General features: G+C 46.6%; 2 protein-coding genes across 6 annotated transcripts in view; both read left to right on the forward strand.

The window, feature by feature from the left end:
* The first annotated feature begins 1,090 nt into the window (after positions 1-1,090).
* On the forward strand, positions 1,091-37,920 carry Gga2 (golgi associated, gamma adaptin ear containing, ARF binding protein 2). Its single transcript, XM_052763059.1, has 17 exons — positions 1,091-1,288; positions 10,734-10,818; positions 12,217-12,292; positions 14,905-15,003; positions 17,199-17,322; positions 21,160-21,263; positions 24,903-24,983; positions 25,455-25,592; positions 28,682-28,763; positions 29,696-29,821; positions 30,665-30,754; positions 31,015-31,043; positions 31,377-31,510; positions 33,409-33,566; positions 34,783-34,952; positions 36,161-36,271; positions 36,884-37,920. The coding sequence occupies exons 1-17, from the start codon at positions 1,189-1,191 to the stop codon at positions 37,004-37,006; spliced, it is 1,830 nt and encodes a 609-aa protein (XP_052619019.1). The 5' UTR covers positions 1,091-1,188; the 3' UTR covers positions 37,007-37,920.
* A 7,461-nt stretch (positions 37,921-45,381) lies between these two features.
* Cog7 (component of oligomeric golgi complex 7) overlaps positions 45,382-51,909 on the forward strand; it is a 109,931-nt gene continuing 103,403 nt past the window's right edge. For 2 of the 5 annotated variants that reach the window (XM_052761304.1, XM_052761303.1), the window contains exons 1-3: positions 45,387-45,695; positions 49,085-49,233; positions 49,677-49,793. In XM_052761304.1, coding sequence (XP_052617264.1) covers positions 45,524-45,695; positions 49,085-49,233; positions 49,677-49,793 — 438 coding nt within the window. In that variant the 5' untranslated portion in view covers positions 45,387-45,523. Of the gene's footprint in view, positions 45,696-49,084; positions 49,234-49,676; positions 49,794-51,909 lie in introns of all 5 variants that reach the window. The other 3 variants (XM_052761300.1, XM_052761305.1, XM_052761301.1) reach the window with 3 other exon arrangements.

A 51,909-nucleotide genomic window follows, 5' to 3' on the forward strand; every position in this document is an offset into this window, starting at 1 on the left:
CCTGGAGGGTGGGAAATGACAGGTGAGGGATAATAGGGAAGAACTGGTGCTTCAGTGGAACCTTGTGCATTGTCTCCATTGCCTGCCAGGCTGAGGCCTCCCTTACTCTTAACAGTGCTGCCAGTAGTAGATCATTGACAGCAATGCAAAATTACTCTGGCGTCTAGACATGCATATTAATCCTGTCCACTGGGCAGACAGCTTTCTCCACTGGCTGGAGCCAGTTTTGCACCTATTTGCATGTTTGTTTCAATAGTTCTTTATTCTACATCAATTTGCCCTTTGGCTTTTCTTGTGGACATATTAATACAACATCTTGACTCCTTTAATTGAAGAGTTAAATAAAATATTTCACGTGTAAGGCTAGCATGGTAGTTTACACCTGTAGTTCCACCTCTTGGGAGGCTGAGGCAGGAGAATTACTGCAGGGTTTTAGGCTATCTTGGCCCACATAGTTCAAGAACATTTTAGACTACCGAGTGTGAGAGACCCTTCTCAAAACCAAAACCACAACAAAGCTGTAGTGGTAGCATTTGCTTTTATCATGCTTGGAATATAGTGGCAAGAGGATCAAGAGTTCTGGGTCCTTTAGCTGTGTAGTGATCAAAATCTACTGGTTACATGTGACCTTAACCCAAAACAATCAGAAAAAGGTGTGTTTATACATTAACGTGTTCACTTCTTAGAGTACGAGAATCACCACCTGCTTTTGAGAAAAGTATTCTTTCATAAAATAGGTGTTTTATAAATTATGGTGCAATGTGTCATGTAGAAAATTTAAAAAAAGTGTGGAAGCCAGAATGGAAGGTGCTCTGGGAAGACCCTAATGAATAAAAATGTTGAAAGGATGATGCTTTATTGAAATTCAGATTTAGCCAGGAGTCCAGTGTCTTCTTATCTGGGAACCCTACTTCTCAAGGAAGAAGGGACCGTAACTTGCTAGGTTGGTTTTTGATCTTTCAAGTGGTCTTGCACAAAAAGACCTCGTGAGTTGGAGGCGGCGCAGAGGAGCGGTATGGGGAGGTGGGACCAGGGTCAGAAATGGGCGTGTCCAGTAGGGACCGCCCCCATCACGTGCCTCTCTGTCCCTGCCGCGTCGGCAGCTGGAGAGAAGGCTAGGCGGCGGCGGCGGCGGCTGCAGCAGCTTTAGGGCAGGGGTAACTGCGGCCGCAGCACTGGGCTGGGCAGATGGCAGCGACGGCAGTGGCGGCGGGGACTGGAGCCCCAGCGGGGACCGAGTCGGCGTCTGGTGCCCCGGGGTCGGCGGCAGCGTTGGAGCTGTGGCTCAGTGAGTAACATCGCGCCGCACGTGATCCCGCTTCCCGCCGCCCTCGTTGACCTCCTCGGTGGGGAAGGGGTCTCTAGGCTCGCCCAGGGAATTCCGGGGACCGCAGACCACCCCACGGCTCAGTGGCCCAGCGGCCCCACCGAACAGCTGGAGCGCGAATGCCTAGTGATCTCTTGTGCCGAGCACTGTGCAGAAGGCGTTTCAGCCATTGTTAGTCAGACCCTGGGGGGAACCCGCATTTACTAACCCCTGACTGCGCAGCTTCTTTGCATATCGTTGTGTCTAAGAGCTAATGTGGCTGCTACCTTTAAGAGCAAAACCAGCCTTTTTGCCTCGGTACGGGTTTACTCTGGCCAGATTTAATTGTTCCTTGTCCTAGCTTCACGGTGGTCCCTGGAGGTGGGGTCCTTAAGATTCTCGCTTAATCTGAGGAATTGAGGTTCAGAAAGGATAAAGAATCCACCCCTTGTGTGGGCTCCACTGCATTCTGGGTGCACTGCGATGGTAACACGGGACAGTGCTCACAAAGACATTTTCAATGGGTGCTGGCTACCAGAACAGCACCTCGTTAACAGAAGCTGGAGGAAGGGCGCTTATTGAGCATAGTAGGGACTGTTTTGTTTACCTGGGGCTTGTCATAGCTGGTATACAGTGTTTTTGTGGACAATGGAGGAGGCCATATTCCAGACAGGAAACTGCAAAAACTCAGAACGAGAATGTAGAACATTCTGGGAGGGAGTAGGCCTGTTGGCCGGGAGTGCAGAGCTTAAAGAGCAGGGAATACAGAAAAGATACCTCAGGCTAATTTGCTAGTGGAAGTAAGAAGAGCATGGATGGTTTTGTATGCCACAGAAGGAACTGTATTATTTTTTAAATATTTTATATTTTGTGTGTTTGGGGTGGGGCGTGCTGCTCCTGGCTTGTGGAGGTCAGAGGACAACTGGGGAGGAGGGGTGATTTATCTCTTTAGACTCTTCTGTGGACCCTAGGACTGAAACTCAGGTGATAAGACTTGGTTGCAGGCACCTTTATCTTCAGAGTTATTGCTGGCCCCGAATTTTATATTTTAGCAGATGGGGGAGGCTGTTGGAGAGAATCTGATCCACATGTGGTGCTACAGGATGAATTGGTCGAGGGTGAGATTTCAGGTCTTTAGATAGCTGGAGGGGGGTGGTGCAGTAGGTAGGTAGGTGGGGATCAACGTTAGAATGTACTAGCTGAGTCCACCTGAAGGGTTTAATGTAAACACAGTTGCATGTGCATTACTTTGATTAAAAAAAAAAAATCTGGAGCCGCACGGTAGTGGTACTCGAGGTAGAGCCAGTGGATCTCTGTAAGTTCGAGGCCAGCCTGGTCTTCCAGGACAGCTAGAGCTCCATAGTGAGGCCCTGTCTAGGAAAACAAAACAAAACAAACAAACAAAGACCTCCCCCCAAAAAAATCCAGCAAGGATTAGCCAACACCATAGACTGCCTTCCTTCAGGGTGCACACACTGATGGACTCAGGAGATGAAGACTGGGAAGGATCCCTGGTTTCAGGAGTCAAAAGTAATTGTGGATGCCCCACCTGTGAGGAGGAGGGGATTATGTAGTGTGAAGTTTGAAGTTCTTTGCAAGATAGTCAGGAAGAGGCTCTGTTGAGCATTCAGTGGGCTCGGGGAGGGGGGGCGGGGTAAGAGCTAGAGGCGTGGTTTGGGAGCTAAGCTGCTCTGTGTGTGTGTGTGTGTGTGTGTGAAGAGCGGAGCTTTGGAGCTGGAGCAGCCTCCATATTTCCCAAGCAGACGGGACCAGTAGCCTGAAGGTGCAGAAGCAGACCTGGAAAGCTGGGCTGGGGAGAGCCACAGGGAGAGGGGTGTGGGCCATAGTTTGTTGCTTCAAAATGGAGACTGGAGGGAGGAGAACTTGGAATCTGGTAAAAGGTTATTGAGAGGCACTGAGTAAAATGGTGGAAACAGAAGGTTTGTGGAGCGGTGGAGAACAGCAGGTTTAGATTGGAGTTGGAGGAAAACGTGTATGCTGGGTAGGGTGAGAGCCAGCAGCTGCTAGTGGCTGTTTAAGAGCGCCTGTCTGCAACTGGGGCTGTCTGAGGAGTTGGCAGTTACCCCAATGTTCTTAGACCCTCTGCTCTTTCAGAGAGGGCTAGAACCAACCGTTTTATGTAAAATTCCTTGAGTTATTTCAAAGTTGGCAACTGCTTTCAAAGAAATGTGTTGAAGAGCAGTGGGATAATCTGTGGTGGGGGGTGTGTGTGCAAATGGTTTTTTATGGTGCTTGGTGTGAAAGGAAGGAGAGGGGCATCCAGTGGGAATTTGAGAGTAATGGAGAGGACACACGAACTCCTCCTCTTCCTGTGGTGCTCCTTTTGGGAGCTCCCCTCGTCTTCTGGGTCTGTGTTTGGTCACTGCAGAGGGGCTTTAAGATGTTGGAGCCCTTGGGAACCCGAATGGGAAGTATCAGGCCCGGATGTGGCCTGTAGAGGAAGAACAGCTTGTCTCGGTGAGGTGGTGAGTTCGGGGGAAGGAGATAAAGGTGGTTGCACATGCAAACTAGTAGATCCTGTCACTGCAATGGGCTTGAGGAAGGCAGGGAAGGAAGTTCAGGAGTCCTGGAAGAAAACCGAACCATGAAAGTGCACTGTGGGACTGCACAGTGTTGGAGATGGGGTTTCAACCTCTGTAATTGACATCTTGGGCCTGAGTCCCAAGCTGTGCTAGGCTGTTCTGTGCGTTACTGGACATTTAAGTTCATCTTGGTCTCCACTAGATGCCAATTATACCCCTGCCCTTGCCAGTCCTGACACCCCAAGGTATCTCCAGCCATGTCCAATTTCTCAGGATGGGTTGGGTTGGATCAGGAACCCCCTGTTTGCCCACCCCCATTTGTCCTCTCAGTTGGAGTGTCAACTGCTCATCAGAAATGTATACAGCAGGGGCTGGGGACTTGGCTAGTGCTTAACATACAAGTGTCACTACCCAAATTTAGATTCCCAGCAACCACATAAAACCAGGCATGACCACACACATCTACACACCCAGCAGTAGAGAGCAGAGACAGCAGATCTCAGGGGCTTGCTGGCTGGCCAGTCTAGGCAAACCAGAGAGCTCCAGGTTCAAAGAGAGACCTTGTCTCAAAATAAATAAAATAAAATAAAATAAAGAATAAAGGTAGAAAAGCAATTGAGAAGATATGGCAACATTAACCTCTGGCTTCCACAAGTATCTGCACAGGCTAGAGTGCGTGCGTGCGTGTGTGTGTGTGTGTGTGTGTGTGTGTGTGTGTGTGTGTACGTGTGAAGAAGGTGCTGTGTTTTAAAGCAGGAGTGCTGAGGGTGGGTACTGGTGGTAGAATGTAGAGACAAGAGTTGAAGGAGTTTGAGACATGATCAGGACAGGTGTGTAGTTGAGAAGGGTGTGTCTTGACAAGATGGAAAAGAAAGCCATTGGCAGATCTTGCCTTTACTGTCTCCTTAGAGCTTTTGGAGGATCAAAAATGTTAATACATTTTCATTTTCATAAAGGTTTTTTTTTTCTTTTTTTCTTTCTTTCTGAGACAGATTCTCACTGTGTAGCCCTGGCTTTCCTGGAACTGGGTCTATAGCCCAGGCTGGCCTCAAACACAGAGATCTGCCTGCCTCTGCCTCCCGAGTTGGGGATTAAAGACTACTGCCTTGCTGCACATTTTATGAAGTTCTTAAATAGTGCCTTAATATAGTGTATAGTAAGTGTCCAATAAACTGGATTATGGAAAGAAAGGCTTTGAATGAATAGGTGTGATCCCAACCCCAAAGCTCCATGTGGTCATTGAGATTTTGTTTCTTTTCTTGGATTTGCTCAGTTCTCTGCTCTCTGCTATACTCAGGGCAGGAATAATTCATTTCACCATAATTTTTACAAGTTACTGTTCTGTCCGTGGGCCTTTTGGCTTGAATCATGTCTGTCTCGGAATACGGATGACCAAGAGGATAAAACAGGAAAAGGATCAGACCAGTAGGATGGGAGAGAACAGAGGTGAGATCTAGCTCAACTTTGGATTTGAGAAGAGATAGTTCACCAAAGGATGAAGAAGCTGTTTCTGAAACTATGCTTTAAAAACACAAAAAGCAGCCGGGCGGTGGTGGCGCACGCCTTTAATCCCAGCACTTGGGAGGCAGAGCCAGGCGGATCACTGTGAGTTCAAGGCCAGCCTGGGCTACCAAGTGAGTTCCAGGAAAGGCGCAAAGCTACACAGAGAAACCCTGTCTTGAAACCCCCCCCCCCAAAAAAAAATAAATAAAAATAAAAATACAAAAAGCTGGGTGGTGGTGGTGCACGCCTTTAATCGCAGCACTCTGGGAGGCAGAGGCAGGTGGATCTCTGGATTCCGGCCAGCCTTGTCTATAGAGTGAGATCCAGGACAGCCAGGGCTACACAGAGAAACTCTGTCTTGAAAAAAATAAAAATAAACAAAAAGATCTTTTTTATTATATTTATTTATTGTGTATACACACAGGTCCACTTTAGTTTCCTCTCTCTACCATGTAGGTCCTAGAGATGGAACTCAGGTGATCAGGATTGGTGGCAAGGGCCTTTATGCACCGAACCATCTCTCCTGCCCAGGGGTTTTGTTTTTTGTTGTTGTTTGTTTGTTTGTTTTTTGGTTTTTCGAGACAGGGTTTCTCTGTGTAGCTTTGCGTTTTTCCTCGATCTCACTCTGTAGACCAGGCTGGCCTTGAACTCACAAAGATCCGCCTGCTTCTGCCTCCCGAGTGCTGGGGTTAAAGGCGTGCGCCACCACCGCCTGGCTATGTTTATTTGTTTTTAACAGTTTTGCTATGTAGCCTGGGCTGGAACTGGTATTTAACTCAAGGTGGTCTTGAATTTATGGCAGTCCTCCTGTCTCAGCCTCCTGAGAGCTGGAATTGCCAATTAACCAACACCGTGCCAGCCAGTGCATTTATCATTATTCCATGTGAGCGCTCTAGCATTACCCCTAATGAAAAACTCTGAGAGCTACTATGAGTGTAGTGCAAGCTGGCTGGCTGCGGGGGGTGGGGGGGTGGGGGGGGTTGGGGGGTGTCTCAAGTGTTGCCAGTACTGTGTTGTTTTTCAGGGCATGTGGTCACCTTGGTCTCTGACTGTGGATTCTAACTCTGGTCTAGTAAAAATGAAGTGTAATGAAAAGTAAAGTGGATCCCTTGTTCTTGCTTCTGCCTGGACTTGCTCCCCCATCTTCCTTCCCTCTCCACTTTTATTCCACCCCCGGGGCTCTGGATTGCAGTCTACATCTGTTTCAAAATCCAGAGCTGCACAGTTCTGCTAGCCTGGAGTCCAGATCACAGCATTCCTTCTGGTCCTGGCCGGTTTCCCTTTAGGCGGAATTGAGTGATTGATGGGCTGTAGGGTCCCAGGTTGTGGCCCTGGGGAAAAACTCCTTGGGCAGTGAGCACTGCTGGAAGGTTGAGTTGGGCTCCCAGAGGTGACCCAGCTTCTAGCCTCCAGGCTCCCCTTGCAAGCACACTCTGCCTCTAGTGACAGAGTCATGACCCTGGCGATTGGCTGGCAACTGGCTGAGATCATTTGGCTTCTCAAATGGTCACTCCAGGAGCCATTTCACGGGCAACTAGGATCTCTGCTGCTGTCTTAATACCCTTGACCCAGAGCGGAACAGGACCAGGCTTGCCGCAAATCTCAGGAACACTTTTTATTAAGCAAGTATGTGACAACAGTGTTATTTCTTGGACTCTCCTTGTCCCTTCCAGGGACAACCTCAGTAAGGAGCCTGGATGTCCATTCTCAGTGCCCTGAGGACGGTGACAGTCACAAAACAAAGAAGAGAGTCCTCGAAGGGTTTTGCTGGCTGTTCCCTTCCATCCCCCCAGCTCTTCTTTGGTTTAGATTTCTGTCAGACAGATCCCAGCAGCTGTTGTTCCTATCAGGCCCACTTGCTGGGTCCTCTGGGGGTCACTTTCTCTGTAGCTGCCTGAGACCTCTGAAATAGCTTGGACAGTCAGGGATTATGTGTTCAGGGGCATTTCAGAACTGAAATAGCCACTCTCTGGCGTCAGCCATGGCCCAGCCGGCTATCCTAGCCCCATACAGCAGACACATTCCTTCTTTAAGTGATAATCTGTGCCGGCCATGCTCTGGTGCTGGAGCAGGTAAAGGTGAGCAGTCCCCTCCTTCCTGCCTTTGTCAAGGAGCCAAGTCTTCCCACCAGGACTTGGAGCCAGGCTGACCTGGGGCCTAACTTTCGTTTGTGTGGTTTTCTTGTTCTGTGCCTGGAACAGAGTTTCCTCAGCTGCAAAGGGTGAGATGATAACATCAATGTCAGCCCTTCTGAGGACTTTGTCATGGTGTCCTACTTAAAAAAGCACCTAGAGAAAGGAAACATAAAAGTGACCCTTGAGTGAGTCCTCACCCCAAATCTAGCAGATAAAGAGGAAACATCTTATGCCACACGGAGCCTTTAGCTGCTTCCCCCGGTTAAGGGTTTGGGAGCTTTCTAACTTCCTTTACCACAGTGGACCTGCCTGTGCTGGACCCTTCCTCCCCGGGAACCCGCAGAAGGGAATGAAGGAGAAGGCTGCATTCTGCACGCTGGGCTCTCCTGGTCCTTTCTTCTGCCTCCAGCTCTAAGAGGTGTCAACCTTGACCCTGTTGTGTTCTGAAGCTGAAGCTTAAATGGTGAATCACTTCAGGTGATTCAGGCACCAAGTCGGAGAATCACTGTTGAAAAATTTATTTAAATATTTGCAGATGGTCCTTAGACCTAGAATAACTAGGCAACTTGGTTTTTTTTTTTTTTTAAAGATTTATTTTCTTTTTAGTTTTGTGTATGTGTGTTTGTACATATTAGTGTAGATGTTGGAGGAGGCCAAAAGAGAGTGCCAGGACCCCTGCAGCTGGAGTTACAGGCCATTGTGAGTGGCCCAACATGGGTGCTGGGAACTGAGCTCAGGGTCCTCCGAGCTTCCTGCACGTTCTTAACCGCTGAGCCATCACTCCAGCCCCAAGACTTACAATTAAGACAGTTATTACATTTTATTTTGTTTATTTTTAAATGATATCTCTGTGTAGGTTACCCTAGGAAGCCAGAAGATGGCATTGGATTCCATGAAGCTGGAGTTTCAGAGTTGTGAGCCACGCAGCATGGGTGCTGGGAACTGAGCTCAGGTCCTCAGCAAGAGCAGTGCCCACTCCTAAACACTGAGCTATCTCTCCAGCCACATGTTACTTAGGTTGTTATGTTCAAGTGTATGCCGAAATCAGTTATCTCTCTTCACGTGGGCCCCAGGGGTCAAACGGAGGTTGGCAGGCTTGGCAGAAGTTGCTTGACCAGCCGAGCCATCTCACCAACTTACAGATTTTGGAGGGTAAGGTTTATAGGGGTAGTCTTTTTGTGTTGTTTTGTTTTATTTTTTGTTTTTTGAGATAGGGTTTCTCTATATAATGCTGCTTGTCCTGGAACTTACTCTGTAAACCAGGCTGGCCTTGAATTCACAGAGATCCTCCTGCCTCTGCCTCCCGAGTGCTGGGATTAAAGGCGTGCACCACCACTGCCTGGCTTATTGAGGGTAATTTTATGGGAAGTCACTTCATGGTTAGTCAGGGAGCATCTGTATATCATACCTATTTGGAAAGCCTTGTGCTAAGCACTAGAGGAATAATGTGGCATATGGCTTCAAGGGTTTTAATCTCTGTAGGTACAATACAGTATATGCATTTTTTTTTAATAGGAAAAGGCAGAGACTATTGAGAATTAAATAATTATCGATTACTTACTCTGTGCCGGCACTTTGGACACTATCCCTAAATCACATAATAGTTGAAAATACTCTATTCCTAGCCGGGCATATTAGTGCAAGCCTTTAGTCCCAGCACTTGGGAGGCAGAGGCAGGCAGATCTCAAGAGTTCAAGGCCAGCCTGGTCTACAGAGCTAGTTCCAGGACAGCCAAGGCTGCACAGAGAAGCTGTGTCTTGAAAACATTAAAAAAACAAAATAAAACTATGTTTCTTATTTTATAATTGAAACAGTCAGAGAGATCGGGGACATTAATTGATGGTTGTGATTATTTAGGGTAGAGTTAGAGATCACTACCATAAAGTGGTGGTTGGAGAGGAATGCCATTAAAATGCCAGTCTGCGCCTGCTGTTGGGAAGTTGAGAACCAGCCTTGGCAAAACAGTGAGACCCTGTGAAAAAAGGAAAAAATAAAGTATTGAGGAGTCAGACATCATCTATCTATTTTGTGTGTGGTGGGAGATACAGATCAAGGAAATTTTTTTTTCTTTTGTGGTCTGGGATGGAGCCCGAGCTTCCACGTTCTAGGCAAGCGCTGTACACCTGAGCTCCACTCCAGCTCCCAAGGCAGTCTTTAGGAAAGGGTCGTGTTTGAATTGTGATCTGATTGGCAGATAGGGTTCTGCAAGATCGGGCCCTGCGTGTGTGGATGTTGGGGTGGGGGAGCTTTGATTCTCATATGACCTCACGTGATGTGGATGTGACTGTAGGAGGAGGCAGTCAGCTGACTTTAGGTTGAGGATGGAATCCTGGGTAATCAGGAGGGGAGAGACTTGGTACTGGAGCAGTATGGGGCTACTGGCCAACCAGCGTTTTATTAAACCAGTGTACAAAAGCATTATCCCACAGCAGGAGGGCGTTTTTTTTCTAGCAGAAGGAATTCTGAGAAGTCTTTAAAAGTTCTTAAAATTATGTTTTAGTGTGTGTGTGTGTGTGTGTGTGTGTGTGTGTGTGTGCGCGCGCGCGTGCGCGCGCGTGCGCGTGCCGCACTACAGTGCAAAAGTGAAAGTCAGAGGACAACTTTTTGGAGTCAGTTCTTTCCTTCCACCAAGTAGGATCAACTCAAGTCACGGAGCTTGCTGGCAAGTGCCTTTACCCAGGGATCCATCTCATTTCCTGAGGAGTCTTAAAGAGAGGGTAGGCATCTGAGGGGAGGAAAAGACTTCTGGGGTAGTGAAATAATAACATCAGATTTCACCCCTGAAAATAGATCTCGGCCAGGACAAGGGTGGACCACCCAGAGTCAAGGATGTTGTAGAAAAACCTAGAACCAAAACAGGCTCCCTGTGGTGGGATATTGTCTCTCTGTTATGGGGCTAAGAAACTGACAGCTCCCAAATGCTACCCCAGCCAACCACCCACCTTGCAAAGCCAGGATGGGGGCTCCTGACATTGAAGAAGGTACACACAGACCAGTTTGGCCCTAGAAATGGCCGTTTGCTTACTAATCAGTTTTCTCATTCCTGCGTCCAGCATATCTTCAGGAACGGCCTAACATTGCTGGCACATGGCGCTTGGCTGCGGTGAACAACACAGGCGTCGTCCCTGCCCCTCTCAGCCACTGCCCACTGATCTGACCTCTAGAGTGATGATGTCACAGCCTATGCAGAAGGCACACATTTCTTATGTTACGCTTTCTTTAACTTTATTGTTGATTCCTTGACAGACAAAGCCACAGACCCAAGCACGGTGGAGCAGGATTGGTCAGCCATCCAGAATTTCTGTGAGCAGGTGAACACCGACCCCAATGGGTAAGCTCCTTAGAGACACACTTGACTTTGGGGGCATCAGACCCTTGTCTCGGGGGCCTGCAGCTGGGAATGTTTTCATTTCATTCTAGTCCCCTCCCCCCACAATCTAAGCAAATTGGTATTTTAATAAGAAATGGTTTTGCACTGTTGCTTTTTTTGTTTGTTTGTTTGTTTTTTTTTGAGACAGGGTCTCTCTATGAAGTCCTGGCTGCCCTAGAGCTCCATATGTAAACCATGCTGGCCTTGAACTCACAGAGAACCTCCTGCCTCTGCCTCCTGAATGTTGGAATTAAAGGTGCAACTGTACCATGACTGGCTATTTTTTTTAACTAAGACTTTTTTAAATTGTGTTATGTTATAAAACAAATTGAACTAGGTTTCCCAAAGATGGGAAACATACTGATGCATTGGTTATGATTAAAAAATTTAAGAAAGCTGGGTGTGGTGGTGCATCCCTTTAGTCCCAGTACTCAGGAGGCAGAGACAGGCAGGTCTCTGTGAGTTTAAGGCTAGCCTGTTCTACAAAGAGAGTTCCAGGACAGCCAGGATTCTTACATAAAGAAACCCTGTCTCAAACAAATAATTAAGAAAGATTTATTTAAATTTATGTTGTGTTTTGTCTGCATGTATGTAAATGCAGTACATGCCTGCCTGGTATCCACAGAATAGAAGAGGTCAGATTCCCTGACGGGAGTTCTGGGGACAGTTGTAAGCTGCCTTTGGGTGCTGGGAACTGAACCCAGATCCTCTGCATGTGCACCAAGTGCTTTTAACTGCTGAGCCATCTCCTAGCACCCTGTTTATTATTATGATTAAATGTACTCTTTTACGTAGGAGAAAGAATGGCAAGGCTTTACTTTATTATTTCTTTATTTGTGGTAATGAAAATTGGACTCAGAGCCTTAAGTGTGCTGAGCATGCACTCCACCACTGAATCACATCTCCACCCTAGAGCAAGATTGTTTTGGATTTATTTCCAAAGCCCCTGCAAAGGAGCTGAGAAATAGCAATTTATGCAGATGTTGACCTACATGGTGCTCCGTAGTCAGCTGTTTGGAGCGTGCTCAGAGCTTTCACTCTTCCTGATGTCGTGTTCACTGAGTAGTTGTCATAGGATGGATGGCGTCTGCGTTGCTCTGAGCCTGCTGTTCTGGGAGTGGCAAGGGGAGTATGATGTAGCCCCAGGCACATGCTGGCTCCAAGTACTACAGACGGAGGAGCTAGGGGGGGAGGGCATCAGTGTCTCACAGGTGTGTTCCTAAGCTCTGCCGGGTATACCTTTCCTCTGCTTTGGAACCCCTTTCTGAAAGAGGGGCAGCTTGAAATGAGTGTGTGCTGCTAGGTTGCTTAGGTGGTCCGCCCCACCCTGAGTCCAGTCCTGTTTTGATTTTTCTTAAGCCCGACACATGCGCCCTGGCTACTGGCCCACAAGATCCAGTCTCCACAAGAGAAGGAAGCCCTTTACGCCCTGACGGTGAGTTAGTGGGCTGGCCACTCAGCCCACACATTCCTGTCCCAACTCTAGAAAGAGCACTGAGGTCACCATACAAGTTCTCCTTTCCAGGCATTGACAACAGGCTAGGGGGTTTCCCAGATGCGTACTATGATAGTCCTTAGCCCGCTTTGGGAGAAGGAAAGGAGGGGTTCACATCTGTTTGCCTCCCCGACTTGGAACAGGGCTGGCAACCGACAGTGAACACAAATGAAAGATGGAATTGGTGTGTGCTGGGCTGTGCTGGGCTGTGTCTATACAGGGCAGCTGCTGTGCAAGCCTCGATCATGCTTGCCATGCCTAAGTTTGGGCCAGTGTTACTGGAATTTTCATGTTCCCAAAAGTCCAGATTTTAATATCTGAATATGTAGATATTAATGGAAACAAAAAAGGATTTACTTTTATGTGTATGAGTATTTTGCCTACATGTAAGTATGTACACTATATGCATTCCTAGATGCCTATAGAGGTCCAAGAGGACACAGGTTCCCTTGGACCTGAAGTTGTAAACCCTCATGTGGGTGCTGGGAATTGACCCTGGTTCCTCAGGAAGAGAAGCAGATCTTAGCCACTCAGTCCTCTCTCCAGCCTCCCCCTCCCTTTTTTTTTTAAAAAAAAAAGTGAAGTAGTTCCTAGTTCTAGAATTGAAAATAAGGATAATTACTATCTGTAAAAGAAAGTTGGAGGCTGGCTGTGTAATTCCAGCACTTGGGAGATCAAGGCAAGAGGATCCCAGGTAGAGATCAGCCTGGGGGAAAAATGGTGTGGTGGTACAGGCCTATAATTCCAGCATTCTGGAGGCAGAGGCAATGGGATTGCTGTAAGTTTGAGACTAGTCTGGGCTAGATAGGGAGTCCTAGGTCAGTCAGGGCTATGATATGAGGCTCTGTCTCAGAAACAAGCAGATTGATTTGATATGTTTAAAAGTCATTGTGGGTGGGACATGGTGGCTAATGCCTTCTTTTTTTTTTTTTGGCCGGGGGGTGGGGGGGTGTTTGGTTTTTCGAGACAGGGTTTCTCTCTGTAGCTTTGGAGCCTGTCCTGGACTAGCTCTGTAGACCAGGCTGGCCTCGAACTCACAGAGATCCACCTGCCTCTGCCTCCCGAGTGCTGGGATTACAGGCATGCGCCACCACCGCCCGGCGGCTTATGCCTTTAATCCCAGCATTTGGGAGACAGAGGCAAGCTAATCTTTGAGTTTGAGGCCAGCCTGGTCTACATATGAATTTTCAGAACAGTTAGGGATACATAATAGAGAGATCTTGTCTCCAAAAAAGAAAAGAAAGAAAAAGGAAAAACTAGTCTGGGCTCAGGAATGCAGTCCTAGCTTGCCTTTGGAAACCAAGGGTAGTGGAGCAAGCAGTCCTTAGACACTGTGAGCCAGGTTTCTACCACTGGGGATGGACGGGGAGACCTGGAGGCCAGTTTTACTTGCCCAGAGTCATCTAAACATCCCCCTGAACCTCTTCTGGACACTGACATGGCAGTTTTTAACAGAGGACATTGTTGTTTTAAGACAGAGTCTCACTGTGTGCCCCTCCTGGCCTGGAACTGGCTGGGTAGACCAGACGGGCTTTCAACTCAGAGATCCACCTGCTTCTGCTGGGATTAAAGATGTGTGTCACCATATGTGGCCATTGTTTGTTGTTGGCATTTTAAAATATTTATTTTATGTGTATCAGTGTTTTGTCTACCTTGATGTATGTTTGTGCATCACACGTGTCACACATGTGCCTGGTGCCTGGGAAGGCCAGAAGAGGGTGTCAGATCTCCTAGAACTGGAGTTACAGACAGTATACAGCACCATGTGGATGCCGGGAATTGAACTAGGAATGGAACTCAGGTCCTTTGTTAGGGCAGCTAGTCTTCTTCTTCTTCTTCTTTTTTTAAAGATTTATTTATTTTATTGTATGTGTATGGGTATTTTGTCTGCATGCACAGATATGTGCACCACATGCATGCCTGGTGCCATGGATTCCCTGAAACTGGAATTACAGACAGTTGTAAGCTGCTATGTGGGTGCTGGGAATTGAACCTGGGTCCTCTAGAGGAGCAGCCAGTACTCTTAACTGCTGAGACATTTCTCCAGCCCCGTCTTTCTCCCCCCCCCCCCCCCCCCCCCCCCCCCCAATAGAGTTTGTCTGTGTAGCTCTGGCTGTCCTGGAACTTACTCTGTAGACCAGGCTGTTTTGGGTTTTGTTTGTTTGGTACAGGAACTCATGTAGTCCAGACTGGTTTTGAACTCAGCAATGTAGCTAAGGATGAATTTCAAAAACTTATCCTCCTGCCTACTTCCCAAGTGCTGGGATTACAGGTGTGCTCACTCAGTTGTGCTGCTGGGGCTGGAACTGAGAGCTGAAAGCGTGCTAGCAAAGGCTACCAACTGAGCCTCAGCCCAGCAAAGTTTTCTTCATCAGAAGGTGTTTGCTTTCTCCTAAAGGCCGGGGGTCTTAAGAAAGGACTTGAAGGAGAGGTAGCTCTGATTCTACACATCAGCAGCTGAGCTCTGTAAGCCTCGAGGCGAGCCTGCTGTGGTGCTTGAAGGCGAGCGAGCCTGTGATGCTGGCTTTCCCTTATGGGGATCTTGTCTGCAGGTTCTGGAGATGTGCATGAACTACTGCGGGGAGAAGTTCCACAATGAGGTGGCCAAGTTCCGCTTCCTGAACGAGTTGATCAAAGTATTGTCCCCAAAGGTGAGTACGTGGACTTGGCATGCTCACTATGTTGTACCTGTACCCCACTTTCAGACTTTGTCACGCTGCAGATGAAAGGCTGGCCTGGTCTCGGACAGAACCTGCCTGTGTGTCGGGAGCAGAGAGAGTCGTTCGTGCAAAAGCTGTCTCCCTGCCGACGTTTGGAAGGACAGTCAGGTTCAGAGCTAACCCCTGTCCCTCCAGTGCTGGCATTTCTGTTTTTCCTTGAAAACGGCATTGCCTAGCCGGGCAGTAGCGGTGCACGCCTTTAATCCCAGCACTCAGGGAAGACAGGCAGGTGGATCTCTGTGAGTTCCAGGACAGCTTGGTCTACAGAGTGAGTTCCAGGACAGCCAGGGCTACACAGAGAAATCCTATCTTGAAAAACCAAAAAAAAAAAAAACCTTCAAAAAACAAAAACCCCAAAATGGCATCATCTGTTTGTGAGCTGTGTGACCTACAGGAGGTGAGGGACTGTAGAATGAGGCCCAGGTTTCCTGGCAGTGACAACGGAGTGATAAGCAGGTGTGACTATGTCACATCGCCTTTTGCCTTGTCCCTGTACTTTATTCCTAGCACTTGTATTAGGCTATGTCACCCACCTGCCACTGAGTGCATGTGAGTTCTTTCCTGTATAGAACCTGTAGACAGAGTTTTCTTTGGGCCACCAGCTCACAAATAACAGCATGGAGACTTACTATGAATTATGAAAGCTTGGCCTTAGCTTAGGCTTGTTCCTAACTAGTTCTTATAACTTAAATTAACCCATATCTTTTTTTTTTTTTTTTTTTTTTTTTTTTTTTATTTATTTTCTGTGGTTGCTGGGAATTGAACTCAGGACCTCTGGTAGAGCAGCCAGTGCTCCTAACCTCTGAGCCATCTCTCCAGCCCCGAACCCATATCTTTTAATCTACATTCTTTTTTTTTTTTTTTTCATTTCTCATCCGCCCTGCCCCCTTCCCGGTCCTTCCTCCCCCCCCACCTTAATCTACATTCTTTTACATGGCTCAGTTGTTATCTTTACTCTCTACTGCCCATCCTGCTTCTTCCGTGTCTGACTGGTGACTTCCATCTTTTTCCCAGAGATCTCTCTCTGCCCAGAAGTCCCGCCTATCTCTCCTGCCTAGCTATTGGCCATTCAGTTTTTTATTACATCAGTCACAGCAACACATCTTCACAGTGTACAAATATCCCACAACAGGAACCAGCCACGGTTCTCTGGGACCTGTGTGCATCCTACTATTTAGTTGAGTTCTGACCCATCTGGTCTTTTTGGTTTGTTTTGTTTTGAGACAGGGTCTCTCTCTATAGCTCTGGCTGTCCTTGACCAGGCTGGCTTCAAAAATCAGTGCTAGGATTAAAGGTATAAGACCCTACTCCTGGCCTCTGTCTGGTTTTAAACATTCCCCACACCTTTCGTATAAAGGGCTTAGTCCTACCTACACTACCTGTTTCAAGAGCCGATCACTAGCTTTGAATGTCTTCAAGGTACTAAACATTGCACAATGCCAGTCAGGGGTTTTTAGGACTCCCTCCAGGTCCCATAATTCATTAGAACCCCCACAGAAGACAGGAAATCATTGTATAATATAAATGGGAATGACCCATGGGGAGAGCTTGGTGTGGGGAAAAGGCCTGCATACCCTCCTAGCACTTTGGTTCTGGAATTTTTATTGTTGTGGTTTGTTACTAAGTTTATTTCGTTTACTTTTTTTTTTTTTTTTCTCAAGACAGGGTTTCTCTGTGTAGCTCTAACTGTCCTGGAACTCACTCTGTAGCCCAGGTTGGCCTCAAACTCACAGAGATCCACCTGCCTCTGTCTCCTGAGTGCTGGCATTAAAGGCGTGCGCCACCACTGCCTGGCTTATGTTTATTTTTTTAAGACAGGATTTTACCATGTAGCTCAGGCTGCCTTCAAATTTGTGGCAATTCTCCTACCTTGGTCTCCTAGCACTGGGCCTATAAGAATGAACCACAGTGCTCAGGTCCATGATGAGCTTTGGTATTAATAGTGGAGATTGGATTGTCTTGAATCCAGAAGAGGCTTTGGGGTCTGGTGCCAGGGAATTTGTCCTCCGGGTGTGTCTCATTTCCAATCCAGCTCACATCTGGACTTCAGCAGCATCTCTCTGGGGGAAGTGCTGGCCAGCTAGCTGAAGTCCCTCCCAGCTCTCTAATTCTCCTGTTTACTTTAGTACCTAGGGGCCTGGGCCACCGAAAAGGTTAAAGGAAGAGTTATTGAAGTCCTCTTTAGCTGGACGGTCTGGTTTCCAGAAGACATGAAGATCCGAGATGCTTATCAGATGCTGAAGAAGCAAGGTTTGATCTCAGTGTTCACGTCTCCTGTCCTCACTGTGGTGTTTTGTTTCTGGGTACAGGGTCTCCCGTAGCCTAGGCTGGCCTGAAACTCACTGTGTAGCCGAGGGAGACCTCACCCTCCTGCCTTCACCTGACGAGTGCCAACACCGGGCCTGCTTTGCTTTGTTTTGCTTTTGTAATACAGTGCTGGGGATTGAATCCAGGGCTTCATGCCTAGGAGGCCAGCACTGTGCTACCTAAGATTCCCTGTATTACTCAGGCTTGAGCTGGCAAGGTGGTTCAGCAGGTAAAGGTGTTTGCCGTCTCTGGAACACACACGGTCGAGGAGGGAACCAACTCTCCACGGTTGTTTTCTGACTCCCACTGTGCACCGTCCTTCCCATAAAAAAATTAAAAAAGAAATGTAAAACTTGGTGTATACATAGCTCAGGCTGGCCTTCCACTCATGATTCTCCTGCCTCAGCTTCCCAGGGCTGGGATGATGTACAGTAGCTGAGCTGTGTTTACTGGTTTGCCTCCTATGGCTCCTCCTGAGCATTGTCTTCCCTTAGATTTTAGGTTAAGTGGTTGCTGGCTGTTGTTGGTCCATGATCCCAACTTGTGGCTTCAGGAAGAGTTGTTAAATTGCATCTTGCCTAGTGTCTTGGGATTGTTGTTAGTACGGGAGTTATAGACAGCTGTCTTTGTGTGCTCTGTCTGGTTCTTCGTTTCCTTTCATGTCAGGCTCTTTGGAAGCAGGAACTGGGCTCGTCACCCGCTGTTTTCCCCTGCTGCATGCACTCAGCCTCTTGGGAGCTGCATCAGACAGAGGTCTTGCAGTCATCCCTGGGCCTGGGGAGTCGTGGAGCTGCATAGCATAGAGTAACAGCATAGAGTACAGGCCTTAGGACCAGGTGCTGGCCTGATTTTGTGGCAGTTTTTGAATTCCCGAGGTGATATAGCCTGGATCAGACCCTGTATATGTGCTGTTTTGTGGTTGTTTGTTTCTATCTGTAGAAGAGTTTTATTTTAGGTAGCTATTTTTATTTAGTACTTGTATAAGCTAGGCAAGCTTTCTACCAGTAAGCTACGTCAAGGGGTCTGAAGGCTGATGTTTAGTGAAATTGTTACTGGGGAATCAGGGTCCGTTTTACGAGTTCTTAGTCTTGTAGATAAAATAGACACGAAGGGAAACTGAAGACAGTTTTTATCGAGTTTGAGAGAAAAAGACAAAAGGGTCATGGGCAAGCTATGAATCTCAGCATCTGCAGGGAGGAGGTACATGGAAAAAAGGAAGACAGAAAGCCATGTGTTCTGAGTTACAAGTCGAGGAAGCAGCAGGCAGGCCCTGCAGCAGTGGAGAGGGGTGAGGGGCCTTAGGATGACGTCTGAAAGGTGCCTTACTAGGTAACTGTGCTTGTGTACAAGCATGAGGATGTGAGTTTGAATCCTCGGTGCCCAGGTAAAATTCTGGGCTTGGCATGTGCACAGGCCTCCGGAGGGGAGAGATAGGAGGATTGCTAAGGCGTGCTGGCTGCCAGCACAGCTCAACTTTGTACAGACCCGATATTAAGAGAATAAGGTCGGGTTGTGGTGGCACACTCCAGTAGGATTTGCTGGAGGAGGTGGAGGCAGGAGGATCAGAAGTTTAAGGTCAGACTACACTACACATTTCCAAAAGGGCTGGAGAGATGGCTCAGTGGTTAAGAGAACTGGCTGTTCTTCCAGAGGACCCTGGTTCAATTCCCAGCACCCACATGGCAGCTCACAACTGTCTGTAACTCCAGTTCCAGGGGATCCAACACCCTCTCACAGACATGCATGCAGGCAGAACACTAATGTACATAAAGTAAAAATAAGTCTTTAATAAAAAATTTAAAAAATGGGGCTGAAGAGATGACTCAGAGGTTGAGGGCACTGGCTGCTCTTCCAGAGGTTCTGAGTTCAATTCCCAGGCAGATCTCTGTAAGCTTGCAGCCAGCCTGGACTACAGAGTGAGTTCTAGGACTGCCAAGGCTGTTACATGGAGAAACTCTGTCTCGAAAAACGAGAGGATATGGTGGAAAATGATTGATCACAATACCTAATATCTCTCCCTTTGGCTTTTAAGAGTATACTCAAAGGCTTTTAAAGTTAGAACTTAGGCAGGGCAGTGGTGGTACATGTCTTTAATCCTAGCACTCGGGAGGCAGAGGTAGGCAGATCTCTGTGAGTTCAAGGCAAGCCTGATCTACAGAGTGAATTCCAGTATAGCCAGGGTTACACAGAGAAACCTGTTTTGAAAAACCAAAAAAAAAAAAAAAAGTTAGAACTCAGGGCTGTGAAGATAGCTTGTGGATAAAGCACTTGTTGCGCAAGTCTGAGGACCAGAGTTTAAATCCCCAGAACTCACATAGAAGTAGGACAGGCATGGTGACTATCTGTAAATCCAGCACTCAGGACAAAGTGACAGTATTTCCTGGGCGAGCAGTTTAGCTAGACTAGCTGTATTGAGTGAGCTGATATCAGCTTCAAGCATCTACACACATGCACACAAATATGCCCACATACACGTGAACATTCACATACCTGTGAACATTCACATACTTTACACATGCAAAGAATAAAACCAAAAAACCAAACAAGTTATAACTCAGAAAAATAGGCAAGCTTCGCAGTGAAGATAGGCATGTGGAGCGATTCTTTGGGATACATACGTATATAGCTTATTAAGAGAATCGTATTCTTCCCATTGTTTTAGTGTGCCTTCAGGTGTATCGTGTTTCTTGAAGTTACACCTTTTTTGAGAGGCAGTTTCATATCCAGGTGATGACAGTTATCCATTTGAATTAACTTTTAAAGGAGAGAACAATAGAGTATCTTTGTGATCTTACAATCTTTTGGACAGTTTCAAACGTCCTATCTCCACCAGGGCTATTAATGTGACTTAGAGCCTATTTTTTTTTTTTAAATAATTGATTTATTTTTATTTTATGTGCATTGGCATTTTGCCTACACATATGTCTGTGTAAGGGTGTCAGATGTAGACAGTTGTGAGCTGCCATGTGGGTCCTGGGAATTGAACCAGGGTCCTATAGAAGAGCAGTCAGTGTTCTTGACTGCTGAGCCATCTCTCCAGCCCCTAGATCCTATTTTTTTGACCAGAATTTATGTGAGAGTTAAAAGAAGCTGATATAGAAAATGGAGTTGTTTACTGAGAGTAGATGACTTCCCTTCAATGGACATCAGCAAAGCCTGCTACCTCCACCTCCCTTGCTTGCACACGGCATTTCACATTCTAAGGAGGGCAGCAGCGGCAGTTTGGTTTGGTTGTTTTTCCTCAAGATTAAAGTGTTGGGGCTGGTGAGATGGGTCAATGGGTGAGTGCACTTGTCGCCAAGATTGATGGCTTGAGTTCAACTCCTGGAATCCACATGGTAGAAAGAGAGACTGACTCCCACAAGTTGTCCTCTGGTCTCTACATGTGTGCTGTGGATTGTATGTATTCCTCCCATGATAAAGGCTATTTAAAAAACAAAACAAAACTGGGTAGCGGTGGCACATGCCTTTAATGCCAGCACTTGGGAGGCAGAGGCAGGTGGATCTCTGAGTTTGACAGCAGCCTGGTCTACAGAGTGAGTTCCAGGACAGCTAGAGAAAAAACAAAACAAAACAAAAAAGTAACAACAGCAGGGTGTCACCAGGGAAATGGGAGTTACACCCAAAGCTAATTATGAAGGGCAGGGTCCATCCTCAGGGACCTCTAGTTCTGCTAATGCCTGATTCACAGCTTAATAGGATATGGAGTTGTTAGGAATTAGGGACTTGTAGGTTTTATCCTTCAATATCAACGTCTTAATCATGAATTTCACATTTTAGGAATAATAAAGCAAGATCCTAAACTACCGATGGATAAAATCTTACCCCCACCTTCTCCCTGGCCAAAGAGCTCCATCTTTGATGCTGATGAGGAAAAGTCAAAGGTAAAATCCTCTCCCTGTCTTGGGACGTTTGTGGAACCTGACTGTCCTCTGAGAGTATGTGGGGCAGAGTAATGACTTCTGTGCCATGAGATAGCAGGAAGTCTGATTTTCCTGTCAATGGGCCACATAATAAATGCCATGCTATGTGCCATCCTTTATCTGTATAAGGATTCCTGTCGGGGTGGGAGAGTCTGGGGCTGAGGGCTCTGGTTCAGTAACATGTGGAATCGGGAGGGTGGGGGGCAGCAGGTAGGAAAGGGGCTCATGTTGGCATGGATCCTTTTTAGTTCCCACAAGCCTGACCCAACCCATTGCCCTTTCCCTGGAAACTTCCAAGATTTGTAGTCCTCACGCATCAGATGGGAGGCAGGTAGTTAAATGCTGTGATGGTTTGAAAGAAAATGGCCCCCAAAGAGAGTGAGTGGCACTAATAGGAAGTGTGGTCTTGTTGGAGTGGGTATGGTCTTGGAGGAAGTCTGTCACTGTGGAGGAGGGCTTTGAGGTCTCACATATGCTCAAGCCATGCCCAGTAAGACAGACCACTTCCTATTGCCTCCAAAAGATGTAGAACCCTCAGTTAACTCTCCAACACCATGTCTGCCCACATGCCGCCATGTCCCACTGTGATGATAATGGACTAAACCTCTAAACTGTAAGCCAGCCCCAATTAAATATTTTCCCTTTAAGAGTTGCCATGGTCATGGTGTCTCTTCACAACAGTAGAAACCCTATCTAAGACAAATGCTAAACCAAGCACTGGAGAGGCTTGCGGACTCATGGATGGTCCTTTGCATGAGGTTAGCATTTGTCATAGGGTTTCTTTTTAAAAATTTATTATTTTATGTGTATGAATGTTTTGCCTGCATGTATGTCTGTGCAGCACATATATGCTTGGTGCCCATAAAGATCAGAAGAGGACTTCTGTTGCCCTGGGACTAGAATTACAAATGGTTTCTAGCTATTATGTGGGTGCTTAGAATCCAAGCCAGATCCTCTGCAAGATCGGTTAGTTAGTACTATTACCTGCTGAGGCAATTCTCCAGCTCAACACTGCTTTTTGTCAGCCATGCTCTTTGGTTAGCAGGGTCTGGAAGGCTCTGTGCATGTGTGCATTCATGGACACATGCTGTCCACCTGCTCCCTCTCAGCCATAACCTTCGTAGCATTTGGTTTGTTTTTTTGTTTATGTGCTTTTTGTTTGTTTGGTGGGTTTTTTTTTGTTTTGTTTTGTTTTTTTGAGACAGGGTCTCACTCTGTAGCTCTGGTTGTCCTGGAACCCACCTGCCTCTCTGCCTCCCAAATGCTGGGATTAAAGATGTGTGTCACTAAGCCTGGGTAGTGTATTTTTTTAAAAAGATTTATTTTTAATTTAATTTCGTATGTAAATGCTTTTAACCATTCCATTCAGCCATCTCTCCAGCTTCTTCACCTGCTACAGTTTTGGGGGGTGGGTTTGAATTCTCTGTTTGAATTCTCCATCTTCCTGCCTTCACCTCCCAAATGCTGGATTGCAGGTGTGTGCCACTAGTCCCAGCTTGTTTTGTTCCTTTTTTTTTTTTTTTTTTTTTTGAGACAAGGTTTTATATAGCTGAAGCTGACCTTGAACTCTTGATCCTGTGCCTTGTATTCTGAGTTGCTGATTACAAGTGTGCTGTTCTGCCCAGCTTCCTTCCTTTGGCTCCTGAGTGGTGTTCTGGTCAGTGTTGGCAGAGTGGGCAAGGTGGACTGCATTTATCTGTGGCTCCTCCCCTGCTGGAGCCCTGTGTTGCAGAGTGTGGGAGGAGCTAGGGAGAGATGGCAGCATGCCTTCCGAGAAAGATGAAAACCATCTTCCTTAGCCGCATATATTCGTAACGTTTCTCGTTGCTGTGACTGAATACCCAACCAAAGCAACTTGGGAAGAGGGCTTTGTTTTGGCTCACAGTTTGAAGGTGTAGCCCACTCCGGAGGGAAATGCACGGCAGCAGGTGTGCGCTCGGGAAATGGAGAGAGAGAAAGAAATGCAGGTTCCCATCTGGGATTCTCCTCTTCCCCTTTTGTTCAGCCTGGGACTCTAGCCCTTGGCATGGTACTACCTACATTCAGGTGGGTCTCCTCCCCTCCTTAGTTAAACTTCTCTGTTAATGTCCTCAAAGATTCGCTCAAGATGTGTCTCCTAGGTGACTTCCTGTACAGGAAAGCTGGCAGAGATTAGCCATCTGTAGCATAGTTTTATGTCAGCTTTATACAAGCTGAAGTCATCTGGGGTAGGAAACTCAATTAAGAAAATGCCTCCATACGATCGGGCTGTGTGTGAGCTTGTAGTGCATTTTCTTTATTTCTTTTTTTGTTTGTTTGTTTTGTTTTTTCGAGACAGGGTTTCTCCGTGTAGTTTTGGTTCCTGGATCTTGCTCTGTAGACCAGGCTGGCCTTGAACTCACAGAGATCCTCCTGACTTAGCCTCCTGAGTGCTGGGATTAAAGGCATGAGCCACTGCTGCCCAGCATAGGGCATTTTCTTAATTTAGTGATTGACGGGGGAGGGCCAAGCCCTTTGTAGGTGGTGCCATCCCTGGACTGGTGGTCCTGGACCCTATAAAAAAAAGCATTGAGCAAGCCAGTAAACTGCATCCTTCCTGGCCTCTGCATCAGCTCCTGCCTACAGATTCCTGCCCTGTTTGAGTTCCTGTCCTGTCCTGACTTCCTTTGATGATGAATGTGATGTTGAAGCATAAGCTGAGTAAACCCTTTCCTCCCCAAGTTTCTTTGGTCATGGTGTTTGATCACAGCAGTAGTATCCCTAACTAAGATACCATCACGCTGTCCAGCTTACCCCGAGGGACTCTGTTTAGGTTATCTTGCTCAGCGTAGAATTAAGTGGGAAACAAGTCTTTGGTGAAAGTCTATCCCATCTTCGAGCATGTGACCAAGGTCATGCTCAGAACTCCTAACATTTATTTATTTATCTATCTATTTATTTATTTATTCATTCATCCATTCATTTATTTATTTATATTTTTTTCTCACGTTGCTGGGCATGGAACCCAGAACCGTGTGTATGCTAGACAAGTGCTCTGTAACTACGGTGCATGTCTAGCCCCACTCTTAGCCTTTTGAGTTAGATAATTCTCTGCTATGAAGCCTTTTTTTGTGCCCCAAAGGATCCGTCAACATCCCTGGCTTCTAACTGCTATATGCAAGTAATACACTCTCTAGTTGTGGCATTTGAAAATGTCTCCCTTCTCTTCCTTTCATTACCCCCATTCCCACAAGCCAGGGGCTTACTGTTTGCCTTTTATTTTTATAAGTAGAATGACACTGTCTACCCCCTTAGTTTTGTTTAATTTTTGGTTTTAGCATACAAAGTGATGGGTAGTCTGTTGCATGTCATTAACCAATGAGTATTTGGTTGGTTTCAGACCATGATGATTACAAATTATATCCCCAGATGTCCTCTGGGGATATAATCCTCCCATCTTCCCCATGAGAAACCCACTGGTTTTTCTCGTGGTCCCAGTACCCACACTCCAGTGTCACTGTATGCCTTGGAAGGATAATGCATACAGTGTGTGGGCCATAGTCCTGCTAATTCTTCTACTGCTGTGTTCCCCCCCTCGGCTGGGGAGAATTACAGCTTCACCTGCTCTTGTTCGCTCTTCAGCTTTTGACAAGACTTCTCAAGAGCAACCACCCTGAAGATCTTCAGGCTGCAAACCGGCTGATCAAGAATTTGGTCAAGGAGGTAGGCATTTTTGCAGTTGACGCTATAGAAGACCTGACATTTGACAGGATATGATGGATAGTGTATATGGATATGTGCAAGGGTGTGATGAAAAGCTGGCTTGGAGAAGAGATGTCCTCCTCATCCTGAGTGGGACCAGCCAGGATGGTGACTAGCATCATGACTCCTTGTCAAGTCTCCCAGATTCTTTTGTCCATGGCACAAAGCACTTGGGGAACTTCTGCCCTAGTGACAGATGTTGGTGTCGATGGAGTTAGGTTCAGGAGTCTGTTTCTCCAGAAGAATTGAGACTGCATGTACAGTTGAGCAATCACCAGGCTGTGCTTCATCTGCAGGAATTCTGGGCAGGACCTCCACTCACTAGTGTTCATGACTTCCTGAACTCCCAGCATGCAGTGCCTTTCTCTTTCTGGTGTTTAGGAGTTACCCAGGTGACTTCTCTTATTTCTGTCCTCCTTGTTTCCCTCAAAGGAACAAGAAAAATCTGAGAAGATCTCCAAGCGAGTCAGTGCAGTGGAGGAAGTACGGAGCCACGTGAAGGTGCTGCGGGAGATGCTGAGCATGTACCGAAAGGCAGGCCAGGCCCTGCCTGACCAGGAGTCCCTGCAGGTAATCGCTACCTGTGACCTAAGACTGCACCTGTTGTTATAAGCATGATACATTGCACCTGTGCGTTGCTATGACTGCCATCATGGTCAGGAGAGGCAAATCTCCTCTATTCCTTTGTTATCTCTCTCTTCCATCCTTCCCTTCCTCCATTCTCACTAGCCATTGATATATTATTTACCTTTTATTCTGTAAGTAGAATGACACTGTCTACCGCCTTAGTTTTAATCAATTTTTCAGTTTAGTATACAAAGTGATGTCTTTTGCATGGATGCACCACAGTATGTATGCATGCCGTCAGCTGATGAATAATTGGGTGTTTTCAGACCGTAGTGATTACAATTTAGCCTGCTGTGTAAATAGTGTGCAGAATTTTGCGTAAACACACACCTGCGTTTCTCTTGAGATGTCTAGGTGTGGGTAAATGAACAGTTAACTTTTTATGAAGCTACCAGAGTCTTTTCCTAAGTGTTTGCACTATTTCACAGTCCTAACAGCAGCAGATAATTCTGCTTCCTTCTTATTTCCTCTCAGATCAGTGGTTCTTTTTGATAACACCACCCTTGAGATAATTAGCACATTGTAATGGTAATGATCACCACTATCTGATTTTAGAGCACTTTCATCTCCCCTACAGAAAAGCCTGTTTGTAGGAAGCAAGTTTTATTATTTATTTGTTTATTTTTAAAGATTTGTGGTTTGTGCCTGTCGTGTGTGTGTGTGTGTGTGTGTGTGTGTGTGTGTGTGTGTGTGTGTGTGTGTGTGTGTGTGTCTGCCTGTCGTGTGTGGGGTGCCCACGGAGGTCAGGAGAGAGGGTTGGACTCCCTGGAGCTGCTGTTCAGATAGTTTGTGAGCTGCCTGACCTGGGTTTTAAAGTAGCTGTACCGTTTTACAGCCTCCTCAGCACCTTGCAAGGACTCTAGGTCTGCACATCTGCTGACCCCTGTCCTCCTTTGTGGCGGCTGTGCTGGCTGTAGGGTGTACCTCCTTGTGACTTCCGTTCCCCCGGCCCGTGTTTCACATGCATTCCTGTACTTATCCACTTGTGTTGCTCTTGCAGAGAACGTGTGCTCAGATCTCCTGCCCATTCCTTAATTGAGTTGTCTGAAGTTACAAAGATTTGTCTATTTGTTTTTGTTTGTTTGTTTTTGAGACAGGCTGGCTGGCCTGGAACTTAATGTGTCGATCAGGCTGGCCTCTTACTCACCCACCCCTACCTCCTGCGTGCTGGGATTAAAGGTGTGAGTCACCACACCTGGGCTTAGAGCAGGGGTTCTCAACCTTCTAATGCTATGACCCTTTAATACAGTTCCTCATGTTGTGGTGACCCCCAACCATAAAATTGATTTCGGTGCTACTTTATAGCTGTAATTTTGCTACTGCTATTAATTGTAAATATCTGATATGCAGGATGGTTTGTGACCTGTGGAAAGGTCATTCGACTCCCCAAAGGTCATGACCTACAGCTTGAGAAACCCTGCCTTAGAGAGTTCTTTATGTGTTCCAGATTCAAGTTCCTTCCCAGACTATTCCCTTCAATCCTAGGCTATCTTTCCCCTGGCTTCATAACTTCTTTTGAGGCACAACATTTGTGTGCTTGTGTGTGTGTTCTTGTGGGTGCACGTACACATGTATGCATGTTTGTGGGGTCAGAGGTCAAACTTTGTGTCATTCTTCAGTTATCATTTGCCTTGTTTTTTGAGACCGGAATCTTTTATTGGCCTGGAGCTCAACAAGTACTCCGGGTTGGCTAGCCAGTATGCTCTGGAGGTCCTCCTGTCTGTCTCCACCTCCCCTAGACTGAGATACAGACAAGTGCCACCACACCTGGCTTTTTACATGGGTTCTGGGGACTTTATTTTATTGCCTGGACTATCTCCTCAGTTCTGAGGGATGAATGTTTTGTGGGGTTTTGTTGTTGTTGTTGTTGTTTGGTTTGTTTCCTTTTTCTTTTGAGACGGGCTTTCTAATTTCAGTGGAGTCCAGTGTGTCTCCTGCCCTGTACAGGACACCACCAGCTGTCACTTAAGCCCAGCAAAGGTCTCAGACAGAGCCGCAGGTGGCCGCAGGCAGAGAGGAGGCCTTGGCAGGCCGGGCCTGTGGAGGGAGGTAACTGAGGGAGGGGGCATGGGGCTGCTGAGCTGTCCACAGTTCTCTCCCCACCTCTCAGTGTGAAGAAAACGGCTTTGGGGTGCAGGGGTCAGGGGGACCCTGTGGGGAACATTAGGCATGTGTTGTAAAGGGATTGCGCCATCAGAACTGTTGGGACGGGAAATTCTCTGCAGCGTGTTAACCACAAAGCAGGGACAGGGACGTTCGTCCATTGTTATAGTTCTTGCAGCTCAGCCAGGAAGGGGCCCCTGAGAAGGAGCTGCCAGTGTGTGCCTGGGAACATGGGGTCTTTCTTGAGCTAAGATGAGGTTTTGTTTTGTTTTGTTATTTTGATTTTCCTTTATTTGAAAAAAGTTATATACATGGAGCCCCATGTATTTCCTTTTCTTTTTTTTTTCCTTCTTTCTTTTTTACCATTGATTTCTTGGGGGTTGGGGAGTCTCATGCCACAATGCACTAGCGGAGGTCCAAGGACTACTTGATGTGAGTTGGTTCCCTCCTTCCACCAAACAGGTTCCAGGGTTGGAACTCAGACTGTCAAGCTTGGCAATAATCACCTTTCCTCACTGAGCTCCTTCTCCAAGCAGGGAAACAAAGTCACAAGGAGAGACATTTGATATCTAGAGTCGTCTTTTTGTAGCTTGAATTAGCCTTGCCCTCCTCATTCCTCCTCTTCCACCTCCCACATGTTGGCTGATACAGGCATGCACCACCACTCCTGATTAACTCAAATGTGTTCTCTCTCTCTGTCCGCCCCCCCTCTTTGGGGGTGTGTGTGTGTGAGGGGGGTGGAATTGAACCTGGAGCCTCATGCATGAAAACTTCTACAGTTTTCTGACTGTCATGTTACCTCAGAACTGTAGTCACGGATCTGACGCAGCCTAAGGAAGAAGCCTTCAGTCTGAGGCGGCTGAGGGAGACACATGGGGACTTGGGTGGGGCCTGGGTGTGAGGGTGTGAACGAGTCTCTGTTTCCCTAGGTTGTGTATGAAAGATGTGAGAAGCTGCGGCCAACCCTGTTCCGCCTCGCAAGTGACACCACCGACGATGATGACGCACTGGGTAACAGCTGATTTCAGGGTGTAGTAAAATAGATGTGGTCCTCCGGGCCATGCTGCTGTGAGGCTTTGAGTTTGGTGTGGGCTGGTGGCTTAGATCTGACTTCAGAAGACTCTAGGCTTGAATAAGAAATGTGAGGGTCAGAAACCAGGAAAAGAGTAGAAATCTATGAGAGACATTATGTGATCCTTCCCATGGAAGACCAGGAAACAGTGTCCTGCCTTCCTTTCTTCTCCTCCTCCTCTTCCTCCTCCTTCTCCTCCTCTTCCTTTTCCTTCTCTTTCTCCTCCTTTGTTTCTTCCCCCTCTTCCTCTTCTTCTTCTCCTCCTCCTTCTATGAAAAACAGGTTCCTTGACTTGTAAGGTTCTCTGAATATGTTTTGCTGGCTGTATCCTCCTGTGGTGATGTTTTTCTGTTACTTAGATTGCAACTGACAGGTAACTCAGGAGCTTTGTCAAATTCAGGTGTAACTGAGAGACTTAAGAGCATATAATGGCCAGGTGTGGTTATTTGTTATTAAGTATGCTTCAGTTAGGATGTCGAATTTTCCGTGGGAATACCAGATCTTTATTTCCAGACTGGTAAAATGTACAGGCTACAAAGCTGATTCGTGTATCCATTCTCCAGAAATGAAAAACATCTTTCAATAATTGAATCAGGTAGCAAGGAATTTTTTAAATAGTGACATCTATATTAATTTGTCTTTAAAAAAATTCCTCACTAAAAGAACAGCGTTTGGAGTGTTAACTGCTGCTAGTATTTGGATAGTTGGAAGCAGAGCTAAACCTAAGTGATGAACCCGGTATGAACCCGGTCACATGACAAAGGTCAGGGGTCCTGGGTGTGCCGAGCCTGGTAGAGCCACATGGAGTGACTAGGAAAAGATTAGATGGTGGCTGCTACACTGAGGAGTTCTAAATCTGCTCTTTCCTCAGCGGAGATTCTTCAAGCAAACGACCTTCTCACGCAGGGGGTTCTGCTGTACAAACAGGTGGTGGAGGGTCGAGTCAATGCTGGGAACGCAGCGACCGGCGCCGTGGGAGACATTCCTGTCACCAGAGGTGCGTGCCAAGAGTGAGCCTCTTGCCTTAGGGCAGTGTGCAAGTCACAAGAACGAGAGAGCTTGCTTCTGTCCCCTTTTCTGTAGAAATAGGCTGCAGGTCACAGGCCTGCGCCCCAGGAGCCATCACATAGCCTGCCAGGTTAGAGCTGCACTGTGGCTGCACATGCAAGGAGATGGCCGTGTTGTACCAGGTTTTGATCTCTCTCCAGTGCTCCTGGAGCTTGAGACTAAGGAAATGGTTAGTGGTTCAGTAGTAGGGGTTTGCCCAGCATTCACAAAGCCCAAGATTACATCTCAGCACTGCTCAAAAAAAAAAAAATTTTTTTTTTAATTGCATGCTGTTCAGTCTCTGACCTGTACCTCCTAAGTCAGGATTGCTTGGAGCTAGGCCTGAGTATCTCTGAGTACTGTAGATGAATTTGATCAGAAACTGCAAAATGTCTAAACTAAAGAAGGAGCCTAAGCTGCTGCCCTGGGGGATAAGAGGGGCCAAGGGAAAAGGAGGACCTCAATGCCTGGAGGACTGAGTCCTTTGGCTTCCTATCATGCACATGCCTATGGCAAGCTGCTTCCCAGCACCCAGCTGAGGCAGAAGTTGGTTGGTGAGAGGCATGATGTCTTCCAGGAGGACACCAGTAGGATTTAAATGGAGACATTTAAATGGAGTCTTTTTTTTCTTTTGTTTTTTTTTCGAGACAGGGTTGTTGTTTTTTTTTTTTATAGTCCCACTGTCCTCAAACTCACAGAGTTCCTCCCCTCTGCCTCCTGAGTGCTGGGATTAAAGATGTGTGCCACTACCACCTGGCCATGTTTGAGTCTTTTAACCCCATCTGTTTACTAGTCTTTCCAAAGCAAGTAGCCTGCGGGAAGAACTGCCCCCTCATTGACCTGGAGACGCCATCTTTGCTTCATCAGGACCTGGCAGCCTTAGGTAAGAGAGGACGTTACACAGAATGACACTGAGTAGAGGGATGGGTAGGTTTGTTTCCTTCAAGCAGCATGGGCCTGCTGTGGGGAGGTCTCTGGCACACCAGGCAGCGTGGAAACGTCTCTTTGGGTGGGTGGATTGGCTTTGGGCAGGTTCCTTGTCTAGGCTTTCTAGATATCCTGGAAGGGTGGGCACGCTATCCAGCCCCATCGTCTGTGAGGCCGTGTTGTGGTGACGTCTCTCACTCTACTCCTTTCTCACAGGGCTCAATGATATTCCCACCAGCAACAAGGTAGGAAAGTTCTTCCTGGGTGGGGAGTTCCGGGGAGGGCCGCTCACTTCCACCCTGGCCACACACAGTTCTGCCTTCAGGAGAGCGGTCACCACTGTCCCACTCTTTGGGCTCCTCCGATCATCCTGTGGGGTTGGCTCCAGAGCTCTTCATCTCCCCTGTTGGGTTTACTTCCCATCTCCCTGGCAGGCCGTCTTTCCCTCTCCCGCCCTAACCCTTGCATTGTCCTGACTCCTGCTTACTGAAGGTCTGTGCAGGAGGACTCTTCTGTTCTGCCCTTTCTTTCTGCCCCTGCCACAAAAGAGATTGTTTTAGCTGTTCTTGGTTTGGCAGGTTGTCATTCCAAGTTGCTGTAAAGATCAGAAGCAGCCTGCTGCCATCACTCTCCTGGGGGGCGCGGTCCAGAGCCTTTCTGCAGACAGGAACCTGCTGGATTTCTTCTCGCCACAGCCGTCTCCAGGACCACTGTGAGTGTTCCGGGCCAGTGGCTTCTGCCTGTGGCCCCCACAGCCCCCTCCTGCTGAAGGGCATGTATGCTCTTTGTATTGCAAGTGCAGGGTGCGGCGTCCCCTCTGCTGTCTTACCCCATCCTCACTCGGACAGCTCCAGAAAGAAATCGACAATGACAGACATTTTTGTTTATTGTATCTTTTTAATTTGTGCAAGTATGTGCCTGGTGGGTGTGTAGGGACACACATGCCATGGTGAGCACGCAGAGTCAGAGGGTAATTTTGTGAGGTGGTTCTTTCTTGCCTTTATGTGGGTTCCAGAGAGTGAACCTAGCTCTCCAGGTTTTGCAGCAAGTATCTTTATCTGCACTGAGCCATCTCACTGGCCTGTTTTTGTCTTATGAGATAGTCTTATGTCTAGACTGGCTTCAACCCAGTTAGGAGCCAAGGATGACCTTGAACTCCTGAACCTCTGCCTCCCAAGTTCTGGGATTACAGCCATGTCCCATATGCTCTATGGCTGGCTGACTGATAATTTTGATAACTTATTTCTCTTTCCTGACTGCTATGTTTGAAATTAAACAAAACTAGAAAAATAACAATAGGTCCTAAAGACCATTCCCTAAAAAAACAGTAGAAGGTTCTTTTTTCTTCTTTTCAAAGAGGATTTATTTTGGCTCCTGACTCCAGTTCTTTCTTTGCTGGAGCTTCCCCCGCCCAAACACACCCCAGGTAAGTCTCACTATAGTAGACTAGCCTGGGAATCACCCTTCCTCAGTCTGTTGAGTGCTGGGATGACAGGCACATACATCATACATGCCTTTGCTTTTGCTGTACAAGTGATAATGCGGTATTGTAGCTTATTTTTATGAAGCTGTCTTCCAACATGACTTTTCTTTCTCTTTTTTAAGATATTTATTTTTATTTATATGTGTGTTTCTGTGTATATGTATGCCACATGCATTCGAGTTCCCTTGGAGGTGTTGGGCCGCCTGAAGCTAGAGTTACAAGTGGTTGGGTTCTGCCTGATGTGGGTACTGGGAATCAAATATAGGCCCTTGATTGAAATATGTGTTCTTGATTACGATTCATCTCTCTAGCACACCCCTCCCCACCCCCTGGGTCTCACTGTGTAGCCCTGGTTGTCTTTGAGTTTACTGACATCTCCCTACCTCTGCTTCCTGGGTGCTGTGATTAAAGTTGTGTACTACTATGCCCAGTCCCACTTTTTTCTTTAAAAAAGAAAAGAGAAAAGTGTCTGTGTTTGTATTCTGGTTCCAAAAGAGGGCATCAAATCCCCTGCTGGAATTACAGGTAGCTGTGAGCTGCTGGGAAACTCACATCCTCTGCAAGAGCAGCACTTTGGACCACTGAGCCATCTTTCCAGCTCCTTAAAATGGTTTTAATTACATTGATTTAGTGTTTTGGGCAATACAGCATACATGTGGAGGTTAAAGGACACCTTGGAGTCAGTTTTGTGCATAGTGTGGGGCCAGCTGCAGGTTGTCACCCTTGGCCGCAACTACCTCGTCCTCTGAGCCTTCTCACAATCCTCACAGATCTTTTTTTCATGTCATGTTACATCTCTGAGACATTTTAAAAAATGTATTTATTTTTATTGTATGTGCATTGGTGTTTTGCCTGCATAGATGTCTGTGTCAGGATGCCCGATCCCCTGGAACTGACAGTTGTGAGCTGCCATGTGGGTGCATGTATAAATGTGCCTCATTCTCTTTAACGGTTACATTATGGTTTGCACGGCTGTATTTAGTCATTTTCCTCTCATGGGGATGGGCACATTTGCATGCATACCTGTTTTCTTGTTATTCAGAAAACAAACAAAAACAAACAACAATGACAGATTCCCGAAGTTTTCTAGTTTTTGTTAGTCAATGATCATTTTTATTTCTTTGTAGGAATTATGTTCCACAAAAAAGCATCCCCAAGGAAGTGCCACCAGGTACCAAGGACTCTCCAGGTTGGTCCTGGGAGGCTGGACCTTTGGCCTCTTCCCCAGCCTCACAGAACACACCTCTGGCCCAAGTGTTTGTCCCTTTGGAGTCTGTGAAACCCAGTAAGTAGTTCGTTCCCATTCTTTGTTGGATCCCAAACAACAGCAAACCGCTCCACACTCTTAGGCACGGTCCTTAAACTGGGGTAGCTGGGTATGAGGCTGGGGAGAGCTGAAGAGAGCTTTTCAGCCTTTTGAGCTGATGTTTTTCTTAGTCTTCTCTGTCTTAGGATGTCAACTGTGAAGGTTATTGGCAGGTAGAGTTTAATAAGGAGGTTGAAATCTATTAGGGACATGATGTTTGTTCATCTGGAATTCAAGGAGGGAAGGTTTAATGTGACTGGAAGTGACTGAAAAAAAAAAGGTGGAAATTGAAGGAAAGGAAGATGATGCTTCTCTGTGGATCCTCAAGTCTGAAAAGTGGGTCTTGCCTCAGATACAGGAGAAAGGAAACCAGAGACTCTGCCAGCTAAGGCTGCACAGTGTGGTCTGCATGGTGGTGTGTGCAGCAGAAAACAGTCCTGAGCATTGGGGACTCTGCTCTTCAACAGCCCAGAGTCCTGCAGGGGGACAAGGTGTGGGGAAGCTGGCGTGCAGGGCACTGGCAGCCAGGCAGAGTTGTTTACATGTACTTGCTGATAACAGGCACTCTTTGCACATTTGTGTTGTTAAGTTTTGATTGGAACAGCATTGCATGTCCAGTGTTAATTTCTTGGTTGTGATAATTATCCCACAATTATGTAAGGTATTAACATTTGAGGAAGGTGGGTAATGTTTATGAGAATCATTTGGTTTGCTTTTGTAACTTCATAAATATAAAATAATTACAATACAAAGTTTAAAAGGGGGGGGCGGTAAAAAAAAATAACATACTCAGTATATAGAAGTATAGAAAAATCAAACAGAAAGATAACATTCAGCAGTATCAGCTGGCCAGAGGCAGGTGTGGGGTTAAAAGGTGTGGTCCACCGCAACTGGCTTTATTCTATTTGCTGAGTTTTTTGGTTTGTTTTGAATTTCATTCTTTATGATTTCGTGCCTTCTATAGTGTTCCTACATAACTTTAGTTGTGATCGAGTTCAATGAAAAAAAAAAAAAGGTTTCCTTTTTAAGCCGAGTATCTTGATGAGAACGGGTGGGTGGTGGTAAGAGACCATTTGGATTGGAGGAGTCCGGTGAGGGTTTGGGGTACGTGGTACAGATGGTGAAGTGAAGAGATGGGAGGCAGCAGGGATGGTATCAAGTGTGAGTGCTGACCCTTGGGGTCCCTGTCTACCAGGCAGCCTGCCTCCCATCATCGTGTATGACCGGAATGGCTTCAGAATTCTGCTGCACTTCTCCCAGACTGGGGTCCCTGGCCACCCAGACGTACAGGTGTTGCTGTTGACCATGATGAGCACTGCCACCCAGCCTGTCTGGGACATCATGTTTCAGGTGGCTGTCCCAAAGGTGAGTCATCTGCTGCTGGCCAGCTTTGACCTTTTCACTAGTGACTCGTTTCTGAACACTTGCTGAGACATTATTAGTTAGATAGAGGGACAGACTCTTCTCTCAGACTGGCTAAACATAAAAATGGGGATTTTTAATGGCTTACTTTGCTGAGTAGTCCTATATATTTGACTTCAAATAAGGATCTATCCAGACAAGTTTTTTAGTTAATTCCTTAAGAATACTGCCAGGTGGTGGTGTACACCTTTAATCCTAGCACTTGGTTGGGGGGCAGAGGCAGGTGGATCTCTGTGAGTTCAAGGCCAGCCTGGTCTGTAGAGCAAGTTCCAAGACAGCCAAGACTACACATAGAAACCCTGTCTCAAAAAACAAAACAAAACAAAATCTTTTTGGGGGGTTTTGTTTTGTTATGTTTTGTTTTGTTTTTGAGACAGAGTCTCACTGTGTAGCTCAGGCTGGCCTAGAACTCATTATGTAGACCAGTCTGGCCCCAAGTCAAAAGATCTGCCTGCCTCTGTCTCCCAGGTGCTGGGATTAAAGGTGTGTACCACCGTGCCCTGATGTGTTTCGTTTTTTTCCATACAGGGTCGCACTGTGCAGGTCAAGCTGGCCTAGAACTTGCTTTTAGCCAAGTGTGGCCTTAAACTCAACTTCTTCCTGCCTCTACCTCCTGAGTGCTGGGTGTATAGGCATGTGCCACCACACCTCACCTAGATGAAGAGAGTTGGCTCTACTTTCTTCTTGGGTTCTTCTGGACCTTATAAAGCATGAACCTGGCCACTAGCATCCAGGGTTGCATGGCCCTCTTTTTATGACTTAGGCTATAAAGCAAGCAAGAAAAGATGGAAATGGATATGTATGTGCTCTCATCGATGTGGTAGCCTGTCGCTGCTTTACACGCTGTGACGGCAAGGTTCAGAACTAAGTGTTGTACCCAAGAACACAGAGCGTGTAAGAGGCAGATTGAGAACTCAGCCCAAGATTTTCTCTAGTGTTTATGCTTCATCTGAGATGCCAACTGCTGACCACACGCCTTCAAATACATTCCTGTGGGCAGAGGAAAGACTTTTTCAGATCCTATATCCCCTTATAAGAAATGTCTGTGTGGAACCCTGAGGGTCTTGAGAGAGAGGAAGTTACTGTTGGCCTGAGTGTTCTCGCTGATGCTGTGGCTTTCTGGATTAACGTGTTGTATCTTCCACCCATAGTCAATGCGAGTGAAGCTGCAGCCGGCATCCAGTTCCAAGCTCCCAGCATTCAGTCCTTTGATGCCTCCAGCCGTGATATCGCAGATGCTGCTGCTTGACAACCCACACAAAGTATGTTTCTGGGCCTTTGGTAGCAGGGAAATAGGGCCCTGAATAGTACACTGAGGTTTGTTGTCAAGTCTCAGTGGTTGAGTTTGGGGGTGGAACAGCCCTTATTGGGGCCTGCTTTGCTTTGGGGCTTGTTAGAAGATCTGTAAGGGCTGTCACAGCTGGGAAGCAAGGGACAGACATGTGAACTCATGCCTAGACTCCTCAGGAGGAAGCATCCTGTCTTCCTGTGGGTCTCTGAATTTTCCTTTGGGACTGCAGAAGTGGGTGGGACTTCCAGGATTCATGCCTGACTCCCTTTGTGTTTGTAGCTTCAAAGAGACTAAGCCAGGGTAGCCAGGCCATCCCGTTACTTGAAGACTTCATTTGAGGGAATTATATAAATAAACTGAGTGTGTGGTGGTATACATCTGTAGTCCCAGCACTCTAGAGGCAGAGGCAGGCCTGATCTATACAGTGAGTTCCAGGCCAGCCAAGGCTACATTTGAGACATACAGTCTGTCTCAAAAAATAAAATAGAAGAGCTGTAAGCTGTTCCTTGGAGACTCCTAGGTTGGGTGGAGGCTTTTACCATGGGCTTGAATCTCTAACATCTTAGTGTCTCTTCTGTCCCAGGAACCCATCCGGTTGCGGTATAAGCTGACTTTCAACCAGGGTGGGCAGCCATTCAGCGAAGTAGGAGAAGTGAAAGACTTTCCAGACCTGGCTGTCTTGAGCACCGCTGAACTTCTCAACTGAGACTCTTCAGTCAAGCTTAGGCCAGCGTTCCTTTCACAGTCTGGTCGGGACTCATTGTGATGTAGTGCAGAGTGCCAAGAGTTCTCTCCTGATGTCAGGCCTTGATTGCCAACCTCTGTCTGTAGATCATGTGTGTGCGTGTGCGTGCTATGGGAGTGCTGGGGGAGGAGGGAGAGCTGGGCTTGGGATTTGGGCAGTGTGGGGGATGCTGACAACTTCTGAGATCATCTCTGCTGCACTCATATCTGCTTCTGCATGTTGGTTGACACTTGCCCCTGCCTCGGGTTGGAGTTTTATAAGCCAAAGTTTTTTCCATGTATTGTTATCTTTTCATCCATCCACTCTGTGCCTTGTCAGCCTTTGAAAGTCTTAGTTGCTCCCAGGCTGCTATTCTCAGGGACCTTAGAAAGGGACCTGGTTGGTCTTGTGACAGAGAGTGTCTTCTGGGGCACACTTTTCCAAGAATGGCCTTGTCGTCTTCATTTTCATTAGGGAATGCTGCTTGCAGAGGTTCAGTAAAACCTAAATGGAATGCTTATTGCACTGGTTCCAGGCAAGCGCCTGCCAAGAGACCAGGAGACCACACTTGGTGGGCCAATCATGTCCTTCACTACAGTGCCTTAGATTCTCCCTTAGATGGACCCTCTGAGGCCTTGCTCAGGCCTCGGGTTCTGTGGGTTGGGCAGCCTGTCTGGGCCCTTACTCAGGACCCACAATGTCGTCATCCTCATTCTTTCTGTTCATAAACATCTCAAAGCTCTTTCATTGTGACCCTGTGTTCCTTGTTGTATATCACAGCTAGCTGGCCAGTCCCGTGACCCTCACAATCCACGGTGGAGAACTGTGATGCAGGTAGAGAGCCATGTGATTACTAAGTACAGAACATCATTGAATAAATACTGTGTACAAATTTGCCTGGTGTGGAGTCCATAGGGGATGCATTTAGAGGTGACGGGCTGGAAGGGAACCGTTTTCTGTCGACAAATGAGGACATGGTGAAGAGCAGCGTTCTGACAAGCTGAAGGAGCTGGAGAAGAGGGTTTGGTATTTGCTTCAAGTGTAACCAGGAAGGGAAACTCAAGCTAATAGTCCACCAGTACTTTGAGAGCACCTACTGTGTGCTGGCTTCTTTGGCATGCATGCCTCAACACGTTCTGCTTGGCTGGATCTGTAGGAGGAGGAACTCTGAGCTTTACTGAAATGGCTGGTGAGGGCTGTAAAGTCCAGACAGTTTTAAAAAGATTCTGCCTCAGAAACTGGAAGACTCTCTCAATCATGACTACTAAAATGTGTTCATCTAGTTGGAAATCCACCAACAATAATTTTCTTTGGGTGAATATTAATAGCACAAAACATTGGATCATACAGTAGATTTTAGGATGGCTTCTGGCTGCTGTTTTTGTTGTTGTTTTTAAGATTTATTTATTTATTATGTATACAGTGTTCTGTCTGCATGTATGCATGCAGGCCAGAAGAGGGCACCAGATCTCATTACAGATGGTTGTGAGCCACCATGTGGTTGCTGGGAATTGAACTCAGGACCTCTGTTCTTAAGTGTTCTTAATCGTTGAGCCATCTCTCCAGCCCCTGTTACTTTGTTTTTGAGACAGAGTCTCACTGTGTATCCTGGGCTGGCCTGGAATTCACCAAGTAGACCAGGCTGGCCTCACACTCACGGTGATCCACCTGCATCTGTCTCCTGTGTGCTGGGATTAAAGGCGTGTGCCATAACTGACTTTCTTAAAAATGGGTCTCTTCTAGCCCAAGCCAGACTCAAACTTGCTGTGTAAGCTGAGAGTGACCTTGAACTTCTGATCCTTCTGCTTTCAGTTCCTGGGTGCTCAGATTATAGGTGTGCACCACTGTATCCAGTTTTAAGTCCTGACAAGATGAAACTTAGGGCCTTGTGCATGCTAGGCAAGCACTCTGCCAACTCAGTTAGATCCTCAGCCTTGGATTTTCTTTTGTTATGTTTTGAGTCTCATGCTGTAGTCCAGCCTGACCTGGAACTCAGATACATGTTCAAGGAAACATGATAGCCAAAACATACAGAGTCTACACATGTGTGGGGAAGCAGCCTGGAAACAGGCCAGCACAAGAGGCATCCCACGGTTTTCGTTCCCTTTAAGTCCTCTAGGGGCATGCTCCACATGACCCTGTTCCCAGATCTGCTTCAGTGTCTCAGTTGCCTCTGCATTGTCAGTCACAGGAAGAAAGGGGAAGTGCCAGGATTCTAAGGCTTCCTGGAAATTTCACATGACGTCTGCCTTCACATCTTGTCCCATTTAGGTATTTGGCCACACCTAGTTGCAAAGCACACTGGAAAAATATTGATTTTTGTATGCAGTGGAGCACAACATAAAATTGGGGTCTAGTTACCAAGGAAGGAGAGATTGGGTAGTGTGGTAGAAAGTTAGCAAGCAGTCTTGCCTCTTGTGGGAGAACACTGCTTTCAAACTGTTGCTAAATGAAAAATGCAGGGCCAGGCAGTGCTAACGCATGCCTTTAAGCCCAGCACTTAGGAGGTAGAGGCAGGCAAATCTCTGAGTTTGAGACAGCCAAGGCTACACAGAGAAACCTTGTCTACAAAAAAACAGAAAGTGCAGGTTATTTTTCTTTGTAGTGTTGGCCATCAAATGTATGGGGAGGGACTGGAGAGATGCCTCAGTAGTTAGGAGCACTGGCTGCTCTTCCAGAAGTTCTGAGTTCAATTCCCAGCAACCACATCACAACCATCTATAATGGGATCTGATGGCCTCTTCTGGCATGCAGGCATACATGCAGACAGAATACCCCTAAAAAAATACATTAAAAAAAAAAAGAAACAAAACAAATAAAGAGAAACAACACACTAAAAACAAACAAACAAAAACAAAAAAACTTGGAGAAGCAACAGTTTACTTATTCTGCTTACACTTCCGTAGCACTCTTCGTTATCCAAGGAAGTCAGGACAGGAACTCAAACAGGAGGAGATTGGAGGCAGGAGCTGATGCAGAGGCCACTTACTGGCTTGCTCAGCCTGCTTTCTTAGAGAAGCCAGGACCACCATCCCAGGGATGGCACCACCCATAGTGGGTTGAGTCTTTCCCTATCAATAACCAATTTAGAAAATGCCCTACAGATTTTCATATACCTGATCTTATGGGAGACATTTTCTTAATTGAGGTTCCTACCTCTCAGATGACTAGCTATGTCCAGTTGTTATAAAGCCAAGCTATATCCCTATCCCCTGGCTTAGCTTTAAACCAAACAATTCTCTGATATATATATATATATATGGCCATGGTTGGGTCTTGGAATTCCAGGTAGGTTCCTTTTCAAGTTTATCTCCATTTACTGAAATTTCTAAACTAAATAATTATTTCTTATGTTCGGTGTCATTGTTTTGATAGGTATTAAATATGATTCAAAATTAAAATATGAAAGGTGAAAATTCTGGGCTGGGGGGTGACTTATTAAAGTGTTCGCTATGCAAGTGTGAGGCCCTGAGTTCGATTCCTAGAACCTGGTTATAAAAAAGCTGGGTGTGGTGGCAAGCACTGGCAGAGAGACAATCCCTGGCACTTGATGGCCAGGCAGCCTAATGTAATCCTCTGTGAGAGATCCTGTCTGGAAAAGCAAGGTAGATGGCGTCTGAGGAATGGCACAGGAAGTTGGTCTCTGGCCTCCACAGACGCGGGCACACATGTGCACACCCACACACAGGGTAGAAGTTCCCTCATCGGCTTTTCAGAGACACTAGGAACGCTTAAGCAGATTGATTTGAGGCTAGAAAGGTGGCAGAGAGTACTGTTACAGTTTCAGCCACCCAGAGCAAAGGATGGCCCATTCTTTTCCTTCACCTGAGCTGTAAATCAGGCATGTCATGCTGAAAGGGCGTCCAGTTGCTTCCTTGCATCCCTATCCCCTCTTCCCTGACAGCTGCCCCCACTCCTGCACACCGCCTTGTGTAGACCCTGCCTGAGAATTACATTCAGTTCTTTCTCACATGCACCATCTTGAGCAAGCCACTTTGTCTGGCCTCAGTTCTTTTTATGTTGCATAGGTTGGCTTTGAATTCCTAATCCTGCCTCTACCTCCCAAGTGCTGGGATTACAGGCATATGTCTCACCACGGCTAGCTCACTATAGTCTCTCTCTTTTTTTTTTTTTTTGACAGAAATTCTCTGTGTAGCTTTGGAGCCTTTCCTGGAACTCACTCTGTAGCTCAGGTTGGCTTTGAACTCACAGATCGCCTGCCTCTGCCTCTCGAGTGCTGGGATTAAAGACGTGGGCCACCGCCTGGCTCTTTATAGTCTTAATTGGTAACAGTGTTTAAAATCTAGTTCAGGGCCACCAGATGGCTCAGCCAGTGAAGTCCAGGCACTTGTTGCCAAGCCTGGCTACCTGAGTTTGATTCCGGGAACACAAGGAGGAAGGAGAGAAGGGACTTCTTCAAGTTGTCTTCTGACTTCTACACACATGCTGTGGTGCGCGCGCACACACACACACACACACACTACAAATAAATACGTTTTCTTTTTAATCTACTTTTTAAGATCTAGTTAACAATTCTTGAAGTTTAACGACATCAGCAAACTACTAGTTACAATTGGTACTCATTGGCCAGGCAACCTCATCTGAGAGTTTTCTTTAGCCAGCTGACTAGTGGTACCTGCTGCTCTCCAGTTAGTTCCTCCACGGCATGACTGTATTTGTTAGAGTTAGAACCTGATATGAGAAATGAGAAAACACGACGCTCCAGTGGCTTAACACTTTTCTCCACTTGTGTTTCCTTGAACAGTGGTAACGGCAGCACAGCTGCTGAGGTGGTGCAAGCCTGTAAGCAATCTCTCAGCAGTAGAGAGGTAGATGCAGGAAGAGCAGAAGTACCGGTTTGGGTAACACGAGACCTTGTATGCACACACATGCGCTCTCACACACACACCCAGACTGGAGAGATGTCAGTGGGTAAAAGTGTTTGCTGTGCAAGTGTGCGTACCTGTGTTTGTCCCCAGAACCCATGAAAAGGCTGGACTCTTGGAAGGAGCATCTGAGATCCCAGTGCTACTAAGGAGAACCGAGACTGGAGAATTCCTGCGAGTTCTTGGGCTGCTAACCTAGTACACAAAGTGGAAAACTACAGAGATGCCCATCAAAAGGTGGAAGCAAGGACCATTACCCGAGGCATACCTCCACCTTCCACACAGGTTCCACGGTGTCTGCACACCCTTGTTCATACAGACAAATGCATACACACGTAATAATAAAGAGCCCGGCATGGTGGTGCATGTCTTTAATCCCAGTCCTCAGGAGGAAGAGTCAGGCAGATCTCTGGGAGTCCGAGGCCAGCTTGGTCTGCAAAGCAAGTTCCGGGACAGCCAGGGCTGACACACACAGAAACCCTATCTGGGGAGGGGTTTATATCCCTCACAGTCATGCCCAGAGGCTCATCTCCTAACTGATTTTAGATGCTGTCAAGCTGACAGCACTAACCATACCCATGCACACAAGGATCCTTTGAAAGGATCAAAGCTTTGTGAATGTGGAATGCTATATAAAGAAACAGCAACGGCAGTTGAGAGCACATGCTGCTCTTTCAGAGAATCTAGGTTTGGTTCCCAGCATCCATATTGGGTGGTTTACAGCCGCCTAACTCAAGCTCTAGGAAATCCGATGTCATTTTCTGGATTCTGGGTACATCCATTCACAAGTGACCAAACCCACACAGATATACACATGATTTAAAAATTATAAAATGGGCCGGGCGGTGGTGGCGTACGCCTTTAATCCCAGCACTCGGGAGGCAGAGCCAGGCGGATCTCTGTGAGTTCGAGGCCAGCCTGGGCTACCAAGTGAGTTCCAGGAGAGGCGCAAAGCTACACAGAGAAACCCTGTCTCAAAAAACCAAAAAAAAAAAAAAAAAATATATAAAATGAATCTAAAAAGGAAAAAAAAAACATAAAAAAATAGCCTGAACCTCAGTGACACCAGTGGACACATACCACAGGGGAAATATACTAAGAAAATTTAGCCCAGGTAAGCTAGAAAATAGGCTTTGAGGCCAGCCTGGTCTATAGAGGAAAGCCAAGGCTACACAGAGAAATGCTGTCTTGAAGAAAACAAACAAAACAAAAATGAAATAAAAAAAAGAGAATAGGCTTTAAGATATTTCTGGAGATAAAAGGTATATTTGATATTAGGTTAATACTGCAGCAAGATAAGTTACAAGTGCATATACCTAGTATCAGAGCCCTGAAGAACCTGAAGCAAAAATAAATACAGCTGGACAGAAAAATGGGCAGTACAATACAAATTTCATTCTGTTTTGGTTTTTCAGATGGAGGTCTCTACATAGCCCTGACTGTTCTGGAACTCATAGTGTGGACCAGGCTAACCTTGAACTCACAGAGATGGACCTGCCTCTGCCTCCTGGGTGCTGGAATTAAAGGTGTGGGCCACTGCGCCTGGCTAACAATAATGAGTTGGAGATTTAAAGTCTTTCAATAATTGGTGGGACAACTCAGAAGATGGGCAAGGACAAGAATTTTGAAGAAGACTAATTCCCATATTTACTAAAATCTATGGAACATTTACCCAATGTCTGCAGATATTTCTTTTTTTGCTGTTTAGTTTGTTTTTAGTTGGTTTTTAGGAGACAGGGTCTTGCTATATAGGCCTGAATGGCCTCAAACTCAAGGCAATCCTGTTTCTGCTTCCTTAGTGCTGGGATTACAGGCATGCATCACCACACTCAGTTAGACATGGGGTTTTCTTCCTCCTCTTCATAGTGAATGTTCATTATACATAGTGCTGGGTTTCTATAAAGGCAGTTCATTTCAACTGTACTGTGTACTTTAAGTATATTCCCTTCTGAATACCCCCCTCTTGGTCCCATTCCCCTTCCATTTTCCTTTCTTCCTCCTCTGTCTCCCTTCTGCTTTCAGGTCGGATGTGGTTTTAGGTATTTATATAAAATTTAGATCCAAGAGTGAGAGAACACATGGGCCTTTGTCCTCCTGCTTCTGGCTTCTTTCACTTGTTATCTTTAGCTAAATCCTTTATTTCACATCACATCCTCGTTCTTCATGCTGTACATATTTTCAAATGCGCATAGCACCTCCTCCATGATAGACCATCACAAGTCTCTGCACATCTAGAATGGTTTAGGTCATACCAAGTATGTTTTCCAAATACACGGAATTGAATTAGAAAGCAACACCAGAACATGATATGGTGGCTCAAGCCAGGAATTGCCCAGCACCTGGGAGGCTCAATCAGGAGGACTGCCTTTGAATTCCAGGCTGGAAGGACTATCGAATAAGGCTGTGTCTTCAAACAAACAAACAAACAAACAAAATCTACTTTGCTACACTAGACAAAAGCAAACAAACTCAGAGAAAGAAGAAAAAAAGGAAACTGATCAGTGAAGAAATGGATGGAAGCAAGAAATGGAAAAATTGAAGGAACAGTTGGCTTTTTGAAGATTGTTAAAATTAAATCAGAAATAAAGAGGGGATACCATTATCAATCCCATAGACATTTAAGATTTATGAAGGGCTGGAGACACGACCCAGCGGTTAAGGGTACTGACTACTCTTCTAGAGGACCTGTGTTCGACTCCCAGCACCCATAACCGCCTGTAAAATTCCACTTCCAGATTCTTCATCTTCGTCTGGCCTTTGCGGGCACCAGGCACGCAAGAGGTTCACAGACATATATACAGGCAAAACACTTAGCCACATGAAATAAACTGAAAAGCAAACTGCTGTGTGCATTGAGTGAGAACGGAAAAGTAGCAACATTACTCATAGTTACACTGAGTTTATGTCTCTCCGCTGTTCTGTCAGGCGTCAAGTTGTTCTAGGTTAGAAGAAACAGGAGTGTAAAGACTGGTACTTTCTCGGATAGGTCAGTTCAGGAACGAACGGAAGCAACTATGGCTAGAACGCCCGGCTGCCAATTTCCTTTTTTAAATTTCATTTTATTTATTATTTATTTAGAGGAATGTGTGTATGTGTTGAGGACACATGCGCATGGAGGTCAGAGGACAACTTGCGGGTGTCAGTTCTCGCCTTCCACTCGCGGGTCCCGGGAGTCGAACTCAGATACTCAGGCACGGTGGCAAGTCCCTTCACTCAGCCGGCCCAACAGAGCCACTTCCTAGCTCGGCGGCTGAACCCGTTGCCAAGCGCCTCAGTCCTTCGTCACACGCTAGAAGAGTAATAGTCCTCATGGGGACTTCGGGGTTAGATGCGCAGACGCACGGGACGATTTTCTAGGAAGCACTTTGGTGCTCGGAAAGTATTAGCAGGAAAAGGACTGTTGTACTTGCTAGGATAGCGCGGGGCTCGCGGCCACCAGCGCGAGCGGGTCGCTATGGTAACGGGCACTGACTTCCGGAAGAAGTACGGCACGCGACGAGGGACATCGGCCTCATCGAGTGCGCGCTGACGGGGCGGCTAGTTGCGGCGCGGTGGGTTCCGGCTGCGGCCCCGAAGGCTGTGTCGCCCGGCGCCAGCTCGGAGGCCGCGCGCCATGGACTTCTCCAAGTTCTTGGCCGACGACTTCGACGTGAAGGACTGGATCAATGCCGCCTTCAGAGCCAGCCCCAAAGACGGGGCGGCGGCCGGGAAGGCGGACGGCCACGCAGCCACCCTGGTGATGAAGCTGCAGCTGTTCATCCAGGAGGTGAACCACGCCGTGGAGGGTGAGCCGCGCAGACGCCCACCTGACCCACCCTGAGTGCCCGACTGCAGGACCGGGCCCAGGGGCCAAGCCTCTCCTTTAGTGGGAAAGCTAGCCCTGCGGTAGTCTGAGTTAGGTTTGGACTTTGGTTGTCACCTGTGGTGAAGCCATAACATTTCCTTTGAAACCTAAAAAAAGAAAAAAAGAAAAGAAAAAAGTTGGACTTGGTGGCAGCCACCTGTAATTTTAGCACTAGGGAGGTGGTGGTGGAGGATCAGGAATTCAAGGCTAGCTTCGGTTGCAAAGTGAGTTTGAGGCCAGCCTGAGCTATACCAGAACGGGCGCGCGTACACAGACAGACAGAACGGGCGCGCGTACACAGACAGACAGACAGACAGACACACACACACACACACACACACACTCACAGTGATTCTCATTCTGCCCCAGCTTCCCTAATTCTGGGATTACAGATAAGTGTCCCCACCAAGCTTAAAAAAAAAAAAAAAAGCTTTTTTGATGTTGGAGTGGCTCAGTGGTTAAGAACACACATTACACATGTAGAGGACCTGAGTTTAATTCCCAGCACCTACATACAGTAACTCACAACTACCTGTAACTCCAGTTCCAGGGGATTCAGTGACCTTGGGCATGCCTGAACCGACACGCAGACACAGAATGTAATTAAAACATAATTTTTTTTAAAAAAAGATTTACTTATTATGTATACAGTGTTCTGCCGGCATGCCCAAAGAGGGCACCAGATCTTATTATAGATGGTTGTGAGCCACTGTGTGGTTGCTGGGAATTGAACTCAGGACCTCTGGAAGAGCAGCCAGTGCTCTTAATCTCTGAGCCATCTCTTCAGCCCTAAAACATAAATCTTGAAAAAAGTCCTTTGGGGAGTTGTGGGGTAGATAGGGTCTCATGTGGCCCATCCTGGCCTTGAACTTGCTTTATAGTGAAGGGTGACCTTTGACTCCCAAGTCCTGGGATTATAGATATGTTCCATCATGTCTGGCATAAGGAAGCACTTTTGAGAGTATTAAATAGTTAGCTGATCCTAGTACTTAGCAGTAGATGGGAAGGACACAAATCCATTGTAATATGAGGAAGATGGGTCATCCTGAATGAAGACACTTTTAGCACGCGCTGTGCGTGTGTGCGTGTGTGCGTGCGTGCGTGCGTGCGTGCGTGTATGCCTGTGCCTGTGCATGTGTGTGTATTAAATCTAGGTCCTTGCATGTTATTTTGTGGCAGTCTTACTAAGGTGCCCAGGCTGGCCTTGAACTCACTCTGTGTCCCAAGGAAGATCTTGCCTCATAAGCTTGAGTGCCTGGGATTGCAGGTCTGAGCCACTATGTCCTGCAGATTTATGACCAAATTTTTTAAATTTAATATTGCATTTATTTATTTGTGCATATGAGAGAGAGAGAGAAGAGAAAAAGAGAGAGAATGAGGATGTATGGATGGGCATGAGTCCAGAGAGAGAGAGAATATGAACATGAATCAATGCCTCTCCTTGCTACTCCACAGTGCCACCTAGCCTGGGTTATGGTACTGCATGCAGTTCAGTTTCGGGGTATGTTTTCCCTCAGTCTGAGTGTGGGAGCAGAGGCTTCTGGGACCCACATCCTTGTGTTCAGAGGTGTTAGAAATGCAGATCTTGGACCCTGTCTCACATCTACCAGATGAGAGGCTAGATGATGTTGAAACATGCTCAGGACGACCATGGTGTTCATGCCTCTAGTCTGTTGCAATGGGCTCCAAGTGCAGCAGCCAGGGCCATGTTGTGTACAAACATCCTCATAGGTTCCCAAATTTGTAAAAGCACCCAGGGGTTGTGTATGATTCTGTTTTTATGTTTATAAGTATGGCAGCCACAGCACCCAGGGAGCTGGCGTTCACCTTATGCATTTCCAAAAGTTTACACATGTATTAAGGGAAAACATGAGACAGGGCTGCTTTCGTTGGTAGCTCAGACATGTCCTGTCCCCTGCCCTCAGTTTCACTTTGAAGACTCTTCTCAGATTCTGAGCACACCAGACACTCAGAAGCTCAAATTAGAGTTCCTAGCCTCTCATCTCAAATGCTCTCAGGTAGTTAAAAAGTCCATTTGCGGCATCACTGATGGTCTTGGGTCAGCAGAGACATGTAGCAGCAACTTGTTTTGGACCAACATCTGTTAAAGGTGTCCTCAACTTAGTTCAAAAGTGAAAACATATTTGAAGGTCACTTGATCAATACACCTTTCCCCTACGTTGAAGCCAGGTAGACCTTTAAAGTTGCAGGGAATGTGTGATAAAGCGGAGGTCAGTGAGATGACCTCAGCCAGGACCATGTCCTCCATAGAGTGATGAATGAAACTGTGTGCTTCAGAAGCAGGCCATTGACATCAACCTGACCCCAAACCAACAGGCTACAGGAAAGAACGAAGGGCACAGGTGTGGTAGCCACAGGTGTGCTAGCGTGTGCTTGTAATCCCAACTCTCAGGAAGCTTTTTAGAATTCTTCCTTATATAATTAGGAAAACTAAGTATATTCCTGAAAAGGTTGGAATTAGAGGAAAAGTGTCCAAGAAAAAGTCCAACAAAATAAAAATACAGGCCGGGCGGTGGTGGCGCACGCCTTTAATCCCAGCACTCGGGAGGCAGAGGCAGGCGGATCTCTGTGAGTTCGAGGCCAGCCTGGTCTACAGCGCGAGATCCAGGAAAGGCGCAAAGCTACACAGAGAAACCCTGTCTCAAAAAACCAAAAATAAAATAAAATAAAATAAAATAAAAATACAAAAACAAGAAAAAAATAAAGACCATGGCAAGCAGATGGGAGTTAAATTCACATAATACTTGACAAGTGCGTTGCCGCTGAGCTACAGCCCCAGCTCTTGGGTTTTGTTTAAGATTTATTTTCTTTTATGTGCATGTGTGTGTGTGTGTGTGTGTGCAGGTGCCCACAGAGGCCAGGAGGGGAGCTTCAAATCCTTTGGAGCTAGAGTTACAGGCCCTATCCATATTCTGTTCTCTGAGAGAGCATAATTGTTCTTAAGTCATGGAGCCATCACCACTTTTCACAGTCATCCTCCTGCCTCAGCTTCCTAAGGGTTGGGATTACAGGCTCACACTACCACACCTGTGTCCTTCATTCTTTCTGTTGGCCTTGGGTCAGGCTGATGTTGATTGCTTGTTTCTGAAGCACACAGTTTCACTCCTCATTCTACTGAGGACATGGTCCTGGCTGAGGTCTCCTCATTGATCCCTGTTTTGCCCCACAGCCCCTGCAGGTTCTCAAAGCTGACTGGTAATGCTGTAGGGAAAGTTTCCTTTCTGTCATCACAGGTGTGATAATTTCCCACTGGACCAGCTCCAGTTTCCACCACTTGTACACATTGCCATTCTTGAATTTTTGCTGCAGAAACAAGTCTCCAGGCCCTTCAAAACATGCCCAAAGTGCTCCGGGATGTGGAAGCCCTGAAGCAGGAGGCATCTTTTCTGAAAGAACAAATGATTCTTGTCAAAGAGGACATTAAAAAATTCGAGCAGGACACTTCGCAGTCGATGCAGGTACTTTGTTTGGCGTCTGTCTTCGGTGTGGGTTCTTCTATTCAGCAGATGCTCTCGTTCACAGGAGATTTAGAATTCAGAACTCTACCTGGCTCTCAGGCTGCCTCTCCACCTAACTTGTCTTCTCAGCCAAATTAGCTAGGTGAAGCTGGAGAGATGGCTCAGCAGTTAAAAGCACTGGCTGCCCTTGCAGAGGACCTGAGTTCAGTTCCCAGCAACCACATGGTGGCTCACAACCACCTATAATGGGATCTAATGCCCTCTTCTGGCATGTAGGCGTGCATGCAGAAAGAAGAGGGCATTAGTAATAATAATAATAATAATAATAATAATAATAATAATAATAATCTGTAGTGAAGGACACTCATAAAACACTGTTTCGGGTCACCGAAGGCGGAGAGAAGAGGACTGTTTCTGAACTGTGCACACTGTTTCTCTTTCAGGTGCTGGTAGAGCTTGACCAGGTGAAGTCCAGGATGCAGCTTGCTGCAGAATCTCTCCAGGAAGCTGATAAGTGGAGCACGCTGAGTGCTGATATTGAGGAGACCTTCAAAACTCAAGTAAGTATGTTCCTTTACAGGACACACTGTTCCAGGCATTTAGGGAAGAACTTGGGGTTTGGGGAAAGCAAGTGAGGTAGCTGTTCCTCGGAGCCATAAGGGTGTTGATAGCAGCAGACAGAAGCACTCGGCCATCATGGGGGAGGCCAGAAGCTCCCCTAGCACTTACCCCCTCTTTTTTGCCTCCTCTGCTTGACTGAAGCCCAGGAGACTTACACAGGCAGGGAGGGGGTGAGTGTGACTCTGGCTCGGTACTTCACTCCTCAGAGACCGCAAAAGTGGAGAACAGTGATAGCTTTGAAACCTGCTTGCAAGCATGCCGTGAAATGGTGTGGGATGAAGAATTCTTATGAAGCAAAACATATTATAACCCCAACTCTCCAAGCCTCTGACTTCTTTCCTATAGACACTTACCAGCTTTATGCTGTTCCTCTAGATGTCCCCCACCCCCACCCCCAAACAGCACCATGGTGTGTGCGCTGCTGGGCACTTGCTTTGTTTCTCTCTCTCTCTCTCTCTCTCTCTCTCTCTCTCTCTCTCTCTCTCTCTCTGTCTCTCTGTCTCTGTCTCTCTCTCTGAGAAAAGTCTCAAGTAGCCCAAACTGAAACTCCTTAGTAGCTGTGGCTAGCCCTGAAGTCTGCCAAGTGTTGGGATTTTCTTTTTTTCGTTTTCAAAAAGAAATTGTTTATTTATTTCATATGCTTGGCGTTTCTTTTGCCTGCATGTATCTCTGCACTATGTGTTTGCCTAGTGCCCCTCAGGCCAGAAGAGAGCATTGGAAACCTGGGTCCTCCGGAAGAGCAGCCAGTGCACTTAACTCCTGAGCCATCTCTCCAGCTCTGGGATTTTCTTTTCTTTCTTTCTTTCTTTCTTTCTTTCTTTCTTTCTTTCTTTTTTTTTTTTTAAAGATTTTTTATTTACTATGTATACAGGGGAGGGTGCCAGATCTCATTATAGATGGTTGTGAGCCACCATGTGGTTGCTGGGAATTAAACTCAGGACCTCTGGAAGAGCAGTCAGTGCTCTTAACCTCTGAGCTATCTCTCCAGCCCCTAGGATTTTCTTTTTTTTTTTTTTTTTTTTTTTTTTTTTTGGTTTTTCGAGACAGGGTTTCTCTGTGTAGCTTTGCGCCTTTCCTGGAACTCGCTTTGGAGACCAGGCTGGCCTCGAACTCACAGAGATCCGCCTGGCTCTGCCTCCCGAGTGCTAGGATTAAAGGCGTGCGCCATCACCGCCCGGCTAGGATTTTCTTAATAAAGACAGTTCATTTATTTATTTTTTAATTAAAACAATTTTTTTAGACAGGCAATGATGGCATATACCTTTAATCCCATCACTTGGGAAGCAGAGGCAGGCAGTAAGTTCAAGGCCAGCCTGGTCTACAGAGTGAGTTCCAGGACAGTCAGGGTTGCCCCCCGCCCAAAAAAAGGGAGAAAGGAAAAGAAATAAAAAATTATTTCATTTTATTTGTTTGTGTTTTGTCTCCACATATATCTGTGCCACAGAAGTACAGAGTCTGTGGAGGCCAGAAGAGGGCATCAGATCTCCTGGAACTGGAGTTACAGATGGTTGTGAGGCACCATATGGGTGCTGGGGATCGAACCTGGTTCTCTGGAAGAGCACTGGCAGACTCTTAACCATTAAACCAACTCTCCAGCCCCCTCAAAAGAGTTTTATTATTATTGTTGTTGTTGTTATTGTTATTATTATGTTTTTGTGAAGACAACTCTCCTGATTTTGTTTGTTCTGGAGTCTTGCCCTGCCTAGAGCCAACAGATTATAGCTGTGGGAGTTGTTACTATTGCTGTTGTTGTGTGTTTATATGTGTGATGTATGTGTGTGGGAAGGTGGAGGACGTGCCCTGGTGCATGAGTGGTCAGAAGAAACTCCTCTTGTGGAGTTGGTGCTTTCTTGTCACATTTACATGATTTCTAGGGATCAAACTCAGGTCTCCAGGCTTGCACAGCAAGAATCTTTACCTGGTGAGTCACTTTGCTGGCTCTGTCCTTTCTTTCTTTTCTTTTTTTATTCCACTTGTTATGATGTGTTTGTATATGGTGTGTGTGGTGAGCACATGTATGATGGAAATCAGAGGACAACTTGTGGGAGTTGGTTT

Source organism: Peromyscus californicus, unplaced genomic scaffold, assembly GCF_007827085.1.
Source record: "Peromyscus californicus insignis strain IS unplaced genomic scaffold, ASM782708v3 Scaffold_4__1_contigs__length_199733344, whole genome shotgun sequence".
NCBI lineage: Eukaryota > Metazoa > Chordata > Mammalia > Rodentia > Cricetidae > Peromyscus > Peromyscus californicus.

Bases quoted from the DNA above. Each gene is read 5' to 3' on its own strand.
- Gga2 (XM_052763059.1), top strand. From the start codon at position 1,189: ATGGCAGCGACGGCAGTGGCGGCGGGGACTGGAGCCCCAGCGGGGACC. The intron at 21,264-24,902 runs GTAAAATCCTCT...TTCGCTCTTCAG, and splicing joins CTGATGAGGAAAAGTCAAAG to CTTTTGACAAGACTTCTCAA. The intron at 31,511-33,408 runs GTGAGTGTTCCG...ATTTCTTTGTAG, and splicing joins CAGCCGTCTCCAGGACCACT to GAATTATGTTCCACAAAAAA.